General features: G+C 36.6%; 3 protein-coding genes and 1 long non-coding RNA gene across 5 annotated transcripts; 1 reads left to right on the top strand and 3 right to left on the bottom strand.

Annotated features, from left to right (window-relative positions):
* Positions 1 to 13,696: 13,696 nt before the first annotated feature.
* On the bottom strand, positions 13,697 to 14,296 carry LOC113316768 (F-box protein At5g07610-like). Its single transcript, XM_026564917.1, has one exon. It carries the CDS (start codon positions 14,294 to 14,296, stop codon positions 13,697 to 13,699), a length of 600 nt encoding a protein of 199 aa, XP_026420702.1.
* Positions 14,297 to 32,852: 18,556 nt separating this feature from the next.
* Positions 32,853 to 36,680, top strand: LOC113318755 (lycopene epsilon cyclase, chloroplastic-like). 2 transcript variants are annotated; one of them, XM_026566995.1, is made up of 11 exons: positions 32,856 to 33,379; positions 33,973 to 34,144; positions 34,228 to 34,363; positions 34,490 to 34,600; positions 34,673 to 34,775; positions 34,893 to 35,036; positions 35,123 to 35,230; positions 35,320 to 35,416; positions 35,502 to 35,633; positions 35,713 to 35,845; positions 36,089 to 36,680. In XM_026566995.1, exons 1-11 carry the CDS (start codon positions 32,999 to 33,001, stop codon positions 36,249 to 36,251), a joined length of 1,680 nt encoding a protein of 559 aa, XP_026422780.1. In that variant the 5' UTR covers positions 32,856 to 32,998; the 3' UTR covers positions 36,252 to 36,680. The 2 variants fall into 2 exon arrangements, with proteins under 2 accessions (XP_026422781.1, XP_026422780.1); XM_026566996.1 differs by lacking the exon at positions 34,893 to 35,036 and having other exon boundaries at positions 32,853 to 33,379.
* Positions 36,681 to 44,878: 8,198 nt separating this feature from the next.
* Positions 44,879 to 46,133, bottom strand: LOC113317283. The gene is made up of 3 exons (XM_026565423.1): positions 45,756 to 46,133; positions 45,484 to 45,636; positions 44,879 to 45,374 (listed from the first exon to the last, which is right to left on the bottom strand). Exons 1-3 carry the CDS (start codon positions 45,939 to 45,941, stop codon positions 45,090 to 45,092), a joined length of 624 nt encoding a protein of 207 aa, XP_026421208.1. The 5' UTR covers positions 45,942 to 46,133; the 3' UTR covers positions 44,879 to 45,089.
* An 88-nt stretch (positions 46,134 to 46,221) lies between these two features.
* LOC113317284 lies at positions 46,222 to 47,454 on the bottom strand. Its single transcript, XR_003343378.1, has 3 exons — positions 47,357 to 47,454; positions 47,109 to 47,197; positions 46,222 to 46,687 (listed from the first exon to the last, which is right to left on the bottom strand). It is a non-coding gene; the product is annotated as an uncharacterized LOC113317284 (long non-coding RNA).
* Between the last annotated feature and the right edge of the window lie 24,635 nt (positions 47,455 to 72,089).

Raw genomic sequence — 72,089 nt, 5'->3', positions numbered from 1 at the left:
CCTAGCACCATCAGCTAATCTTCTCCTCTGCCAAACCACACAAATACATTGGCTGCTAAGCCAAAAAACAGTAGCAAGGTATATATATATATATATATACGTCAAAAAATCAGGACACGTATTTTTTACCTTAGCATCCTCACTAGCTCGGGCTGACTGAGATAAACGCCTACGAGGGATAACCCACTTAAGCTCCCATGGCCTATAGGCAGGCAGATGGGCATGCATTTCAGGAATACAAGGAAGAACATAACCAAGTTCATCCCAACCATAAATGTAAGGGCCCACAATTCGGATAGGATCAACAGGCCATTTGGGATCGTGAGTCTTGCGAATAGTACGCTGAGTAGCAACAGGAGGATCCAAATCGGACAGATACTGAGAATCTCGGGTGCTCTTCCGAGACCTATAAATCCCAACTTCAAATCCATCATAAGTATCGGATTGGTGACACCAGTAGTTCTCCACAAAAGTATCAGAGTTATATAGATCCTTCTGATCGGGAGTAAATCGATTCAACTCGTGCTGAGTAACCTTGCCTTGACTTCGGAGATTATACTCTCGGGCGATCCGATAGAAATTACCATTGGGCTGGTAAATGGCTCGTTGGGGTTGAAGCTTAATAGTACCTCGTACTGGAAGGGATTCAACGGACAGTATAGAGGAAGACGAAGGCCGGCGTCAAGTTGACCCACCGAAACTATGATCTCGTTAGGACCACAGGGGTTCTTCTTGAAGAGATCCTTGGAAAGAACACCAAACTTCCCCTCAGGAGTGGAAAAAGGAATATTGAACCGCTGGAGACGGTGCCTAACCCTCACCGATTCCAAAAACGCCTCATCATACAGGCCGGAGAAACGCTCCGAACTGGGGGCTCTCATCGGAGCTTTTCCAGGACTGATAAGAAAGCAAACGGAAGCAAAGAAGTGAGAACAATGGCTAACATGGCAAAGAAAAATCAGACTAAAACAAACATACACCGGCAAGTACTGCCGGAAACAATGGCGGCAAAAGCTTCACAATCGGAGCAAAAGAGGGAGGTTACCAGTCAAAATGACTGTAATAACCACATAGCTCAAAAAAGGGAATGAAGCAATGACAAGAATCATTGATACTAATAAAACCGGTTGATTACAGACAAAAAGAGATCGACGATAATCATCGGAGAAAATAAAAGTAAAGAAAAAGAGAAGGGACCATACCGTCTTGAGGAGCGAGATGGGAGTTCCTCCCAGACATTATAAATCTCTTTATAGGAGACAAACGGGTAAAAGCGCATTAAAAATGCAAATGTGGCGTAAACCAGGGACGTGGAGGAAAAGTCCCAACATGGCCTCGGCAAGTTGCAAAGAAAAGGAGCAAAATGTGTGGGTAAAATACCCGAACGCCAAGTGTCAACATCCCAAGGGGTGAATATATGATGATATGATGAGGTTGGAACACCGAATCACCCGTTGAGAGAAGGATTTGTCTCAGTCGAGGCAACTGCACAAACTCCACATGAATGACGCGTGTGTGTAAAGGTCTAATCTACTCAGACGGTCAAGTCTAAAAAGCAAGACCGCATTTAATGAAGGATAAGAACAGGACTTGGGTAGTTGGGCATCGTGACAGAAGACTCGAACGATCTATACTACGAGCCAGAGGCGATGGAGCACGAGGTTCTCCACAGAAGGGCAGCACGATCCAAGGGAGAGCAAGACAACTCAAAGGGAGAACCAAGTATGACATCACGAGCGACAGTATAGAGCGAGTCCGGGGGATCCAGGACGAAGGATGACAGCTCACCCAACTCGGACGGTCAAGCGACTACGAGTTTATTCTGTCTATAAATACCAATCCATGTACCAGAAGATGGAAAACTTATGTAATCTTGGATGGTTTTTATAGAGAGAATTCCTGAGAGAGATTTAGATAGAGAGAAAGTGAGAAATCTATAAGAGATTTGTAACACTTTCTAGGGTAAGACCTTATAATCAATAAGAAAACATCTTCTTCTCCGTGGACGTAGGTCTTCATGGACGAACCACGTTATATGATTTTGTCAATCTTCACATTTCATGCTATTTACATCTTGTTCATGATGAATCTTGTATGTTTAAGTAGTTTTTAGTCTTTAATCTTACTTGGATGTAGTAGTCAGAAAATATGCAGCTACATATACTTTACTCTAGATTGAGTTTGACTGTCTAGTTGATTCTCCAGAAAGTGTATTGGAGTAAGTCCTCTCAGATTGTCAAACGGATTGTTGGGTCTGGTTGTTAGACCCCCGCATTCTCATCAACAATCTCAGATTATTTACCCCGACTTTGAGTTTTTGTGTAGGTTGCAAATCTTTTGCTTTTGCATCTGGTTAGGCTAGTGAAGTACACTGTTAAACCATTATTTTTCTCTTTTCTGGTTTCTGAATGTTATACGACAATTTATCAAAAGTCTCAACTCAAAGTGCAAGTGTGGTAGTAATCTTTTATTGTTTTATTCTCCTTGCCTATGTCTTTTGGTCTGATTTTAAAAAACTTGGTGAGTTCATTTTGGTATCTTTTTGGAACTCAGTTCTTTGTGAAGGTTTGAGTGATGTCATATAAAAGTTAGTATTTCTCTCTAAGGATCTAGAGTTAGTTCTATGTTCAGGAATTGGGTCTTTTGGGAGGTTTTTCGTAATACGGGTTTTACCAATTTCGTCTCTGGGTTTATCGTTGAGATTTGATCTGATCATTTTGAGAAAATAACATATCGATTTATTTTCTTCAGCATAATTTCACTTGCGCACCTAAAATAACGGTACCCATCAAAAAATCGAATTCATTACTTAGATAGATTGGTAGTTTAGCTAAAATCTTCAAAATTTTCCTAAAATAAACCGATAGAATTTCTAATTATAAAAATTGGTGCAATTCTAGTGAACCTTATGACATGCCATTCTCGATGACTCCTCACCTTAGTCCTCAATAAAATTGTTAGAATATTTGTAAATCTTGACCAAGGTGACAGAGTTATCACAGCTAGCAGCATAATCAACTTCTCCTTATGATGAATTCCTTAAGAATGTTTCGAGAAACCACTTTATCTTGTATCAGGACAACAACCATAAAACCTAAGCGGTACGTGAATGGGCCGATGAATCTGCAAACTTTCTCTTCTCAACAAAGTTGTTTACCTCTTTTAATTTTCTTTAGTTTAGAGTCGGTTAAGTCTGTAATACCTTTTGTATCTTCTAGTTAATTGATAGCTTAGTAATTTGAATAGCATTATCAGTTTAATCTAGTTGAGTCTGTAATTCTTATTGTATTTGTATTTCTGTTTTTAGTAAACTTGTAATAGCATTAGTAGTACTATTATAACGAATCCTTCAAGAGCAAAGTCTGGATTCTACTTCAAGACACAATCAAAGCTAAATACTCAATTTAAAGTGATTGATTAATTAAGCAGAAAAACAAAGGAGTAGGCCGATATTACTCGGGAAATTCAACGCAGCTTCAAGATTCAAAGGCCTGACTAGTAACTTCAATAAATTGCATCGAACACATCTAATTCCATCAAAAATTTTGTGGGTACTGTCATACCCACCAAATTTACAATTTTTCTTGTGGAAAGCATTGACTGGAGTTCTTTCGACCTTCGGCTCCAACATCGCCTACCAACGCAACTCCGATCCGAAGCTACTATTCTGCTCCAATATCATGTTGATTGAAGATTCACGGCTTACCAATCTAATTGTAAATGATGGTCGGATAATGGGGTATTCTATACACTCTTGTAATAGCCCATTAGTAATTTAATAAAATGCACGCTTCAAAAAAAATATATATAAAAATACTATTGGAAAGCTAATCACCTTCCGCTCAAGAATTCTTTTTCCAAACGGTTGAACATGCATCTTTCTTTTAGTCTCCACTGTTGGATACTCTTCTTCTTCTGTTTCCCAATCTGCTTGGGCGCTCCCATTCTCTCTCAAATGTCTCTTTCTTTCTCTGTTATGTGAATTTGGGGAAAACCCAAAAACCATAGAAAGATGAATCACATAGAGATGAGAATGTAATTTAGTTATTAATATAAGGAGTTTTATTTTAATAGAAGGACTCCATCACGTGAGACTCGCATGATAAACCAAAAAATCAATCTAGTTGATGATGAGGTGATAATTTTTTTACCAATTATGGCATGCAATAATTTTGGTAACAGCGCAGTACTGCTTCAGAAAAAGAAAACAAAGACATGCAATACCAAAACAAAAACATCTAGCTATAAGTTTTTTTCGCGTACATTCCACCTAGCCATAAGCCTTTTGAGTTCATCTTCAACAAAAGGGATTTAGAACATCCAGGTTTTTCGTTCATATATACTAGATTAAGGGCTAAGCAATCCTTTCTTTTTGGAGCATCTCTTGTTATAGAAGACAAACATTCAAAATGGTCGGAATTGATTCAGGATTATACCATCTTTTCTCTCTACTTTTCATACAAAAATTCGGAACCTTTGCATTATTTTGCTCTTTCTCTTCGCGAATTACTTGTAATTGTTTCTTTGTTTGTATTTGGGTTTTAATTTTTTTGTATTTTAATATTCTTTTTCTTGTAAATAATCATGTAATCACCTATTTGAACCGAATAAAATGTGGTCTGATTGTTCATAAAAAAATCATTCCTTCTTGTAAATTTACATTTCCACTTTGGTAGATACATTGTCCATGAACCATGATGCAGGGGTTCCAAACTCGTGCCCCTACCGTGGAAGGAGCTATCCGTACATGATGTAGAGGTTTCAAGTTCCGCCCTACCCTGACAAGAGCTACCCGTACAAAGGGTCCACATAGAATCGTGAACTTTCGCCCTACACGTAGAGGAGGCACGAGGATAATAAATAGTCCGTATAGACCAAACCACTAAGCTAGATCCTCCACATAGTTGAAGGGGCCCTTACACCACTCATTGTGTTGGAGTTAACGTGTTACAAGTATTTGATCCCCAACCATTCTTCTTCATTTTTTAATTCATCAATAAAAGGAAGATAAAAAGTTACAAATTAAAATCCGCACTTAACCGGTGTCATTATAGTACGATGAAAATAAATGTTTGGTCTTAAAATGACAAGACTCCACGATGAAGACAATTTTTCATAACACAAAATTGGTCAACAAGACCAATTGCAATAAATCCTGGGTGAAATATATTCTTAGGTTTAGATACTGTTCATATAGCCAAAAAACAAAAAAATACTGTTCATTTAGCTAAAATGGATATTTGATCCAGAATCTTTTTTATTTATTAACCTGAAGAGACAAATATGTCCCTATCTTCTTCAAATAACTACTGGACTGAAGAAGAACAAAGTAATCAAATAAAAACAGAGTATTTCATTGCAGATCAAATAAAAACAGAGTACTTAATTGCTCTGTTTTACGAATTAAAACATAGCAAAAAACAGAGTGCGTGAAACAGAGTGCGTGAAACAGAGCAAAAAACAGAGTGCGTGAAACATTGCAGATCCTTCATCTCTGCCTCATGCCAACCACAATTTCCATCACCTGCACAACTGTAATGTCATCTCCTGCATCATTCCATTGCAATACCAACCAGTCCACCTGACACTTCACACTAGAACCAGTTTCTCCATCATCAAAACAACACCACCACTACCCATTAACTACATTACAGCCACCAGATCCAACAACTGCAGCTGCAACTAATAGCAGTACCTGCATCATTGAAATAAACAATGTTAGACAGATACAATAACAACAATTGCTTAATTTTGCAAGTGCAACTGAAATTTCTGTTCTAACTCACAATAAGAGATGGCCTGTATAGTATTCATTTCTAACATAAGTGAAACACTCTTTAGCAGAGTTTGCATTTCTTTCATTAATCCAAACAAAGAATACTCCTTTAAATATAATCTATACTAATCTCACAATTGTCAATTCCTCCCCATTCATCAACTGGCATAATTGTTTTCGGCACGACATTCTTAATATCAGCACAAGACGTAATCAGATACATTAAGCAATAAATACATCACACACCTGGTTATATCCAGCGGTGCGACTATTATTCCAACTTTAGTTTCAGTAATCAATACAGGATGTACCTGTGTACGTCAAGAAATAATACAGGATGGCATGTACTTTCCCATCTATCTGTACTTTTTCTTCGCATAAGTTGAGACTATACTTTTTAAAATAAGAAAATTAGTAAGGCTTATGTAATTGTCAAAAGAGATTATATTGTTACCGCATTATCAGTGAAACAAAATTTAACACATTGCAAAATCCAACACATTGCAAAACATAATGAATCTGGTTTCATCCTAGCCTAAATATCAGTGAAACCAAATTTAACCAAATTTAAAACAGGATGTAACTGGTTTCATCCTAGTTTAAACAAGGGTGAAAACAAATTTAAAAAATTTTAAAACATGATGAAACTGGTTTCATCCCTGCCTAAATATCGATGAAACCAAATTTAAAACAGGATGTAACTGGTTTCATCCAAGCCTAGTTTAAACATGGGTGAAAACCGATTAAAATTTTTTTAAAACATGATGTAACTGGTTTCATCTCAGCCTTAATATGGGTGAAAACAAATACAACCCAATTTAAAACATGATGTAACTGGTTTCATCCCTGCCTAAATATCGATGAAACCAAATTTAAAACAGGATGTAACTGGTTTCATCCAAGCCTAATTTAAACATGGGTGAAAACCAATTAAAAAAAAATTAAAACATGATGTAACTGGTTTCATCCAAGTTTAAATATGGGTGAAAAAAATACAACCCAATTTAAAAACATGATGAAACTGGTTTCATCACAAAATTAATCTGAATAGCTTCAAATGGACATTTCTATTCCAACATCAAAACAAACAAAACACACCCCAATTAGACAACTGAATAAGAAAGGAAGAAACAGAACAAAAAAAAGGGCAAAAAAGGTGGTACCTTGACACAGATACCGCATCCAATACACAGCTCCTCAGAGATGTAAGCAATCTTTCCAGCTACACTAACCTCAATACACAGTTTCTCTGTTGAAAACCCAAGTTAGGAAATTGAAAACCAAAACCCTAAATTACAAAGATTTAATAATTCAGAATAATCCCCAAATCCGATTGAAAACAAAGAGTTGTTCAATTAGGGTTAGCAGAAGATGGAGAAACCGATTTCTGATAGTGTTGATTTTCACTGTAGATGGTGAGAGACGTTGATGGTGGGTATGAGAAGATACAAAAACCGATTTGAGAAGACCCCAAATTCTTATTTTTCATGGTGAGAGACGTTGATTGTGATGGTTATGGAAATGGTGGAGAATGGGATCGAGAAATTGATGATTTCTGGTAATAAAATCATGAAAAACAATCAGGATCGAGAAACTTACCAGTGAAATTGATGGAAGAAATCAATGGATTCGGTGGAGAGCAGTTGAAGAAGGGTTTTGGAGATAATTGGTGGTGGTGCTGGTGGTGGCGATGAAATCTTTTTGAAGAGAGATTTTGTTTTTTCCACGGTGGTGATGGCGGAGATGGAGAACGAGATGTTTCTGGTAGAGGGTGGCGGAATTTTTGAGAAGATGAAGATGAAGGCGTTTTTTAGTTTTTTTGAAGAAAGAAGAAGAACGTGTCGAGGTATAGGTGGACGTGGCAGGGTAGTTGTGTCCATTTCACACAAAAGATTCTTTTGGTATTTGACCCAGACTGAAAGCTTACAAGTCCATATGGCCCAGGAAACACACAATTTTGGCTATATAGACCATTTTCTGTTTTCATAATATGCAGGCCGTAAACAAGTAATCAGTGTTGATACACCTCCAGCGCAAAGGATTTTCTTGTCAGAGCTTCCACCTTCATCAGCAACCTATAGCGAACTCTTGCAATCTAATAAAATTCTTCTTTATCTCTTCCCTCCTCTCTCCCTCCATTACTTCTTTAATTGATTCCCCGACTTTCCGTCTGTTAACCATCCCATTCTCATCTGTTTTTGCTCTGACGCGGACGCTCCAGACATCCTCACTGAATTTTGCGTTAGTCGTTTGATCCGTCCAAAGCTTAATTCTTCAAGTGTCGAGTTCCATCCACTATGTGTGACCAAACATCCAACTGCTTTGTGTGCTAATACCTCCAGTTTGTAGGCACCATCGAGTTACCAAACCTTTTTCAGATGTCTCTTCCTCAAAGTTTTTCGGGAGTTTATCTTCCTCATAAGCTCTAACTACCCATAAAAAATGGTAGTTGGACTTCCCATTTCCCCATGCTATTTCTTCCATTTGTTCTTCTCCTAAAGCAGCCAAACTCCCAAACGATATGTAAACAACTGATGCAACTTCTTTTCTGTACAACCATTTCATGCAAGTGTCAGAATTCGGCGTAAAGAGATGAAGCCCGTAATCCCTATCCTCCAGTCTTTTTTCTAGAACCATTAATATTATAACCAAAATTTAGAAAACATCATCATTATCTGGTGGTTTATCAAGTTGAGATATTTATTTCAATATATATATATATATCTGTTAAGGTATCACTGATGATGTCGAAAAAGTTGAAAACTTTAAAGGAGAACAGTGATAGTCAAAGAAATCGATGACATTGATATTCTTGCTGCATCTAGTCTCCCGGAGGAATTTGTAATTGAGAACATTCTCACTAGATTACCAGTTCGGACTCTATGTCAGTGGAGCTGCATAAGTAAGTTATGGTACAACTCAATTTTTAATGATACACGATTCGCTAAGAGTCAACTTAATAATAGCAAAGATTGTAACTTGAGTCTATTCCTTGATCTCTTTAATGTATGGGGAGGTCATAAGAGAAAAGCTTGCTTTTTGAGCTTAGAGAATGATAACAACAAATATAGGTTGTTTCTGTTTATGAGCGTAATCTTGCCGGAAATAGGTGAACCAGTGGGTTATTGTAATGGGTTAGCTTGTATCACACTGGTGCCTAAACTTGCTAACGGTCCGGCTTCAATAACGGTCGTTAACCGTGCTAGGGGTGAAACACTTACCCTCCCCTATTTTCAACCAAACAATGGGGATTGTGAATATTTGTGTCATGGTTTGAGTTTTGATTCATGGTCAGAGGAGTAGAAGATTGTGACTATATTTACTTCGAAAGACAATAAGGAGTTTATCACCATGGTCTTTACTTTGGGTACCAAATCATGGAGAAACATAGTTACTAGTGTTGCTGAAATCTCCCCACCACCAAGTTGTTCTCCTTTTCCAAGCCGAATGGTAACAAAACCTTGGGGAAATATTCGTGCACCAGGCACTCTTTGTGGGGGAGATCTTTTCTGGAGGATAAACAATAGAGAAGTAGAAGAAGATGAGACAATAATTAATAATAATCAATATGAATTTCATTATAATGATAAGATTGGCATGTTGCTCTCGTTCGACATTCACAAGGAGAAGATTCAATTCGTTCGGCTCCCGGCTGAATGTAATCCGATCCCAACCCCGACGACGACCACAATCATAGATATAATGGTTGAACATCATCTTATCGAATATAAAGGATATCCCTGTGTTGCGCTGTTTGAAAAGGAAATAGGAAGCGGCATACATCATGGCCGCTGTAATACTCAGACTAGTTTTTGTTGTTGTAGATTTACGTTTCAACTGTATATACTGAAGGACAAGGAAAAGCAAGCGTGGATCAAGGGGGAAAGTTTCAGTGTGCAAGTTAAGGAGCTTGGTTTACTACCAGATCCCTTTGGTTGTTACTTTGATACTATTACTGCTGCTACCGCAAGCTTTCCCACTCGAATACTGAGCGTCTCTGATCAGATATTATTATATTCGTTTGATAGAGAATGTCTTAAAATCTACAATTTTCAAACGAAACATCTCGAGGTGGTAGGGTCATCGTCCTGTGGTTTGCGAAGTCGTGGCATTTTTGAAGCTAAGATGAAAGGATCACGCCCAGGCAATGACATTGATCATGAACATTATGAAGAAGATGATGATATGTATTGCCGTGACTTGGATTATCAGCTACATGCTCAAGTTGAAAACATCCATTCTCTCAAGACCTTCATTCCTGCGGGAGAAATTAGAACTTTTGATCACTACGATGAATATATACAGTTTGTGGAATCCGAAGATAATGATTTAGCTGCAGGATGGGTGGATACAGTAAGAAAATTAGTAAAAATTCATGCTTTTTTTTAGGTAGTTTTGTGCTATTATCTGACTTCAACTATGGAGGATCTAGACTATGAACATTACCAAGAAGATATGTATTGCCCCGACCTGAATTATCAGCTACATGCTCAAGTTGAAAACATCTATTTTCTGAAAGCATTCATCCATGCGGGAGAAATTAGAATTTCTAATCAGGAATAGTAAAAATTCATGATTTCTTTCAGGTAGTTTCGTCCTATCTAGGCTAGGGGTTTGGTATATGTGGGACTGGTATGTATTATCCTCTACACTTCCGAATTTGTTTGCTTTTGCATCTTTCTTTATGTTTGTTGTTATGACATACACTTGTTTTCTTGAAACCAGCTACAACAAAAAAAATTAAAATTAAATTAATTAAAAAAGTTTACAATCGATTACGCTTACACCCACAATCACAAAATTACTCCATCTGTTCCTTTTTAATAGACTGGTTTTTATAAATAAACGTTTCCTAATTGGGAAAGTCAAATATTACTATAGTTTTCTGGGACCACTTTTCTCTTAACTTCTTTTGATGACAAGTGTCATGGGGACCATTTCACTTTACTTCTTTTGCTGACAAGTGTCATGGGGACCATTTCACTTCACTTTTTTTATTGACAAGTGTCATGAGGACCACTTTCAATGATTAGTTCTTAATTTCCTTAAATTTCTTTAAAAAACAAAACCAGCCTATTAAAAATGAACGGAGGGAGTAATATTTATGAGTCTAATATGCACCGGATGTGTGCCCGCAACAACTGTTTGCTCGAGTTGCATAAATCAAAAGTAGAACAACCAAAAATATTTGTAAACTGTTCCTAAAAAGATTTACTCGTGGCTGTTGTTCATCCCACAAGGTTTACTCGTGGTTGATGGAAATTATGCGAGTCATTTTGTGAATATCTGGGCTAAGACTTGTCGTGGACTCGACATCCAACCTCGTCAGATTTGCAATATAGTACTGAGTTCGATAACAGAAGTGTTGAGGTTGTAAAGAGGAAGCAGATAGCCATATATTGGATTCCGCTTCCATACACATAAGACAATTTGGTACAACAGGTTCTTCATTGCACTCCCGAGTTCATAGCCATAATCAAGAGTAAGGCTTCTTCTTATAGCCCACTTTATAGCACCTTTCTGTGCTTGGCAGCACAGTTATGGACAGTGATTACAAGGGTCCGGGGACTTGCCGATTTTCAAACTGCATACGTCAAAATCTCAGTGAATGGAAGGAGAAGATTTACACCTCGTACTCCAGATGAGTACTTCAGTAATGTGGTACTCTGGGCATTCGCTGAAACTCATGGAAAGAACCTTTACAACGAGTAATTGGGCCACACAGAACAGATAGTACACAAAGAGGTGACAAAGATCGAAGACAATTCCTTCAAATTTTATGGACATTTTGCAAACCTAAACTGAGCGATGATGGTCTAACGCCACGGAAGTTAGATCCCTTGAATGCCGTCCTGCTGGCCAAATTTGGAAGTCGAGAGCTTGCTTGGTCTGACGCCAAGGATGGTAGATCCCTTGAGTGCCATCCTGCTGGCCAAATTTGGAAGTCTAGAGCTTGCTTGGTTTTATGGTCAACAGCGTTGAATTTGGTGGTAGTAACTAGTAAACCTTCCATTTTTATGCCATCATTTGATGCTCTAGAGGGAAAAACATACCAGGTTCCTTCCATTGCTGGTGACAGAAGCATAGATTTGTATATAACTTTGTTCCAGCAACAGCAAGCACTCTTTAAGAAATTGTTTTACAACATTGCCTAATTAACATCTTATCTTGTCTTTTTCTCCCGCAATGTAATTTTTATTATATCTTGTGACTTGTGAGTTACTCCGTCCGTCCCACTAATAAGTGACCTACTTACTTTTAGATTTTGTCCCACCATTAAGTGACCTATATCACTAAATAAGGAGATATTTCTAAAACTATCCTTTTAATTAATTATAAAAAATATAAGAAATATGTATAATTTGATAGTCATGTTTATATTCGTTACGTAGGTGTTTTAAAATGCTTTTCAATGGTACGAAGTTTGCGAACATCCGTGGTGTAGTTTGAGAGATAAATCATTTCAAAATTTCACTATTTATTATCCATAAGGGTATAATTGTAAAAAGTGCTTAAAAATACTTTTCCCCTTACTTGCCTTAAAAATTGTGCAAACTTGAATTAGGTCACTTAATAGTGGGACGGAGGGAGTATGATTTTAAGAAATAGTAGAAGAGAATAAGAGAACCTGAAATAATTAAAGGCTTGAGGGTTTTTTCATGTTGCAGTTTAACCGCTTATACAGAGAAATTTAACTACCTAAAACAACGCTAACTTTCTAGTATAAACTGTATGTTGAACAGTTACAAGTACATTGACGGTAAAAATAAAAACAGAGACAATATTGAATCACTTTTGGCATTCTTAGATCCTCAAAACTAGCATAATTATTTCATTGCTAGAACCCAAGACCAGCCCAATTTGGCATTTTTTACCTTTCATTATTTAGCATATATGTCTAGTTTCTAAGAAGATTGTTGCATTGTAGTCACCGCAGCTGTGCATGCAGTCGCCAGTTAACAATCAGTCCAAGTCTTCCAGTGTCTAGCAGCTGCAGTCTATTGTAAGTCCGAGTCTTATGTATATTTGGTTGTTGTAACAGGCTGTAACAATGTAACTCTACTGTAATCTCGTTTTATTTGTTTAGATTAGGATTGAATTCTTCTTCCGTAACTTGTATCTGTTGCATATAAATACTCAATGAGAAACAATGAGTCCACACTATTGTGAGACTGTTCATATAAATACTTAAATTTAAGCAATAACTTGTAATGGAAAATGCACAAAAGAAAAAACGTCATAGCAATCCGCAAAAAAACATTAATGTCGGACCTTCTCAGGAATAATTTGGAGCTTGAGAATCTCAGAAGTACATTTAATAAACCTAGACATACATGCTCAGAATAATATAAGAGGGTGACGTTGTCAGTACTAAGTGCTCGATCAGTGACTACGTATTTCCTACGTTTTGCAAGTGCTGCTGTCATGAACACCAAGAACCCATATTCCCACCTCCACCAAATTCTCCTACACATGGTTGTTGTTGGAATCCTAGTCCCACATTGGTTAGATGGGGCTTAATTGGTAGTTTATAAGTCAATGGGTTCCCTCATCTAATCAACCGGTTTTCGAGTTGAGTTCTATCCATGGGCTTATGACGAGTTTAGGGTCGGTACCCTGACAATTGGTATCAGAGCCAACCACCACGGTCCATGCCCGCTCCACGAAAGAGGTGACCTATAGACTAGATTAAAGTGTTGGGGCACCTACGTATGGGCGTAGTTGTCACCCGCATTGATTTCTACCCATGGACTTATGACGAGTTTAGGGTCGGTACTCTAACAGTTGTCTTGTGGATGTAACTTGACAATACCAGGTCATGGTGGTCCATCCAAACACAAACTAGAATCACCCAGGTCGTCTTTGATTTTACATAAGTATCTGAAATTTCAAGCAGTACTTGGTTGCTTCACAGCAATATCACACGTGAGCAAGTGTTTCGACATATTCAAAGCCTTCTAGCCAAGCATCGGGATTAACATCATACATTTCCTTAAAATTCTTAGTTTTAAGGTCAAAGGATATCACCTTGTCCTTCCCTACCCATAATATCAACCTTGATGAATCTTCGCCTTCCTCGATAAGCAGCACATGCAGTTTAAAACGACAGAAAAAACTTCTATCTAATATAATGCCAGGGTATACAGTTGTTAATGGACCTAGATCAACATAATACTTGAGATTCCATCCCGTATAGTCGGTAGGCATCTCCCAAATGTCATAACGGGGAATGTCGTTGTTGCGCATATCTATAAGATATATATGTCCCCTGCGCTCATTGAAGTATACAATGTGCCTCCTAAAACCTTTCGTTGGATCCCTAGGCATTTCCATTTTCTTCATTGACTCAGAATCAATATTAAAATAATGGAGATCTCCCAACCACTCGTCGAACCAGTGGACTGAACCATTCCAATACACACCAGAATGAAATAATACACCAAGTTTAGAAAAAGGAAAGGGATCTCCTGCGTCTCTCCAACAGTCTGTCTTAGAAGAGTAGATTTTTATATGATACATGTCTTGACTGACATCTGTTTTGCAAACACAAACAGTTTCATAATGGTGGAGTATTTAGGAAAAGAAAATATATTTGTTTATTGGTATTATTCTCTTATTTATTATTATTATTTGGAAAATAATATTATAATTAATTAAGTTATTTTCATTTATGAAGAATATTTTAGTAGTATAATTATTTATGTAGGGATTTATTAATTTAGGAATATCTTTTATTTTAGGTAATCAGTATTTTGATAGTTTAGGAAATATGAGAAGAGTTATCTATATAAAGAACTCTTTGTTTTAATGTTAAACAGTCTTGGATGAATTGAAAAAGTAGTGTTTTCCTTGAGAGTGATATCTCGGAAACATGTGGTTTTAGTATTATTTCTATTCAACGCTTCCGCCCTGCATCACATAGTAACTTGATTTCGTAGGATCGAAAGCTATAGTTACACTAAAAACACGAGGCCTGTCAGGTCTTCTAGATGGAGGTGAAGTAAGCCTCCTGCAACGCCTCATGGACGGATTGTACATGACATAAGTTTCGTGACAACCACCATTCTGAACTTTGAAAAGAACAAGACCATGGCAAGATTGCTCTAAATTTAAACGCGAGCGACGTTCAACAGCAATTGGAGTATTGAATGGAGCATAATCAATTCCGTTTCGTTCATCAATGACCAGTGTTTCAAAATCTGATTATTCTGTCACACTTTGTACTAATGTTTTCAAAGTTTTTTTCATAAATAGTGCAGGTTTAAAAAGACGACGACTACAAATATGATAGTTTCTTTCAAAGGATGGATCAGATATTAGGGTTAGCCATTGTTTCGATATGGTTTTGAATACTAACAAAGATTTCACTGGTAAACGATATAGAATGTCTAATAAGAGATTACTATTGTTGCCTATAATCGATGCTGATGCTGTTAATCTTTTGCTGCACAAGTTTTTACTGGAAACTGAAAGCATCTTGATAGAATGAAAAGTTTCTTACCTGATGTTGAAGATCACGTCTAGCGCTGAAAATTTATTTCATAAACCCAAATAAATTTATTTCTAATGCGCAAATACTACCTTTTAAAAACGGAGAGAGTCGTATTTATATCTCAAAAAACAACCCCATCTTCAGTCGCGCACATCGAGCCCCCTTGCCTGTTACCGTGCATATAATATTACGTCCGGTTTCCATTTTCCGGGACCTGGTTGTCTTGGGAGCACCTCTCTGAGTATCAGAGTTCAATGGTAATGCGTCTGTTTTCGCAACAGATACATGGGGCTCAACAGAAACTAAAGTGAACAACAGATTTATTTTCACATAAAAGATGAAACACGACAGCTAAAAGACACCCGCAATTCCATCTCCGTTTATCTGGCAGAAACTTTAGAACTGGACATTTCATCAAGAGTCAAGACCAATCTCAGAAGAGAACCAATTAATAGTGCAACAGCAAGTTGTGCAACCTTGTCGTCCTCACCATAAATTGCCCGTAAGCCTTCGAACTGTGTACAGACTAGAATCTCAGCGCGTCTTCATTATCAATGTCATGATACAGGCTAGTATCATCGGTGATGTCATAGTCATCATTACTAATGTAACAGATGGGGAGTCGATTACTTGCAGATTTTGATTTCCCATAAAAAGCAGTACTTTCTCCATGATTAGGATATTAGGGAATTCTAAATGCAAAATCTAATAAACTTATTTACAGCACACAAGTAAGGAAGCCTTGTACAATGCATAAGTAAGGAATTAAAAAATCACTGGTTGATCAAAAAACTAACCCATATTAAAAAATTACTGGTTGATAAGAATTAAACTTATCTATCTCCTTTGCTTTCTTTTTCAACTTCATTATCGGTCAAAACCTTAGCGTAAAATTTTCCTACCTTTCTTAAGCGGTTTCAATGGTGTTTGATGGGTCTTGAAGACGACGGCGCCGAGGATGTTAGTGGGGGTTCAAAGTTTGGGTTGCAGACAAATAAATGAATCATGGCTATTGTGGGTTTCTTGTCCAGATGTAGTGACAGTTCTGCTCATCTTTGATCATCCGCTTTCAATCTTATATTTTTCATGTCGGTGGTGGAGATGGAGCTTTCCCTCAATTCATGTGGTGCTGGTTTCATTTACAAAGGTACCTGTTTATATGACGATTGAAGTTGCAATGGTTTTCGAGAAGATGATTTAGTTGTGAAAGACGTCGACTTGCAATGGTGGATTTCGTGTAAAAATCCGAGGGAACGGACGACGGATTCAGGATACCACTGAAGTGTGTTATTGTTATAAACCAAATGGAGACGCAGAAAATAGAGAGAAGAGAAGAAGACAATTCTCATTAGATGTACACATTACAAAGGGAGTGAGCCTCAAATTATAGGTAAGAGAATGTAGTAAAGATAACATTAACACTAGGGAAGTAATGGAGTGCATGCTCATTACTAAAGGTATTAATCCTTAGTTATCACCACTAGTTGTGGGGGTTACAAAGTAGCGAAGAATGTAAAAGGACAAAGAAGAAGACATGAGAGGGAGGTGTGAGTGTGGTGTAAATCCACCACATATTTAGTTACAACACTCCCCCTTGGATGATACCACGCTACTAGACATTGTCTCATTAAAATCTTGCTAGGAAAACCCAAAGGAAAAAACCTAGGCGAAAGAAAAAGAGTGCAAAACGTATAGAGTAGTGATTGACGCGTAAATGACGCCTCGTTAAAACCTTGATAAGGAAAACCCAGTGGGACAAAACCTTGACGAAGGAAAAAGAGTACAACGCGATAGTCCATTAAAATACCTCTTAGTATGATCCTCTCCTGATAAGTACTTCAGTTAAATCTTGGCTTGCAAATCTTTGAGACGAGACTTCCCAATTTCGATGAACAAATTTCTTGAATGCAAAAGATTGTTTGTTCCTTCATGAAGAAATTGCTAGTTGATGAAGTTTTTTTTTTTTTGTGCTAGTCTTCTAATATTAGAGTTCTCGAGTTTTCATGCTTCTTTAAATGCATTGAGCACTCGTGTATTGAATTGCTAGCTTTTCGGAGATGATTTGCAGAATAGTTGATGTAGTTTCTTCAACGAAGTACCAAGATATCAATACATCTATCTTACAAAAACAAATGATTTTTGTTTGATCCGACGGTTATGATTGGGAGTTCTATTGTGATCCACGGCCACTATTTGCTCTCAAAGTCTCACGGAGTTGAAAGACAAATCGTGGCTGAAATTCAGTCCATGTTTTACTCCCGGATCCAACCGCTTAGATTGATCCCTCTTCTTCCGTTACACATTAATATGTAAACTCAATTATCCTCTTCCACTACAGATCATTTGTAACATATGATCTCCCCCTAATTATCCTCTTCCGTTAGAATATTATCTACTGCTCTTCTCTTCTCATACGTTACAAATGTTCCCCTGCTTAAACACCAATATAGGTCACCATCTCAACATGTTTCAGACGCATACTCTATCAGGTGCCAATTTTTTTCCCTTTAATTATTTTCAATCTTGGTTTGATTTTGCCCTTTTTTTCTTAAATTCTTTTCAGTTTTTGATTGAATTTTTTTAATTTAAGTTTCTAAGTTTATTGTTTGCAGGTTTAGAATGTTGTTTTGGGAAAAGAGGTGCCATCCATCTTAGGTAATTTTAGGTTTCTTTATAGCTTTTGATTCGATGAATATTAGATAATTTGCGTTTAAATAATTTCTTCCTATCATTACGGTCACAACTCTATTTCAATTATAGTTTGATTTTTCTTATCTTGAACATGAACTTTAAATTTATGAGCTTTAAATTGTTAATGGAAATGTCTCTGTCAAGAGCTTAATATTTGGTTTGTAGGTATATTTCTGTTTTAGATTAGATGATGAAGTTTATGCATTTGAATAGCAAGTTAGTCGCCCTTTGGTTTTCATTTTGATGCATTTTATATTCTGATTTCCCCGCTACATATGTTCTACAATGTTTCGTAGTCATATCAACTTTACACAAAAGTGTATCATATAATGTAATTGAGAATCAAGATATATATATATTAGAATAGTTTCTTATTGGTTTACTATAATTAGGTGAATGAACCTCTATGAATTGACTTCAAGTTGAAATCGATTCATTCCTGATTTCATTTTGTTTCTTCTTCCTTTATTAGTTAGTAGATGTGCATCATTTTCTATATGGTAATGTCTCTTTGTATTTGTGTTTATCTTCTTGGATGTAGGTTTTTGGATAGATCACAAGTAAATTTGGTGAATCAAATTATCGTAGATAGCAGTAGTGAGACTACAAATGGTTGTACGTCAACGGGAAATGTTGAGAAAAGCATATAGAGAATGCTACTTTGTATTGTTTAAATGGTTAAATTGTAATTAATTCACCAATAATTTTTGATTTTAATGTAGGGCACATTTTAATCTTGCTGCAGAGCATGGTGCTCCCCACGATCAAACCCGTCATCTTGGTAATCCTGGAAACGTTACCACACACGGGAATGGTGTGCAGCTTTGGTTATCATTTAGAGCAAGTCTTATTGTGGAATCCAAACTATTCCAAGTGTGGAAAAATCATGGAATGTCAAGTCTAGTGGCTTTTAAGTTGGGGTCTTCCACAGAAAATCCAAGTAAGGTTCCACGATTTCGTGGAAGGGTTCGTGGAATCCATCTGAACGCCAATAAGAATAGCGCTAAAAAAACGCCATTAAGAATTGCGTTTTTTTTTATCCGTAGATTTAAAATGAGTTGTTAAAATCTAATAGCTGAGAAAAAAGCTTCATTCTTAATTGCGTTTTTTTAGCTCCATTCTTAATTGCGTTTTTTTAGCTCCATTAAGAATAGCGTTTCTACTATTCCACCATTACACTTGCGCTTCCATCCACAGTTCCAAGTGCTGTGGTGGCGTGGAAGATGGAAGATGGATGGATTCCACCATAAGACTTGCTCTTACAGGGGGTTAGTCCACGAGTGAGTTGGAGGGAGTTTAATGTATTTTGAATCTTGGGGATTTTGAGGGAGTGTAAGAGAGTATATGGAGTTTGAGAGAGTTTGGTGTGTTTAGTGTAGGGAGTTTGAGAGACTCTCCCAAAATCTCTACTTTTTTGAGAGATTTGGAGTGAGGCAAAAATACACTATAAACTCCCTAGAACTCCTCAGAACTCCCAAAAAAGAAAAAAAACTCCCTATCATTCTAATTTTTACCACTAACAGGGAGTTTAAGAATTTCTTTCAAACTCCCCCACCACTAACGGGGTTTTCTAGGGAGTTGGGGAGACTCTTCTAAACTCTTACACGACTAACGGGGATTTCAAGAGACTCCCTCACGACTAACGGGAAAAAATACAACTACACCCAACTCCCCCAACTCCCTTGAGGACTAACACCCTGTTAGTGTAGACATGTGATTTTGTTAGCATCCTTTACACATTTATATATGGATTGTTGTTAGTGCATTTGTATTCCAAACCAAATTGACGCGGACATATCAAACACTGTGGTTCTTTACCCCCTATCGTCCTTCTATCAGATATTCTTTTTAGGGGGGTTGCCAACCCTTTTTAGCTAAACTCATGGAGATTTACAAGATAGTTATGCAGTAGTTTCCGTAATTCTGAGTTGTGATACATACATATATCAATTCTTCTTAATAGAAAGGAGAATGATTTTGCTGAGGTGTCAGAACCACATCAACCCCCACATTTTGTCCAATAAGAGTACGACATGTGGAAAACAATAGACGATTTGTCACTGTTCAGAAGAGATACGATTTCGCATCTTCTAAAGTTAAAGACACCAAATCGTTACTTTGCCGAAGAGATATGCGTCCTCAGTATCTTTAAGTAAAGACAATAAATCGTTACTTCAGTCAGAAATACGAAAAGACACGACTCTTTGTCATTGCTTGAAGAACTTCTGCTAAAAGACAGCCGTCTTGGAAATCAATATAAAAAGATTGCCCTTCACAGGACCAGATCAATAATCCAGATACAATTAGTTTCCTCTACAGATTGTTCGTTTTGCAGAATAATCAGATTGATGTCTCATGTCTGATAAGGCTTGCAATGGATACACATTGGCAACATCATCCGGTCGATGCGAGACTTAAGAGAAAGCGTGCCATGAATACATTGAACAGGCTGCAGTCGATGCCAGAGCAAAAGAAAACGAATTATTCATCTACGTAGAAAGGGTGTTTCTGCATCAAAACAGAACCACAAACAGGAACCACGAACAGAATCAAACGCAGAACGGAATAGAAAATTCTATGAGGACCACATACTCACATTCCATAATACGGACGGAACGGTGAATACCAAAACAAACACGGGCATTTGCAAAATCAATCCAGCGAAATCAATTCAACGAAAATTGGGAACCCAAAATTACATCGACAACAGGTGAGCCGTGGTCTTACACTAATCAAACAGAAAGATGCATCTTTTTAAACCCCTTTTTAGGTTATTATCCGTTATTAATCCCATCGTTGAGATGCACGGTATGATCTCTCTCTTACATCTCCGTTGGTCAAGGTTTGTAGGTATATGTCAGAGTTTTATCTAATTATATCTTTAGTTTTTATGGTTCAGTTTATATTGGATTGATCTATCGCTGGCTGCACGTTACTAAGGTTTATGTTTATTTGTCAAAGCCAATTTAATGTTTAGTGATGATTTCGAGCGGCCTAGATTCCTATTTATGATTTTGGATGTTAATTACTTCGACCAAAATCTTTTTCATTATGAATTTAGCAATTTGTGTGAACGATGATTTAAGAACCAAAGGCAGATGAAGCCAACACCCAAATTCTCAAATTCATGTACCCACTATGTAACAACATTATTACTAATTTTACATTTGCATTTGGATTGATTTGGTTTTGTACTTTTAATTTGTTGTTGTTATACAGGATGAATCTAGAACAACAGAGATGGATACAAACATACAATCCAAAATCGATTTGGGTTGGTGACATGTCGATTAGAGTTTCTTAAGATTGTATATAGAGAAAATGCATAAGTTGAGTTAGTTTGAAAAAAGTTTGTTAATCCGTTGTTGGAAAACACTTCGTCATGTACAAATAAACATTTAAAGTTCTGTTAAGTAACTTCTGAGCATGCAACATGGGGAATGGAGTAAGCCGGTAAGGTAAGTATGTGTCTCTCATTGATCATATTTGTTATGGTTCATGCTTAAGTTGTAAACTTATCGTCAGATGTTAGTTATGCCGAGGTACTACACTTCCAAAACATAGTACATAAATATAAATGCGTTTGTTTTTATTGTCCGAGAGACTATCACTTTTATGGTTTTTTAAACATTGTGACTATCTTTTGATGTATTCCCAGTTAAGCCTTCACTTCCTGCAGACGATTGTACACCAGTGTTGCAGAAGTTTTGGATCTGTCGTAAAGGGATTTTCTGACGGCAAGTTTCAACGCAAGTTCAACGTAAGTGCGACAGGTACACAACCTGTACTTGGAAAAACCAACTTAATAGTTATTCTATTGATAGGTAATTAGAATTAACCATTTCTTCAAAACCAGCTTCAAAATCATGTTTTAGCAGCATAGGCATTCGTGAATAATTAGTGTTAGTTGTGTGTTAGGCATCAAGCTGGAAAAATTAAATTTCAGTAGGTCAGGATAAATTTGGATGATTATAGAAAATGGAAATGATGTTTGGTGTCCGTATTCATCCCATGCATTTTGTAAGAATTGGGATTTAGTTATTCATCATCCCATGCATTTCATGCATTTTGTTAGAATTGGATTAAGTTATTCACATTTCAAAAGGGTTAAAGGACAAAATGCCCCAAAATCGACCCCTAGATTTGAAAATGCCCCGGACGTTAGGCAAGAAATCAAAATGCCCCAAAATTGTATCAAAATGCCCCATTCTGTTATGTTTTCCGTTTCAGAGCGTTAAGTGGTCAAATGCGTAAGCATGTGGCCCGCACGTGGAAATCGATTGACATTTATACCCTTCTGTCTACCAAGATGAAAATCTAGGGTCGTATTTTCGTCATTTACTGAGATTGCGACACGTGTCGATTACAAAAATGGACGGCGAGAGATTTTGGGTTTTACATTTACCGATTTTTTTTAAATGACCACGGTGTCCTATTAGCTAGGATCGCGACACGTGGAACATCCTAGCTAATCAACGACTAGATTTTCCGACCGTTGTGAGATTCCGACCGTTGTAAAACCCAACGGTCATTTTTTTTTGTCTCCCCTGACTTATAAATTGTGAAGATGATTCAACCAAAAATCAGTAAAAAAAAAAAATTTACTGCATAATGGCTGCTACATCAAGCCAGGAATGTGAGATGTGCAACGAAAGAAATCATCAATCAATTGATTGTCATTGGATCTACACAAGGTGTAACTTAGTTCCTTGTAATGGTATTCGTAAACTTTTAAAGGTCAACGATGGTGCTAATTCAGGGAAGAAATTCTTTTCTTGCTCTAATCCCATGTGTTCATACTTCGAATGGTTTGAAGATGCAATTAAATCCATTGCACCTCAGTACAATGGAGGTTGTAAAGCTTGTGTTGGTGATCACAAATTTTTTGATTGTCCTTGGTCACAGACTAGATGTATCAACCCCAAATGCAATTCAACAAAGGTGAGGATTTTAAACATAGCTCAAACATCATGGAATTATGGTATTGGCTACCTAAAATGCCTAGAATGTGAAGATTTCCAATGGGTTTCTGATGCAATCTTTATGAGAAACAAAAGCAATTAGATAATATTGAAGATCAAATTTGTGCACAACTAAAAGATTTAGTGCACAATTAGAAGATAAAGCACAACCAAAACTCATGTCAGAAAAGGTTAATGTAATGTTATCATATTGGAAGTATTCCTCAATGTAATGAGCTGAATTAAGAAATAAAACCATGAATGTGTCCATACTTTTTAAACCCATAGATTCATAAATAATAGTCTGCTAAAACTTTCAACAGAAACTAACTAGTAGTATGTCTGCCATTAAAAGACATAGGTCTATAAATGCCAAAGGACATAAAAATACATAAAATAGGAACCCTGCATTTCTATTGTTGATACTTGGAGTTAGGCTTTCTAACCCTTTTCGATGATGGTTCGGTAATGTTGATTGTTTGGCTAGAAATGTTAACAGTACCATTAAAAATCTGGTTAAAACAAGCACTAGAAGGTGTAGAAGAAGTAGATGGTACCTTCCTTTTAGATCCAACATCAACTGCAGTGGAGGAGGATGGTGCAGTTGTCTTACACTTTTTCTGGGAACCAGCTGTAGAAGAAGATGGTGTAGTAGAAGCTGCCTTGCCCTTTGAAAATGGTGGTACATCAGCAGTAGAAGTCTTTGATGCAGATGTTGTTGCAGTAGTTGGTGCAGACATGGCCTTCCTCATCTTCTTTGTTGGTGCAACAATAATACAAAACTCATCTCCATTAACAGAACATTCCATTCTAACTCCTTTCTTCTTTGGACTAGAACCAACTGTATGGATGTATAATGTTGATACCAGTCTACAAACAAAATAGAAGTTAGGGTTAGTAAACTTTAAATGCACAGATCTAGAGAATAAAGAAAATTCATAATAATAATACAATAAAGGAGTAGGAATGATTGGAGTGAACCACAGTCTTACCAAATCATCTTTATTTGGTTTACCTTTGTTCCAAAATGAAATAAACATTTCCTCTGATTCACACTTATCACATGCATTCCCTTCTTCATCAGTAAATAAAAACAGTTCAAGTGCAGAATTCATACCATGTGCATTCACCAGCTGTCTCTTTACCATAGCCATAAAAGCATGTCCACTGGTACCAGCTTTATAACCAAGAAAATACAAGTCTTTAAACCTGCCACCTATATCTGTTAACCAGAAATTCCTATCCTCACTCCCCATTATGAAACAGTTAACAATAATGAAACAAATCAATTAAAATGGCATATACATTATCTAATACAAATGGCAATGCTCTTGTATAAAATTTACAAGTCCATTACAAATGGCAATGCAGATGACAGTGTAACACATCACCCAACTATGCTAATGTCCATTTCCATTCTAGTTAACACAGTTCACAATCACAGTGATATTGAAAAGAGTAATAATATCTCAAGAAGCTCATGCTTATACAGTAAACCAATTGCTCCACCCTGACTACAACACAGTTCAACATCACCACACAATCAATCAATTTTACAGTTATAATAGCTCAAATAGCTCATGCTTTTACACCATCACAGTAATAATTTCCATTTTAGCTCAAATAGCTCATGCTTATACAGTAATAATAGCTCTGCAATTTTAATTTTTTTCCCTAATAAAATTACAAATGGGGCTTTTACAGTAATCCCCAAATTCAATTATCCCCTAAAAATTGAAAACCCCCAAATTATAATCCCCAAATTCGTCAAACCCTAATTTTCCTCTACTACAGAAACCCTAAATCATAAAACCCCAAAAAAAATCGTAAATCGAGAAACCCATCCTACAGAACCCAAACCATAAATCGTAAAACCAAACAAAAAATGAAGGAAGTTATCCAATTCGTCTTCCTGTCTCTCAATCTCTCACCGTCTTCTTGTCTCTCACCGTCTTCCTGTGTATATTGTCTTCCTGAAGCTCATCGCCGTCCTGTCTACCAATCTCTCTCTAAAACGTTGAAGAACAATGGTGAAAACCCTTGCTCGTAATCAAAATACAAAACAAAAGTTAGGTTAACTTTTACCTGTTCTTCACCTGTCCACGAACACCTTGCCTTGCATCCAATCCGTCTAATCGAGCAAGATCTTCTCTTCTTCTTCCACCCTCTCAATCTCTCATGGGTTCTCTCCTCACTCGCCTGTCTCTCTCAGCCTCTCTCTCTATCTTTGGTCTGTGTGGTTTAGGTTCGACAGGAGGAAGATAAGATCTGGTGCACACGTACGAACCACACGGGTGGAACAGGTGTCGATTAAGGTGCATGTGTCGGGACCTTGGATGCCCACGTGTCATCGATTTTAGGGCACACGTGTCAAAGAGACTTACACGCTTCGTTGGGATAAAGGGAAAAAAGACATTTCACCTAACAGTTGACTAGTCAAAGAAAATCAAAATGCCCCATTTTGACCAAAATAAAGAAAACTAACGGAATAGGGCATTTTGATTTCTTGCCTAACGTCCGGAGCATTTTCAAACCTAGGGGGTCGATTTTGGTGCATTTTATCCTTTAACCCTTAATTTAAACAATTGATTTAGTTCTTTTAAATTCTAAACGTAACAGGACTGAGAAGCGCTGAAAAGAAAGTGAATGACGAAGATTGGACACTACCTGAAATCATTTTTCCATTTGAAGACAAATGATAACTGAGCAGAAAGACCAAGTTATTTATGTTACGGTACGTTATAATACATCTTTGTTTCAGTGTGTCAAAATGGGAAATACGTATGCAAGAATCTATTGTTTGCTTTGGTAATTTATGAGCACATGTTATTGTTTCATTATGTCAGGCAAATAAAGTTGAGTAAATTTAAGATTGACTTTTAAAAAACAAAAAAGTTTGGACAGTAAGAAAATTGGCACGTGAACCAGAGTATGTGGTGATTTCACAAGATACCTAGCCCGTGCATATGCACGGGCATAAAAGGACTTGTATATATATATATGCATGTGTTCTATCTAAAAATATTCATTAGTAAATATTGTCAGAAATGATGATTAGCATTTTAATTTGTTTCATTAGCATCTTAATTTGTTTATATTGTTCCCTATAAAATGTTAAATTGCCACCCAATGATGATTAGTGTATTTGTAGCCCTGATGCCTCTACCCACCCCACTCATACTTGGTAGTTTTGTAGTTACTTCATTAATGGATACGTGGAGTGTTTCCCATAACCTGATATTGTTTGGATGTCTTTTGGTGTCCGGATACATGGGCATCACTTCTCAGGTGAATAGTTTGTTCAAGCATTTGTTGAAAATTCACCCCAGATTTTAATCCATGTTACAGGTGTATCAAGAAAACGATATTCTTTTTAGAAGATTTAATGGACCAGTGTTTTGCTACTGGCATGAACTACAACTGATATATTACTAAAAAGATTATCAAATGAAACTTGAAACCATACACTCTTATATCTGAAAGTGGTTGACACTTAACATGTAAAAGTAGTGATGAAGAAAAAAGAAATGTTGTCTTTCATTGTATGTATCATTATTCTTTAGATGGTGATGTATCAACCAGTAATCTTTGGATTAGTTCTAAAATGGGTTGTTAATATACCGTGGATCTCTTTGTAGACTTCGTGTTCAAGATCTTTGTTTGGCAGGACACGACATGTGCCCATTGCCCCCAAAACAGTAATAGTCAAGTTAAATGTTCTCATTTGTACCATTTATTTTTTGTTGTCAGTAATACCATATTGATTTGTATATTGCATTCTTTAGATAGGTTATGTTCGATTCACTTATTATATAGGATTACATGTAAGAGAAAAAATTTGTTAAGTATGCAACTGTTTTATCACCTTCCTTGAAACATTGTTAACTTTTGTCAATATTAAAATTTCACTTTCTATATTGCATTTTAGACTGCTACTCCAAAAAATCATTTTTGGTATCATCCTTTAGGACATAGATGTTTACAATAACAAAGAAGTGTAGTCTCCTTATAGGATTTACAAATGTTCAAACTTTTTTAGTGTTTTTTAATTTTCATAACAAATCAATGTCGCCGTTTTGCAGGTGGTATGAGGAAGCCACAAGAACAACCACATTCGTTCATCGCTCTAAAATTTGGAAACCCTTGAGTATGAGTGGGGCTGAAGGTATGTTATGCTTTTTGTGGTCTAATACAAAGCGTCACCAATATGACCGCAATGGATACCTCATTCCAAATTGATGTGCAATATTTCATATGTTTGTTTTTCCTTAACTAATGCTAGAGACATCTCTGTTTACTTTCCCATTCAACTTATTTGTACGGAAGTACGTGGAGAAATTACTAGCGGTAGTTTGTGGAATGGTTCCAAAGTAGTTAGTTTTTCTTGGAAATTTTGAGGTATTTCAGCTCCTTTAAAAAGAGGTTTTTAAAATTTTATGGTGAACTAAGAACTGTAGTCTCTAGATGGAACGTTAACGTAATTGTTTGTGTGTTATTTTATTGGACTAATTGGTTTGCGTTTCTGAGGTGATGGCAAGGGGTACCTTAACTAATATCCACATTGTCGACGAGCTCTTAAAGGTAGAAGTTGGTCCAAAGATGGTTCATATCCCAACAGGGGAGAAACCTTGTGTTTCAGCCAACTCAGGTGAGTCTGTATATCTTCATGTGTTACCTATTTAAGTATGACTCTGTTCAAAAATGTGATACGCACAAACTGTTGGGTCCATTTATTGATATTAATCGTTTTCTTTCTTTCCTGTAAGTATAAAGATTAGGATATTGGTTTCTTATGTGTTTGGTGAAAGGAAATTTGAATGGTTTTTAATCATTATTGGTTCACCAGTTAAGTGTTTGCACCACTATTTGAGGAATGCTTGGGTCAGGGAGTGACTTTGCAAGCTGCTCTCTTGAAGACGCTGATAAATGATATACAAATTTGAACAGCATCCAAAACAAGTTTTAAATTTTTAATGTCTTCTAAATCATGTACATAATCATGTACATAAGTAGTTATGTTTATATGTTCCTTAATTTGGTGAAGAATTACTCGAACTGATCCCTCAACATTTTTATATTTCAGTACGATAGATTTCTGTGAGTCTACTATATATTCGTACATTGCAGAAATAGATCTAAATGCGATAAGTGGCTTGCTATGTTATAACCATCAATTAGATGTTGTTTCGACTTGAGCTTATTATTAAGTTTTGATGCATTTTATTCAAATATATGACGTTGTATTTAGGGAGTAAATAAAGGTGAATCCAAATGAATTTTTTTTGTAAAATGTGTATCTAAATCCGGAACCATAAATAATACCATATCACAAAAAACAAAAAGAAAAAAATATAGGAAACCATCTAACGAGTTCCTTAATAAATAAAAGAACGCATTTGGGGATACTCTCAAGGGTGATTTAGATATTACCGAATTTATAGAGGTATCCCAATTTATAAGGGTTATTCAAATTACTTCATAATGTTTTTTTACTTTTTATTAAATATCACCCAATTTGTAGAGGTATCCTCCAATCGTGGGTTCTTGATTAAATCACATTAACCAGCAACATCATTAACTCAACCCGGACCGTTACGGCATGGGTTATATCCTAATTTTAATATATGAACAAAAAAAACGTATTTGTAACTATATGGTTCAAAGGGACATCCAAATTTTTAGGAGATGTCTATGCAGAATTGGCCCCGTGAATGGTGGGAATCCACCAAATAACCAAAACTGATACAACTCCCCCATGCCATGGATGACCACCATGTTGAATTAAATTGTCTCACTAAAAACCTTTCCATTAGAAACCCAGTGGGAAAAAATATATGGACAAAGGGAAAAGAGCACAATATCAACATTTTTAATAAAAATTTATCTTCCACGAGATGTTGCTTTATTAAATCGTTGTCAAGAAAAACCACATGGGATAAAACCTGAAACGAAGAAAAAAGAGTGCAACTTTCGACGATTTATGGATGCCAACTCAACAATATGAGTATTATAAAAAAATAAAAAATAAAAAAACATCAAAATCATAATTCGGGTCTCTATCATGGACAAATTTGTGCAAGCATAATGTTAAACTGCAGATTTAATAAAGAAAAAACAAAATTTATGCTGCCACAACGTGGATTTTGTGTTTTTAAAGGATCTTTATGAGACCTATAAAGTTGATATCATCAACTAGTTTTCCGGATTTTGGTTTGGTACCAAATTTCTAAAAAACATAAAGGATTGTAACATAATCAAGTCAGGTGGCTGCCTGAATCAAATATGTTCCCCCACATTTCTTGTGTGAACGCAATATGAGTCCTCAATGACTACCACGTCAAATGCTTCATAGGTGAACAAATTATCAATGAATCAATCTTAGGGTTTGAGAAATAAAAAAAAAAATCAAACTCTCAAATCGTTTTTACAACGATCATACTTCTCAAATAACGCATGAAGACTACACCAACCTGTAATTTTCCAGAATTCAGACTTGCACGTTTAAGGTGTTAAGTTTTGGATCCAAATGTTATGCTATTCAAGAGATGTTAATCTAACATTTGGATTTTGTGCCTACATATCACATTTGTCGGTATTTATCCATTGAGGGGTTCACAACCACCATCATTTGTTATTAAGTAGCTACTGTAAATGAATATTCGATAATCAATAATTTAAAATGATCCCACACAATTCTCTAATGTATGCATATTTTGAAAACTTCAAAATTTACTGGTACCATAACTCACGAGCATTATAATCTCCTCAGCTTAACGAGGAGATATTAATTTTGAGAATGTGAATTGTAATATGATAAACTCTATAAGAGCACTATCTATAGCAAGTGCTAAAACACTATACATGCTTGCTAAATGTGATCGGGTTTGCCTTTGAAACGCCGTAAGCTTATGGAAAAGCTAAATGAGATATTTTCACGCCTATTTGATGACAGCCTTTTCAATTACTCATAATGGGAGAGAAATTGATATAACTTTTTAAAAGTTAACTAACACTATCTTATTGATGTGTAGTCTTCCCCCGAATATGACGGAAATATTTTCATTTCATACACGAAAAAAATTTCGTAAAGTATTATCCGATTAATTCGAGAACATATACTTTTAATAATTTTGGATTTTAACAATACCAGGTTGGACATTAAACTCTGATTTCAAGAGCCATAAAATAAATTGTTTTAGAATTGTAGTCTGTTAGACGTACGAATTCAAAATCAACCATGGATTTTATTGGTTATAGAAAAAAGAATATATGCAAATAAATCTCCAATAATTTCGTGACCTTGACGTCCAACGAAATAACGATTTAAAATAAAATTATGGACATGTTCTTTATCAAAAGAAAATTATACCAAGATTAATATAGTCTCTAAAAAGACTGAATATAAGCTAACTAGCCGGGTGCGCACCCTTTGATCTTTTATGTCCAACCATATTCCATTTACAAGTGGAATGGTTTCAATATTGGAGATTAATACCACGAGAAAAATCGAATATTGCTAAACATCCCTCAAGAATACAACAATTCCTCATTTTATTGGTATTTGAAATTTTTCATCTGTCATAATAACGATATGTCATTCTAGGATCGATAAGGAAAACCAACTTTGTTTGGCTTAAAATGTTTCTTTAAAAAAATAAAGAAATCATCATCGTTATATTCTTTGGAAAAAAAAATCCATTATGTGCTCGGAAAAAAAATCACTCCTTATTGGCAAAAATTATAAAATACGCCAATTTATTTTCCCATGAGAAAATTATCACCAATTGGTTTATACGATTTACCAAGCTGTCGTTTCGACAAATAAAAAAAATATTGTCATTTTAGTTATCGCAAAGTCAAAATCCACTTTGTGGTTAGACAGGTGGTTTCTTGTAGGTGAATAGAAACCAAAATGTCACATGATCTCAATGAACGAAGATACCAAAATAAAATAAAATTGGTGGTAGGTTTTTGAATCATGCACGTGATTAATTACCGGATAGGTAATTAAATTACGATAACACTAATTTTTTGGTGATTACAATTTTATTAAAGGAGTAGAAACCGTCACCATCTTTCGATGGATTTTTATTTTTCTTTCTCTTTATAAAAAAATAGAGAAGAAAGGAAATCAGTTTTTAATATTGATCACCTACACCCCATATAAATAGAACGTGACTCTTTAGAATTAATCAATAAACTTAATTCAATTGCACCCAAAAATTAAAATTTGGTCTCATAGACATGGATTTTGTTATTGTCAATAAGACAAAATAATAATATGCCAAATAGGGCTAACTAAATTGATTCAATAATCTTTTTTTTTTCTTTTTGAAGCATCAATAATCAATTATGTTGTTATCATCCAAGAAAATAATTAAAAGATATTACAGAAATACCTTAACAAAATTGGTATTCAAAAAATGGGTTAGCGATGAAACCAACAATACCATCGATGGTCTCTGTTTGCTTATGCATCTAAGTTGTATTAGTCCAGCCAAGTAGAGTACATAAAAAAAAATCAAACAAAAAATTAGGATAACCGTGCAAGCATGTTTAGAGATTTATAAAACAATTACTAATATAAATTGTTAGAGAGAAAATTTTCTTATAACACCAATTCTCCTTTGCTGATTTTCTTTTTAGAAATTTCGAAACTCGGTGTAGAGCGTGCTGATGACGTGTTATAAACCAAATGGAGACACATAAAATAGAGAGAAGAGAAGAAGATAATTCTCATTAGATGTACATATTACAAAGGGAATGAGCCTCAATTTATAGGTAAGAGAATCTAGTAAAGATAACATTAACACTAGAGGAGTAATGGAGTGCATCCCATTACTAAAGGTATTAATCCTTAGTTATCACCACTAGTTGTGGGAGTTACAAAGTAGTGGAGAATGTAAAAGGACAAAGAAGGAAATATGACAGGGAGGTGTGAGTGTGGTGTAAATCCACCACATATTTATTTACAAAAGTTATAGGGTTCTTGTGAATGTCTTTTTCATTTGGGGCTCTTTTTGGGCCAGGGTTGATTCAATATTTTAGGGGTTTCCCTATATGTGGGCAACTCACAACTATTTGGAAGTAGCATTTCTACCGGGGACCTGGGTCTGTGCTATGTCCTTATAGCACGTTTGGATAGCAGAAGCAGAAGTGAGAAGTAAAAACGTTTTGCTTCACAAAAAGTTAATTTTGTTGCTTCTAGTCATTATAAAATTGTGTTTCCAAACTATAACTTCTGACTTTTTTGCTCCTAAAAGTCAAAAATTAACTTCTGGATGTGTATCCAAACAACCTATTAATACTTACCTATAATGTCCAATATCCGAAATATAGTGTGATAATAAAAATGTGAAGGGATCTTTCCTCTTTCTTAATATGTATATATACTTATTTACCATCAAAAAAGGAAGAAAAAAAATCCTAGTCGACTTGTGTGTACTCCCACTGATCACATGGTTGCTGCTCAAATTGTATAAACCAAACAGCAGTTCTTAACGAACAGCACAAAAAACCATCACAGAGAACCGCCACTCATAGATTTTTGAGATCTGTGACACCGCCCCTCGGAAGTTTAGCAGGGGCCCATATATCCGGCGGTTTTCTTGAGTAGTATTTTACGCGGTTTGTTTAGACTTTTTGTAAACCAAAAGTACATTTACCAAAAAGTCATCAAGTCTACTTGTACAACACTTCAACAAACAACGAGAGTACCTTCACAAATTAGTACAACAAACTCACTTTCATAGAAACGGGAGACTGCTCACATACAAGTTGCATGAATACAACAAATACCCAACCCAACTGCTCCAATTGTGTAGTAGATAGTCATACAACAACAAAAAGTCATTAGGACTTCTTTCTCTTTTCTTCTCCAAATTAATTCAGCCAATCAAATTCCACCACGTCACCAATTCAAAGGATAGATAACAACCGCTGGTTTTCAATTCAAACCGCAGGACTCTTCTTCTCCCTATCCATTCCATTTCAGACATACCCAGACAGAAATTTTTCAAAGATTTTTATCATTTTCATCAAACAAATTTCTGTTCTTCTTCTTCTTCTTCTTCGTGAATGTTTGGAGCTAGTAATGTCAGCAGAGTAGGAGGAATTTTAGTTTTGAAAATGGAGCATATTGTTGGAGTTAGGAACAGTGGAGTAATGGCAGTAGTATCTCCATATCCAATTTGGAGGTCTAAAAGAACAAATAAATTGATTATTAGAGATAAAACCCATTTCTGTAATCATTCAAATCATACTTCATCTTCTTCATCTTCGGTGGTTAGAGTTAAGGCTAGTAATGGTGGAAGTAGTAGTAGTAGTAGTGTTGTTGTTAAAGAAGAAGAAGGGTTTTTTGATGAAGAAGATTATATTAAAGCTGGTGGTTCTGAGATTTTGTTTGTTCAAATGCAACAGAAGAAACCCATGGACAAGCATATTCTGATTTCTGATAAGGTATGATTTCATAAATTTCCAATTTCAATTTCTTAGATTTTGTTTTGATTTTTGATGAATAAATTTTGTTAGAATTATGATTATTAGTTAAAAAAAAATCTGGGTTTCATCTATTTGTGCCAATGAGTGAGTTTTAATTGCAGTTTGTAGAAAGGGTTTATAGGGAAGTAGCTGCACATTTGAATGATGGGTTTATGGGTGCATTTTGATTTTTGTTGAGCACTTCTGCGGAAAAAGCCCATCGAATTCGATTGTTATGTTGATAGGCTAGAGAAATTGGAGACATTTATTGGTAACATCCCTGCATTTGGGAGTTCAAATAGCACTGACAAGGCAAATTGAGATGCCATTTAGAGAGTGAGTGGGGCTTGAGGGACTAGTGGATCCAACATTGGTGATGGCTGCTTCGGTTTGCTTTTACTGTTTTAGATAGATAGAGGCGAAATACGTCTTTGTTAATTGTTGCTGTTCTGGATCAAAGCGCACACTACGTTAGTTTGTCTTTTGAGGAAGATTATTTCTGATTTCCTCTGCTAATGCATTGTGTATTAATCTATTTATCTATGAAATCATTTTCTACTGCCATTATGCAGTTGCCCTCAATATCTGTTGGAGAATCTGTACTAGATTTGGTTATAATTGGTTGTGGTCCGGCTGGTCTTTCCCTGGCTGCAGAAGCTGCTAAGTTAGGCCTACAAGTTGGTCTTATTGGACCTGATCGACCTTTTACAAACAATTACGGCGTGTGGGAGGATGAATTCCAAGGTACAATACAATGTGCATAATTTGTACTTCGAAGGCGCGTTCTGTAATTTAAGTCTTTGAAGCTAATTCTTTTGTATTGTTAGATCTTGGGCTTGAAGGGTGTATTGAGCATGTTTGGAAGGATACCATCGTATATCTCGATAGCGATAAACCAATTCGGATTGGCCGTGCATATGGAAGAGTTGATAGGCAGTTGCTATACGAAGAGTTGTTGAAAAGGTAGGAATAACAACTTTTACAATCATACTATAAATCGAAGTTCTTTGCTGTAAATGAAACCTGCAATTGCCAACATATTGATTTATCCCGTTATCAAATTTAATAGATTCGGTTGACGTCCCATAGGTGTGTAGAGTCGGGCGTTTCATACCTTGACTCTAAAGTGGAGAGAATAGATGAAGCTGAGGATGGACATCGTCTTGTAGCTTGTGAAAGTGGGAATGTGATCCCTTGCAGGTATTACTGGTACCCTTTAGTCTTGGTTATTTAGTGTCTGTGCTGTTCCTGACATCTCTTTTCTTGTCGCAGGCTTGTTACTGTTGCATCTGGAGCAGCTTCAGGGAAACTTTTGGAGTATGATGTAGGAGGTCCTCGTGTTTCTGTGCAGACAGCATACGGCTTGGAGGTTGAGGTAAGATACTTAGGGGAGGGCTCAACTTTTAGAAGTTGGATGCCGCAACTAAACTGGTGATTCTGTTTATTAGTTTGTTATATGCCATTGTTGTGACTAGGCAATCCATATTTTCAGGTGGAAAATAGTCCGTATGATCCAGACCTAATGGTTTTCATGGACTATAGAGACTACATGAAACAAAAAGTGAAACTCGTAGATGAGGAATACCCTTCATTTCTTTATGCCATGCCCATGTCACCAACAAGAATTTTCTTTGAGGTTTGATATATGCATTGTGGTTTGTGAACTTGTATTCCTTATATTGTCAACAAATTTTTTGAGAAGCCATTTACTATTTGGTGCAGGAAACTTGTTTGGCTTCCAAAAACGCCGTTCCTTTTGATCAACTGAAGAAGAAACTGATGGCACGCTTGGACAAGATGGGTATTAAAATTGCAAAAGTTCATGAAGAGGTAAATTTTATTTATTTGCAGTGCTGTTACAGTTTCTGTGCTAATTCGGAGTATTTTCTGATGCCCTCAAGCTGTTGTATGTTTCACAGGAATGGTCTTATATCCCAGTTGGTGGTGCATTACCTAGCACAGAGCAAAAGACCCTTGCATTTGGTGCTGCAGCCAGCATGGTGCATCCGGCCACAGGTAAGAAAACAGCAATTTTTCCCCATCTTGTTTTTTTATTGATAAACTAAAATATTTTTCTTTTCTGCTCTTTTTTCTCAAACAGGATACTCAGTTGTGAGATCATTGTCCGAGGCTCCAAGATTTGCGTCTGTAATTGCAGAAATTTTGAAGACTAATAGTGACTCGGAGTGGATAGCTACTCAAGAAATTAGTATGATCAATCTCTCAAGCCGAGGTATGTACTATTCCTAGAAAGTAATACGGTTCGTTATGCTGCGATATGATTTTCTTATATGTTTTTATTTGAATGTCAGCATGGAACACTCTTTGGCCTAAAGAAAGGAAACGTCAAAGATCATTTTTTCTCTTTGGACTAGAGCTAATTGTGCAACTGGATATTGAAGGCATAAGAACATTCTTCCAGACCTTTTTCGGCCTACCTGATTGGTAAGCTTGATATCCCAACTTCTTAAGCTGTGCAGTATGATTCATCAAATCACCATCCAAGTATTTCTGCTTTAGATTGAACTTAGAAGTTAAATCTTTTGATGGAGTGGGATATAAGCTAAAGACGGCCTACTTAGAAGGCCACACAATACACATTCTTCCGAATTGCATTAGCACCATGTGGTTTCGTAAGGATATAATCGAGGATATTAATGCATTCAATTTTTCATGTTTGTGTTGCAGGATGTGGAAAGGCTTTCTGGGATCTTCACTCTCTTCAACTGACCTGTTACTTTTCGCCGTTTACATGTTTGTAATTGCACCAAACAGTATGCGGAAGTTACTTGTAGGACATCTACTTTCTGATCCTACTGGAGCTTTGATGGTAAAAACTTATCTCTCATAGTAACCCGTTGGGTCTCGCGCTATCTTCATAACCCTGTTTTTTTGCCAATAATTTCATCTACACACCTTTGTCCATCATCAACCTTTGATTGTTTCAATGATCTGCCAGTCTGTAAATAGTCAGAGTTTGTGTCTCAGTAATGTACAAATAAACCAGCTTAGATGGCACTGTATGTGTCACCATAATCACTGCCTTGGTCAAGCTTCTTCTTCGTGTGGTCAAAATTGAAGCTAGCACTTCTTTTGGTTTTGTAAATTATACAGAAAGACTCTCAACTCTAACTGGTTTCGTATGCGATTGTTTTACATTGCCCACCACTAGCTACAAGGTTGTGCTTATACCACCGTGGCATCGGGATTCAAATAAGTTTAGTATTCAAGTATTTTCTTCAGATTTGGGTACATGGAATTTATATGAAGTTTTCTGTCCCGATGGTGTCAATTTGAGATTCCCTGGAGGTGCCTCTGATGTGTCTGTCAATGATGGTGTAATTATCCACAACAATGTGTTGTACGTAGTAGCATTGTAGCTTACAATCTAGAGAACAATGAATCCGAATTTCGTCAATGTAGGCTGATTGATTTGCCTGACCGTGGAAATGGTTCCACTCGTTGCCTTAGGGAATCGAATGGATCGATCTTTTATGCTCGAATCAAAATGCGTTAGAAGACTCTATGTGTCTGGGTGCTTCAAGAGGAGATCTTCCATTTATTGCATAGCAGTATTGATTTACATGATCTCTTAGCTGATATGGTTATCCAAATACGTGCAGATTTAAAAGGTAGTAGATGGCGTAGAGACATAGTTAAAGTTTTTGGTTTCGATCCATTAGACAGTAATGTTGTCATAATTGGTTACAAACACTATATTTGGGCATACAATAGTGGAACCAGAAAATACGATGAGCTCTGTCATCCTTTTTCCTTTGGTAACCAACATTCAGATTTTCATGTTGTCTACTTGCCGCTTGTGCTTAAGGTAATGCCAACCATACTTCCACCGCAGTCTTGGTAAGACCCTTCCTGTCAATATCTCTAGTTAACAAGGAAATGCATTGTCCTCTGTCGTGGAATTATAGAAGGAAATGAAGCAATGAATTGGTAGAAGTACAACTATCAGGGATGGGAACAATAGTCTCAGCAGATGGAGAGGAAGAGACAACAAGGGGCAAAGTTGGTGTTCTAAAACCCAAATAGGACAATAACACTTTGTAAAATTCGCTGATTAGCTCAATTTTGATAACTTTTGAATTCAGAGGAAATAAGTAATTTTTCAGAACATTTCAGATGAGAAAATGAATACTCAGGTTCGGGTTTTTCCAAACCATGCATAACTCACACATCTAAACTGTATGCTCCGAATCTACTGCGAAATCAGTCTTCTGTTCTTGTTTACGTTTCTTTATAACTTTCTCGTGCAGGGAACACGAAAGCTGTAATGAATGATGTTTCCTTGGCTTTACAGGCCTTGAACTTTTTCCACTTAGTAATGTAGTGATAGATATTACTGACATGCATTTTGGATCTAGAAAACTACGACTCAAATTTCATCCCTGTGCATAAGGGCAGATGTTCTGTAGAATTGCGCGCCTGCAATGGTGTTGGAAAGAAACTAGTCTCGGGAGTCGGGAATGATTTTAAAACTGTCCTTCATGAGAGTGCCAGAGTGGCCAAAAAATGGGTGATGTGGATGAATGAAATTGGTTTTTCATTGTAAGAAGTCCTGCTGACTTTATATTATCTGTAGAGTTGAGTAGTTGAAGAAGAAGTCCTTCTGACTTTTTACTGTCTATTAATGATCGAAAACATAACTCAATATTTTCAGATTTTCTTTATTCTTGTTTCTCAAAAACACTCCATTGAAGAAGAGAAAAGATGTTGCTGTCAATGAATGTGTTTACTTTGTTGTATTTCCTTGCTGCTTGCCATGGAAGAAGACATAAACCACCTGTTCTTGTTTCTTCTTCAACAATGTAAGTACTACTAATACTTTATTATCTTTTTTAGTTTTTTTTTTAACTCTGTGTTTTTCATGAATTGTTAGTCGTCTTTATGGATTTGATGCAGGACATTCCAAGTTCTTGCATTCTTCTAGTAAGTTTGTTTTTGTTTCTCCTGCAATGACGCGAGGTCATTATCTCTAATTCTATTCTGAGTTCATCCTTTGGGTTCTCGATGAGTTCATCCTTTGGGTTCTCGAAGAATCTTGCAATAGTCATGCGTTTCTATGTGCAACTCAGGAATAAAGTTTTCTGTACTTAGTTGTCTGTGCATATGATATACAGGAAACTGTATCCCAACTTCTTGCATTTTCTTCCCAGCTGCTAGGGGTGTAAATTGGGCCGGGCTAGCACGTTTACGGCACAACACAGCACGTTTATATTTGGGCACAGCACGTGACCGGCACAGCACGGGCACAACACGCTTGTTTAATGTGATGTGTTGTGCCCGGCAAATAGGCACATCAGCACGGCACAGCACGCGACACGTGTAAGCACGCGGCACAGCACAACACGGTTAAAAGCACAGCACAGCACGGTTAAAAGTACAGCACAACACAGCACGACACGGGTAAAAACACAGCACGTGTAAAGCACGTGAAGCACGGCCTACTAGTCAAACCCCTTATTATTTAACGGTCCATTACCTATAAGTCTATAACCAAACCACGTGCATAGCTAGAAGTACTAACACGTAGCTAGTTATAGTACTCCCGTTATCATGCCGTTACCTAGACACGACCTATATTTGACTACTATTATAAGCGAAAAGAAAAATTTGAGTTCTCATTTCTCTTTCTCGCAAACCCTTGGGAAGAAAATTTTGAGTTCTCATTTCTCGCCGCAGCCGCAGCCGCTGGTAAATCTTCTAACAAACCCCCTAATTATCTTTACTCTCTGATTCTGATAGCACTCTCTGATTTGGTTTCGGTGGTGACTTTGTATTGTTTAGATCTGTGATTTGTATTTTCTTAAGTTAGTCTTTTGAGTTCTGGTTTGGTAATTTACTCAATCGGACTTTGTATTGTTTAGATCTGTGATTTTTCAAGAGGTTTCATGCATTTTTTGGTGATGAAGTGTTTGTGATTTTAATTTTAGAATACGAACATGAAGTATTTGTTAAAATGTTTGATTTGCATTTTTGTTTTTGTTTTAATCGATCTGTGTTGGGGTTCCTACTTGTTAATTTCTGGTTTTTATTTGCAATTCATATTTACCAAATGCTTCATTTAACCTGTTTGTTTATGTTTGACCTTCCAGATATGGTGTTCTTCAAACAAGATGAAGCCTTCAATGCAGATTAATCAATTCCTATTATTATGTTCCTGTTTAGGTTACTGATCTAAACTTATATATATATTTTTTTTTTTTATTTTCCTAACATATTACCTGGTTAGGTTATTGATCTGCATGTGCTTGGTTTAACACCATTTATTTTTGACATTTTCAGGTGTACTTGGTGAAGAAAGCTATTAAATCAAGTCCCACGGATTGAAATCTTGCTTATCGCTCTAGTTTGACTCCCTTTTATTTTATAAATTTACTGTTTTTCTCCAATTTATATTAGGTTTGTTTATAAGCTATGGAATCTGGTGCTGGTGAATCTACTAACCCGTTGAGTACTATAGATTTAGATATGCTTGAGGCCAACCGGGAAGTCCCTGCTGGTCAGGAGAATGCACCTTCCTCTCTTCCTAAAACAAGAAAAAGAACCTCCGAATTTTGGGCTCATTTTGAAACTAAAGAGGTTATGTTTAAGGGAAACTTGGTATTAAGGGATGTATGCAAACACTGTATGACTGACTACAAAACTAGTAATGAACCTGGTATTAATAGCGGGACTGGTCACTTAACTAGACATTTAGCAAAGTGTTTGCCCTTACACTTAGATGAAAATGATCCTAAGCAAGCTAAAATCACATTAGGTAGTGCAGGGGTAGGTAATATTATTTATAGTCAGAGTAGAATGAGAGAAGGATTAGCTGATTTCATTGTAAATTCCGAGAAACCCTTAGCTCTAGCTAAAGATGAGGATTTTGAGGAGTTTATTCAACTTTCTCGTCAACCTGCTTATAAAAAGTTAGTAGAAATACATCTAGAACTGATATTGTGAAGAAATTTGATGGAAGGAAAAACCTTTTGATTGCTGAATTTGCTTCACATGCTACTGGTATATCTTTTACTTCGGATATGTGGACAGGATGTAATGGATCTCCTTATATTTGTGTTACATCTCATTATATTGATGATAAATCTTGGATGCTACATCTCATTACTCATGGTAGTAATGTGCAAACTACTGTGGCCCAATCTCAATCCGATTTTGGTGAACTAGATCCATCAGAAAGATTGTTATCAACTTGTTCTACCACTGTTTCAAGTGGCACATCTAATACCAATTCAATTTCTGAACTTGTTAGGTATTTAGAGTTGCATGTCACTGTTTTCCTTGGAAGTAAGGAATTGGGGAGTAATTTTGATATTTTGCAATTTTGGAATACTCATGGAAATAGTTTTCCAATTTTGCAGATTATGGCTCGTGATTTACTGACTCCGCCTGCATCAACAGTGGCTTCAGAGTCTTGTTTTAGTTTGAGTGGGAGAATTTTGAGCAAAAAAAGGAGCCGACTTGCCCCTGATATTTTGGATGCTCTAGTGTGCTCAAAGGATTGGAATGACGCTCAGAAGAGAAGACAGGAGTTTAATGATGAATATGAGGAAGTCTTCTCAAGGTTCGATGGTTAAATTGTCACTGGAAGGTATGTAAAGATAGTATCCTCTTGTTTTGTTTTAGTTCTTGCAACTGTTACCCCTTTTTAAGATACACTAGCTTAAAGCAACAAACACTTTGTAGAGTACATGAATTGGGCAAATGTGAACAATTCTTTCCATCAACATTATATATCATTGTTCACTTTATTTTGTGATTAAATTCATTCTAAATGTTCTTTCACAGGTGATTCCACTTTTTTGACATGGATCTCGCACAGCCATGAAAGCTTACAAATACTTTTTGTGCTGCTGATTAGCTATGCTTGGAATGTGCAGTTATGTAAAGCTATATTTTGGATGCAGTTAGTTTGTAAAGCTATATTTTGGATGTACATTTATCAGATGTTTTCTCTTACCCACAACTACAAGGTTTTGTTCATTCTGGTGAAATGGCATATTTTGGATGTATAGAGCTTGTTCTCTGCTGAATATTTGCTCTGTTTTTTTTTTCTTTTCTTTTTTTTCCTGTTTAGTTAATGGGGTATACCCCATTTCCTTTTTAACTTGTAAGCTGGACTGGTGGTTCACCAATCAGACTTGTGGGTTGCCTATGTTTCTTATCTTAATATATATAATCTTTTTGGTATATTACGTATAGCACGTGTGCCGACACAGCACAACACGGCACAGCACAGCACGTGAATAAATGGGCTGCGCCCGTGGGCTGTGTTGTGCCGAGCTTTTGACTAATAAAGCACAGCCCAGCACAGCACGTTTAAATTGTTGGCACAGCCCAGCACAACACGTAGCACGCCAAGCACGTGACTTTGTGGACTGGGCTGGGCTGTGCCGGGTCGGCACGTTTTACACCTCTACCAGCTGCCATGGAATTCAACATTTTTCTTGTAATCCTGTTCTCGTTTCTCCTGCAGCAATGTGAGTAGTAGTAATTCATTAAAATGTCATAGAAGGTAATATGGTTGCTTATGCTACGATACGACGAGTGTCTTATATGTTGCCGTTTTAATGTCAGCGTGGAACACACTTTGGTCTAAAGAAAGGAAATGTCAAAGATCATTCTTTCTCTTTGGACTAGAGCTGATTGTGCAACTGGATATTGAAGGCATAAGAACATTCTTCCAGACCTTTTTCGGCCTACCCGATTGGTAAGTCTGACACCCCAACTTCTTAAGCTGTGCAGTAAATTTTCATCTTATAGTTGAAGTTGATAGGAAATCGAGGATATTAATGCATTCAATTTGATTGAGCAATGGCAGCTGAGCCAAGTTGCACAGATCCTTTCGTTTCAACATTTGCGGGGACTCTCAAGCAGACTGCCCAGCAGTTTTGCACCATTACTGAACGAAAATGCCAAGAATCCCTTCTTGGTAAATGCCAATGCCTAGTTTGGCAACGTGATTTATAAGACATCTTTGGTCCTTCGGATCAAGAAAACAATCTTGTACTTGCCAAACGCTCCCCCAAATCTTGTCTAGGAAGCAGAATAACAACCCCCTAGTAACTTTGGTCCTCCCCGTAGTTAGCTCTGGGTGGATAAAATGAGAACACCACGTGGCAAGAGTATATTGTTCCAGATCATAACAGATTAAAGAAAGATCCAACGGTCATAATGAACTCCATATCAAGATTTGCTAAACCTTTTAACCAACTAAAATAACAAACAGAACTCAAAATTTTCAGTTTTTCTTGATTCTTGCTTTTCCTCCTTGATTCTTCTTCTTCTTCACCTATAAAAGACAGATGAATGAATCAAAAACCCATTCAATCAATTTCACAGACCCAGAACAAAAATACCCACTCCATTGAAGAAGAAGAAACAAAATGTTGCAGTCAATGAATGTGTTTCATCATCAAACAATACGACCCAAGTTCTTGCATTTCCATGATTCTTGCCATGGAAGAAGAAAAATTCCATACAATAAACAACCTGTTCTTGTTTCTTTTCCTGCAACAATGTAAGTACTAGTACTACTTGATAATCTTCTATTTTTAATCTCTGGGTTTTTGTTTTTTTTTTTGCAATAATTTTTAGTTGGGTTTTATGGATTTGATACAGGGAATTCAATCCCATGTTCTTGCATTGTTCTAGAAAATCTGTTCTTGTTTCTTCTCCTGCAACAATGTGAGTACTAATACTTCATTATCTTCAATTCTTAATCTCTGGGTTTTTCTTCTTCTTTTTCATGAATTCATAGTTCGGTTTTGTGAATTTGATAACAAATCTGTTCTTGTATCTCCTGCAACAATGTGAGTAGTAGTAATCATGCGATTTGATAAAAAATCTGTTCTTGATGAATCTTGCTCTATAATCATGCGATTCAGACAGAAATTTCTGGGTTCTTAGTTGTTTGCGCACATAATGTACAGAAAATTTAGTTCAGTACTATATGCATTGCCTAGAGAAAGTGAAGAATTCTCATCTGACAATGAAGAAGAAGATAGTACTGGTGCTACGATTTCATCAGATAATGGAGAGTATGTGGTTAGAGAAGCTAAATTTGATGAAGAATTTTGGGTACGTAATTTGGAAATTCTCCTTTTAATTTTGTTTGTGGAGTATGATTTTGAAGGTGGGTTTATTTGGGGTTTTTGAGTAGGCATCAGCATGGTTGAAAGCAGAAGGATTTTATGAAGAACGACCGCGTGACCGGTTTGTATTATGTATCTGACAACTGAATTTCATTTCATCCTCATAGGAGATTATAATTTGATCCGATCTGTATTTTTACAGCTATGTTGGTAGCTTCAAAAAGAAACACGCCGAGCAGGTAAAATAAATACACTTACAATTGACTGAAAATTAGCATAGCATATGATTCGTAGTTCCTTAAAGACTTGTGTCGACCGATGTAGGAGTATAATGTAATAACGAGGCGATGTAAGGAGCGGACTATACAGCCGTACATGTGTATTATCGCTGTAAGAAAGGAAGGCGAGAATGCGCTAAAAAATGTCATTGGAACTCTGGATTATCGCGTCAAGTACCTGTTACGGGGGGAGACTTACCCTGAGGTGCACTAGACTTGGCAATTTTCTAATTTAAGTTTGTAGCAGTTAGTAATTTGATATCGAGAATCACTTAAAAATTTGAATATCCCTTGATTGCGTAGGAAGTTGTGAAGGTTAAGATGTTTACCACCTTCAAAAAAATAGAATCACAGAGATATGTCATAATCTCGAATGTAACCGTTGCCCAAAGTGCTCGTCGAATTGGTGTTGGAAGCAGCATGCTGAAGTTTGCAATTGAATCTGCAAAACAAAACGGTAAGATTACCTTTCTCTGCAATGTAAGGCTTAAAACTGCTCAAGTTATCTTCCTGTCAGACCCCCAAATTGCATGCTCTGGCTAATGCAACCAATAATCTTTATGTGACAGGTATAAAACAAGTATTCTTACATGTTCGCCGAGATAACAAACCAGCACTGGCACTATACGAAAAACTGGGATTTACGGTAATACTAATAGTTTTACTGATCTGTATTTCATTCAGTTCCTGATGGTTACTTTTGCTCAAATAACAACCAGGTCCTGACATGAACGATTTTCCTTTCAGATACTTGAAAAGGCGACGTCCACCTCTCATCTGGAAGAACATAACCTATACTTGTGCAGCATAAATCTGTAGTTAGATTTTACTAGCTCATTCTTTAAAACTAACAAAGGTTTTCTTCGAAATTTCGTAAACTGACAACAGTATTCAGTGAGAGCTAGAATAAGAAAAACAGTACGTATGGTACCGTTGATTGTAAATTTCATATAAACAAGTGCGACTAAAATTCAAATAAAGGAAAGCTACTGAGATTGTTAGTTGTTACTCAGCATTGATTCTGCATTTTTACGCGTCTGTAACTTTCGTTTGAGACATAAACATGGAAATTAAATTTTAAAGCAAACTAAACCAACCTGTCTTACTGACAAGGAGCTTTTCAGTTTACATGCCTGGGTGATAATTTTCATAAATGATAATATCTTGTAGGCTGCGATAACCAGTTGACATCTTTTGATTCAAAAGCTCAGTTTCTCATATATTTTTAGGAATAAAACTGAATTACAAATAAAACGCTTAAATGCTAACAAGAAAACTAACAATATGTTTCTCCAATAATCAGTACTCTTCAAACTCAAACTCACACCCATCGGAGGCTCTTGGAAGACTTTGTAAGTCTGACATAAGTGCTTCTTGATTTATCGAATCATCACTTCTTAGACTTAGTATAACTGCTTCCAAAGTGTTTGCAGTCTTCAATATCAGTTTCACCCATCTCATCTGCCTTGCATTCCCACTAAAACGCACAATGTAAACTGTCTCTAGGTGTTGAAACATGCATCCAGCAGTCAACATATGACCAACCCAACTGTGTTCTACTTCTTTATTGCCGGCAATGCAGCTCTGAGTTGGGATTATAAACAAAGAAATAGAAAAATATCAAAACCCAAGACTTGTTTGGCCATTTCTTCTGAAAGATAGGTCATAAAAATCAAAAGTGTTGTGCACTTACCTCTTCAAATACAAGCCACCTCAAATTAGGTAGTGCTTTGAGCAATAGAAATAGTGACTTATCAGTGGTTTTTCCATCTTTCAGGATCAACTCGTCCACATCATGAAATACATGAGGTAGGATGTTTACGAAGTCATCTACGGTAGAGAGAGTCTATTCTTCACAGGGAAATAAAAACAAGTATATATATATATATATATATCAGTTTTGAGGATTCCAGTTTACCATACATACAGTACATAAAGAAATAAAGCACAGAGAGAGAAGAATACCTCTAGGGTTTCAGCATATATTTCAAGACATTGTACGTGTGAAAGCGCACGAAAGAACTTACTTACAGCTACGCCATAACCTATCTCCCTTTGTACACCGCCATATTCATACAAGAGAACTTCTGCAGATTCTAGTGTTCGAAAGCTGGAAAGAACATATTCCTTTGCCACACTACCACAATACATAAGTGACCCTAGATTTGGTGCATCAATTTTGAGAGCACAGTTCCGTAAACCATCATCAGTATCTCTGGAGTTATAAATTTCCAAAAGTTTCAGTGTAGGAATCGATATGCAGAAATTCCACAAATTGGACCAAGTGCAGAATCCCAAAGTCAAACTTTCAAGGACAGGGCAATTAGAAAAGTGTTGCTCATTTCAGCTGCAATCATCAGTAAATCGGATTCCAGAGGGCTTAAGCCTCTTGAGTTTTGGAAAACAGAAACTTCTAGGAAGATGGGTAGCATCGTTCCCCACTAGCTCCAATTTAATCAGTGACTTGCATGTAAAAAGAGATAGAGGAACAAAAAAAGGTTTTTCTTGATCTAACCAGAGATCGAGCTCCTCGACTTTACGCCTTGTTAAATTTTCGATCCATGAATGAACCCGAGATGCACTCATGTGGTCATTCGTTTTGAGACAGGAATTTTTGTATATTTGATGACGTATCATGAAGATGCAATGTTCTGTCAACAAATTCCATGAACTTATTGGTTTCAGACGATGAGGGCGGTTTGGAATGATAGGATGGAAAAACAAGAGTGGGGATAGATGTCCATATGTATTTCCATCTTTTAGATAGTAAAGAAGAACGAGCAACATGCTCGATATCAAGGAAAGAGAGGATGTGATGAAGAAGTGAGTCAGGTAATTGACTAATCCTATCCTCTGCCTCGCCAATATTGTTCAAATCCATGAGATTTTCAGTTTGTCTGTGCACAAAAACAGATGGAAAGGGGTTCACAAACAATTATTTCAGATAGAGTGTATCATAACTAATCCAAAGACAATATCAGACACAAATCACATAAACAAACACAGAACTAAAAGAAGATTCCCTCAACTCTAAAGCTTCCAAGAACTGTAATTTTCACTTTCAGCAGCATCAATATCATATCAGAATCATCATCTATAAAACTTATATCCCAATTAAAGTTGTGTGGCAAAGGCCCAAATTATTAACCCTTTAATATCAAAACCCCGATTCCATATTTTAGCAAAAACTCAAATTAATCAAATCACTATTTGCAATTACAGAAAATATCAAAATTCTACTTCACCAGAGCGAGTGAAGTAATTTGAAATCTATCTAGGGTTTAGATAAATTAAAAGAAGATATAATTAGAAGATTACCTCATCTCGGAAGCTTCCACAAAAAGAAGAATTAGCAGATGTTACTGTTAATTTTCACTTTCAGCAGCATCAATCAGAAACACTAGTCCCTTGGGATCAAAACCCAAATTCCAGATTTCAGCAAAAACACTCAAATTAATCAATTACAGAAAATATTAGTAAAATGAACTAATTCGAAACCTAGCTAGGGGTTTCCCATCAACATTTGATGAAAATGAAATCACAATGAACTCCAAAATCACACTTACCATTTCAGTCCCGGAAATTTGTCGATGAAAAGGAGAAGGGGGAAAGTTTGCTTAAGAAAGATATCTTCCTCGGGGTGGTAGAAAATTTAGGAATTTATGGCCACAAGCAGGTAATTTGAATCAGGTCAAAGACGTCGTTTATAGTCAAGATATGGTCTAGGTGTCATCTCAAAAATAGAAAAAATTCCTGAGTAAGAGAAAAATTTTGATGTGGCGCAATATACTATGGGGACGTAAGGGACAAATAGGGGGCAGACATTTGTGATTTCTGTTAATGCCTTCTACCGGAAAAATGTTGCCGTTATTCAAGGGAAGGGTACTTACGAAAAATGTTGCCGTTATTCAAGGGAAGGGTACCGGGAAAATGTTGACGGAAAAATTATGCTTCATAGACTCCCCTCCGACGAACAGAACTCACATAAATTTTTTTAGGAACATTAATTTTTCGAGCTTGTAGCATTATAAGAGTCTACAAAGAATTCTTAACTGTTTCCTAGAACGAAAATGATGGGGAATATTACCTATGCAAACTGTTGATGTATTGAGAAAAAGTGGAATTTTCCAACATATGTGAATAACATGAAATTAAATTCGTTATATTTTGCAGCATCGTAAGAGTCTGCAAAGAATTCTTAACTGTTTCCTAGAACCAAAACTTTGGTGAGCATTCTCTATGGAAACTGTTGATGTATTGAGAAGAAATATAGATAATGTTATTAGAACCGGTATCAAGAAAAGGAAATTGTGGTAAGAAAGAGTCTTTCATTGAGATTTCCTCTATCACTATTCAGGGTATAGTTGCTTACTTAAAGAGGAGCTCCACTTGAATATGTTAGTTCCTGTAGATGGTGATTTTTAGACCAAGGTAAAACAATCATTTTTTTAGCCCATGGGTAAAATCGTAATTCGGGTAGCCCAAAGCATAAGTGTAGCTCTGCCAAAATATACAACCTATCCGAGGTACTCATACCCACGAATACGATCAGCCGTTAGGCCATGCAGAGTAGCGTGTGAACTTAGACAGTACGAAGCCAAAGAAAGGATGACGAAGTTCAACTCCTGAAGCAAGAGAAGCCAACTCAAATATGAAGAATCCTATTAGTCCTGGAGAGCTCCCATAACTTCAAGGCGATTCATAACTCGAAGACGAAGAAGCTTCGTCGCTCTGAGGCGAAGAGCCTTCATCACTCTGAAGGGAGTGTCTTTCTCGCTTAAAAGCGGAGATCCTTTATCTTTCAGAAACAGAGAGTTTTTATCGCTCGAAGGAAAAAGAGTTTGGTCACTCCAAAGAGAAAGGACTTCACGACTCAAAAACAAAAGATCTTATGAGTCCAAGGTTAACCGCCCCAGCCAGGGTCGAATGGCACTTATATATGTCAATGGTGGACCTCCCCAACCAGAGTCGAATGACACTTATAGGTCAATGGTTGACCGCCCCAGCCAGGATCGAATGGCTCTCTTAGGTCACAAAAAAAAAACATAATTTAAGGTTTTTATGGTTATATTACAAGGATTCAAATTACTCTCAGTGATCAGAGAAAGGAGAATGAAAATGAGTAAAAGGATCAAATCAAAATTTTCTATTTTAGAATGAAAATGAGTAAACATAATTTAAGGTTTTTATGGTTATATTATAAGGGTTCAATGAACCATTATTTATTTACTAAGAAGCCTTTCGTGTCTAAGTTTAGGGTTTACATATCTTGGAAATCAAGTCTTTTCTATATATATAAACTAGTAAGGACACATGTGCGATGCACATGTTTGAATTTTTAGCCATCCAACAATACTAAATTTGAAAGCCATGAAATTTTTTTCCTAAAACAAAAATTTATTATTCTTATTTGTACTCGTTAAGTAGATAATTGAAAAAGCTTTTAAAATATATAAATTTTTAAAAAATCCATTGCATATTTTGAAAGATATTAAGTTTTTAAAATTTTTGATTTATTTTTAAAAAAATGGTATTGATGTAAATATGTAAAAAAACAGGGACAACTAAGTAATTTAGGGGGTCTCCACCAAAAATATCTATTTTCTTTATATTAGTAAGATAGAGACTTAAACATTGTATTCTATGGACAGGTTAATAGAATTTCTCCCCTCTTCTTCTTTATAGTTTGTGTCTTCTTCTCCTCTTATTCTCTATATGAAAATACGTTATCAGCGACGTAGCTCTGATCAGCTGAGATTATTTTTATTTACTTTTTCAATTTGATCTTTTAGCACTTGTTTATACGCAATATCTTTTTCTATCGCTTCCGTTCGTTTGCCGTTCACACCTGTAACCACATGCGTTTATGTACATCATTGATCCGACTCGATTATAGTCAGTATCAAAACGATGATTTTTGAAATTCAATAAGTTCGTTTCTTTGGCACTAATAAATAATCAATTCTTAGTTTAGATACATCTACTAATCTTTTGGTGATTATCAAATCTTTTTATCTGATTTTGTATCGTATTATCGTGTCCATGAATATCTTACTGTTTGAGTCATTAGTTTTTCATACGATTTTATTTAGTTTCAAACCATGACTAATGCTTTACTTCGTTTTTACACGATTCAATTGTTCATGGATGTTCCACGCAAGTTGTTGGTTTTGAGACGGTGTTTTTGGGTAGAATTTTTTGGTAAACTTCTGCCTTAAGTAAACTTATTCCTAAAGTTTAGGAATTTAATGGCCAAGTTAGGGAAACTTGTTTCCAGAGTAAAGTTTTTTAAGGGCTAAGTTTGTTTCTCTATATATATGACTAGAATTGTAGGCTAGAAGATAATCCAACCTAGAAGAGTGGTAAATCCTTGTGCTTAGGATTTTGGTCTCTTTGTTAGGGAGGATCGTGTGCTACCATGAAGGTCAATATCAGTGTTAGAGAAAAACTTGTAGAGAGAGGATTTTGGTGTTCTAGTGTTTAGGGTTTGGAGCTTTGCCCGAAACCTAGTTTCTAGTGTTTCCATATTTCTGCTCTGTTACTAGCAGCTGTGAAGGAAGTGTAAAAGAGAAGACATGAGGCTGGTTTGAGGAATGGTTAGAGAATTGGTTTCTATGGTTTCTTCGATGGTGTCTCCGGTATGTCTTGTTAACTCTTTGACTTGTCTTGGGTTGTGGAAAGAGCATGTAATGGTCTTTGATTTAATGGAAGTTATCTGGTGGTGTTGGTCGTGGATGTATCCTGTAAAGGTGAACCACATATATCTTGTGTTGTGGTTGTGTGTGTGATTTATTATCTCCTGTCTCTCTGATTATTTCTCCCGTCAAATAACCAATTTCCCTTTGTGATCTTGTGATTCCGCTGCGCTCGGGGGACAATTTTCCCAAAAATTGGTATCGGAGCCAAGGACGGAATGGTGTGATTGAACCTGGAATTGAATGATGGTTTATTGTTCGGGTGGAGAAATATTTTTGAAGATAATGTTTCAACCGGTGTTTGCACAAAGATGGATTTGTGATGTGATTTACAAATCGGGGAGGTTCAACTTGGTAGAAGTATATGTTCTTTGTTTAGTTTTATGATGTAGTATAGGACGCAAAATAAGGCCCAATGAAGTGGAATACATACATACTTCTTGAGGGTGTTAGTGACCATACACCATAAATAATGGGTTACAATGTTTGAAGAAAGGATGAGGCTGTGAAGTCTCATGTGGAAGCAAGTTCAGCAATACTTCGAAGTTATGCACGAGATGTTATATATTTATTTTCTTAAGTCTATGTTAAATTATTCGTGATGGCTTGCACGTAATTTCAAGAATGTGCCCGATCTCGAAAGCATGTACCACGGTAATATGAGTATTCACATGGTATATATTCTGAGCGAGTATGTTGTGTGTGATGGTGGTAAAAAGTATGTCAGATTGGTGATGTCTTTGAGAATCGCTCAAAGGATTTAAGCCTGTTAATCACAATGGAGATACCTGATGGTCTATTTCAGATACACGGTAATCATGACATGTGCTGGAGTACGATATTCAAGCTAATTCTTCCTTTCCGGGTAAGTGTTCAATATGTTGTTAGCTTACTGGTTAGGTAGAGCTAGGAGTGATACTTCTGGATGGTTCTCTTGGTGATCAATGGTGGAATCTGTGCAACGATTCGTTGATAGTGATTGAAGATTTTCATGGTGTTTGTGAAGCGTGGCCAGTTTCACAAGTGTTCTTCATGAAGAAGATGTTTTGAAGACTTTTATCAACGTCATGGTGTTTTGATCGAAGAGATGGTTCTATGAAGTTGGAAGTTCGCATATGAGCTTCAAATGTGATTCTACGGGTATATAGAGATGGCGAACAACTCTGGTGGAAGATGGAGGTGATGTCATGTGATCGTCTCATGCTAGAAAGCATGATCCGAGGTGGAGAATTGTTGGTTTTGAGACGGTGGTCATGGGTGGAATTTTTTGGTAAACTTCTACCTTAAGTAAACTTGTTCCTAAAGTTTAGGAATTTAGGGGCCAAGGTAGGGAAACTTGTTTCCAAAGTAAGGTTTCTTAAGAGCTAAGTTTGTTTCTCTATATATATGACTAGAATTGTAGGCTAGAAGATAATCCAACCTAGAAGAGTGGTAAATCCTTGTGCTTAGGATTTTGGTCTCTTTGCTAGGGAGGATCGTGTGCTACCGTGAAGGTCAATATCAGTGTAAGAGAAAAACTTGTAGAGAGAGGATTTTGGTGTTCTAGTGTTTAGGGTTTGGGGCTTTGCCCTAAACCTAGTTTCTAGTGTTTCCATGTTTCTCCTCTGTTACTAGCAGCTGTGAAGGAAGTGTAGAAGAGAAGACATGAGGCTGGTTTGAGGAATGGTTGGTAGGTTTCTAAAAGGTCCTACAAATTATAACCGCAAGTGCACGGTGTCGAAAGTGGCAAATGTGCAAGTACGGGTCGATCCACAGAGATCGGGTGTGTTTCGGAAATGTGTTTTAGCTAATTGGGTTCCTGAATTTGCTTTGGGCTTAGAAGCCCTTTGGAAGTGTTGGGCTTAATGTACTATTGGGTTTGTTCTCAATAAAAGGAACTGAGCTTGGGCTCAGTTGGTCTTTGAAAAGCAAATTGGGCTTGGCTATTTGAACTAGGCCTTTGGTCTTAACTATGGAATGGGCCTTAGTGAATTTGGGCTTTGGTCTTTAACAAATGGGCTTTGGTTAAGCCCACAGATGACTGAATTGGGCTTCAGTTTGAAGTGTGACTTGGGCTTTTGGAAGTGAGCTTTGGAGAGCAAAGCAATCAGCAGCAATGCAACAGAACAGCACAGGGGCAGCAGCAGCAAGGGAGGCAAACAATGCACAGCAGCAGTGCAATGCAGTGAAAGAAAAGTGCTGCACAGCAATAGAATGCAGCAAAGGAGCTGCAGCAGACAACAGCAACAGCAGTAGGGAAGGCAGCAGCAGCTGCAGCTGCACAAGCAGTGCACAGCAGCACAAGAGACAGAAGAAGAAGTGGCAGCAACAGCAGCACTGCAAGTCTGCACAGCATCTGCACAAGCAGTGCAAGTAGCAGCAGCAGTCTGCAAGGCACTGGAAGGAAGGAAAACAGAACAGTGGGAAAAGCAATGGAAAAATGATAAAACAAACCAAGATAACAGCAAGCAAAGATGACAATGAAGTGAAAGATAATGCAATAAAGAAGATGGCTAACAAAATAAACAAAAGGAAACACAAACAGGGCAACACATGGCAAAAGCAAAGAACAAAAATGAACCAAGGCCTAAGCCAAGGGCAGGGGTGATAAAGAAACTGACAAGAAGCAATACTAAGGCAAGAATACAGGCATTCCTATAGAATGGGTTGAAAACTAGCTTGCTATAAGCACTAGCTTCTCCCAATGCACAATCAACACTGCAACCTAAGCATACAAGGAGAATGGCAAGAACATCAGCTTGCTATGAGCACTGATTTCTTGCCATTACACAATCAGCACATTGCTTCACAGATACCTAGCCTAGCATTCCTTCAGATGACAGTAAAACAAACATGACAGGAACATTGATACTAACAGTGAGCAACAACACAAGTTAACAGGACTAACTGACTACAAAAAACTATAAACAGGAGACAAGCATAACAGGAATACAACATGAACATGAAACTGAACTACAAAGATTTAAAACATGGAACAATGAACAAGAACAACACAACTGTGAACTGAAATTAAGCAGTGACTGAAAATTGAAAATTGAACTAAAGTTAACAGTTAACAGGACATGAGAGTCCTGGATGTGGGCTAATCCCAACATCATTTCTACAACACACCCACACCCATTTATATACCCATTACATCATTAGGGTTCTACCCAATTTCTCACCTAAACTGACAGTAGCTAGGGTTGGTGAAAAAAAAATACAATTAAACCCAAAATTGGTTCACCTAACCTTCTGATATCAACCCAATCAACCAACCCATGCTTCAATTAGACGTACAATTATGTTCCCCCAATTATCCCCAAATTATGAAATTAGGGTTTATAAGAAATAAAATCAATCCATACCTAATCTCTGAAAACTGCTGACTTCGACCCATGCTTCTCCTTAGTCTCCTGATGCTTCCCACGCCTCCAATTGATGCTTTAATCATCATATATATCACCAATTTCTCACCTAGGGTTTTAGGCAGAGAGATGAGAAATTGATGTTGTAAATGATGATTAAAGGGATGGTACGTGATGGGTTTAGGTAGAATAGAGAGTTGGTGGTATGGTGGTGTTTGGTGGCGTGTGTGGTGGCAGTGGAGGTGAAGACGACGGTGGCAGGACATGGTTCTGCTGTGGAGAAGATGGTGGAGAGGGTATGGCTCGATGGTTTGGGAGAGAAGGGTGTGTCTGGTTAGGTGGATGGTGCTCGGTCACTAGGGTGTAAGGCGGCTTCATCTAATCTGATGTTCTGTGACGCTGAGTCATTGGATGCGAAGCTGGTAGGTAGATCGGACGGTGATGCGGAGGCAAGCGATGAGAGACTGTTGGATTATATGATACAACAAAATGAACGGTACTTGATGGAGTTAGGTACTGTAGTGTTAGGCGGGTATATCAAACTTCGATGCGCAGCAAGGGAGCGACCGTTGGATTCAACTACCATCTAATCTGAAGGCTTGGAATTTCAGCGCTGTGGTGCTTGGCAGAGACATCAGATTTTGATGATCAGCAAGGAGAGACCGTCGGATGCTTCTGAGAAATGATCTGATGGCTGAGAACGGAGGCGCTTTTGTGTGTAAAAATGAGGTTGTGCGCACCATTCTTCGCGGCTTCCTTGCGTAATTTCTCCCGGCTTTTCACTACTTTTCTGCTCTTTTCGCTCCGCGACTCATCCGAACTTTATTTACTACCTAAAAATGCAAAATTAATTAATAAAAATATTTATTCTTGAAAACACTGAAAATACAGAATATGGGATAATATGTAGAATTAATGCACAAAAGATGAGTTAAATGCCAACAAAAAAGGATAAATATATACAATATTTGGCACTCATCAAATACCCCCAAACCTGAATTTTACTTGTCCTCAAGTAAAACAAAACTAAGGAAATCCTACCTATACCACTGTCGCTGGTCTCTCGAATGCATTTAGCGTATGCACTAAGCCTTTTAAACCACTAAGTGTCCCTAGTGGACGAGTTGAAGTCTCGTGAAGGTTTACCAGAGGTGTGCCTACAAAACCTAAGGACAAAATATAAGCTCAGATTCCATCAAACGTGACATGTGCAAAACAGTTTAAGCTCACAGCAAAATGGAGATGTCAATCTAGCTATCGAAGGCACAATCCTAGCACTGATAACAAAAAAAGACATGTGATAAGAGTGTAAAGTGTATCTACACATGTGTAAAGAAAGATCTGAAGTTATGACTACTAATCACCAAGAGATAGTTTCTCAGGCTAAGAACTGAGGTCGAAATCTAGCTAGCTGTCCGGACTTTACGAGAATTGTGAATGAGTTGGAGGTATTTCACAATTTCTCGCGTTGTACATCAATGGCATACACCCTCCTTGCTTATTACAACGAAACAACAAAAGATGCCTATTTACATGACTCTTATTTACATTGACTATTCTCTTTTTATTTTTTGAACAAGAGATGATGGAATTGATAAATACTTGATTTTTTTTGTATTTTTTTTTTTTTTTTCTGATATTTTTTTTTTTCTGAATATATACATCGTTTTTTTTTTTTTTTTTTTTTTTCTTTTTTTTTTTTTTTTTTTCTTTTTTTTTTTTTTTTTTTGACAAGGAAACACTTTTGATACAAATACAAAAGGAAATAAAAGATTACATGACACTTTGCAAGAGGTAGCCCTTTTTGATGCACCCAGTTAAATTCGATGGTTGTTTTTCTTAATGTAACCTCCACCTTCTATCCCAACCAACCAAAGAACAAGCTAGTCCAGTTTCGTTCAGTATTCTAAAGTGATTGGCAATCGTAACTTCCTATCCAACACCTTGAAGATCGAGGCCATACATGTATTGGTAGATCGTGCGCGTGCAAATTTCTTATCACTATGTGAATTGTGCTAGAATCAGGGTGCCTAAATATCTAGACTAAGACTCCTAATAAAAATACATATTTGCACAAGAGTCAACATTTCAAGGTAAATGAGCTCCATTTTTATGATTTTTTTCAATTTTTTAATTTTTTTAGAATTTTGATTTTTCAATTTTTTTTTGGAATTTTTCAATTTTTTTCAAAAAGAAGGAGTTCGTTTTCAATTATGGCAAATTATCATGGTATCTACTCTATACCCCCAAACCTAAACTAAACATTGTCCTCAATGTTTCAAAATATGGAAAGAATTAAAATGCAACATATGGAAAGGGACATGCTGAGTAGAGTAAAAGGAGAGAGAATACCCGATTTCGGCGAAAGCAGAATTAAAACTCCGTTATTCAAGGCAAAAAATCCAACATATTTCAGCCGAGATCATATTGGATTTAGCAAAATATATACAAAAGGAAATTTTAACTAACACATTATCTACAAGAAAAATTTTGGTTTTTTTTTTTTTTTTTTTTTTTTTTTTTTTTTTTTTTTTTAATAAGGAAAATAAAATTTGGTTTTTTTAAAATTGGGAGCAAGCCCACTGTGCAAGCCTCTAATGAAATGGATGGAAGGCTGCGGCCTACGAAAATCCAAGTTTTAATTTTGAAATTTTAATTTGGCCCAGTTGGTTAAGGCCCGACGTCTGTTTTAAAACTTTGGTTTCGAGGTCCACTCACAAGTCCACAATCAGTTATAAGCTCAGCTGGGTTTAGACCCAGAGTCCAAAATACCAGTCCAATTTAAACAAGCCCACACAATAACAAGCCCACATATTAAACAACAAGCCCAAAAATAAATTATTACAAACCCAAAATAGAAAAATAAAAAGCCCAAAAAATTGGGTTAATTATTACAAGCCCACAATTAAAAATTTGGAAGCCCACAGGTTGGGTTCTCTCAAATGGAATGGGTTTAGGCTTACCTTTTTAGCACAGCCCAGCTGCTCTGATATTGTTGCAAAAACCCAGTTGGGTTTTGGTTCTTTTCCTTGGTGGCGTCCCAGCAGAGGAAAAACAGGTTCAGAATCAGCAGGTCCAACAGCAAATGAAATGAAGCAGATGCAGATGCAAATGCTATGCATGAAATACAAAATAGCTAAGAAAACACAGATAAAACACAACACCAATCCCCGGCAGCGGCGCCAAAAACTTGGTAGGTTTCTAAAAGGTCCTACAAATTATAACCGCAAGTGCACGGTGTCGAAAGTGGCAAATGTGCAAGTACGGGTCGATCCACAGAGATCGGGTGTGTTTCGGAAATGTGTTTTAGCTAATTGGGTTCCTGAATTTGCTTTGGGCTTAGAAGCCCTTTGGAAGTGTTGGGCTTAATGTACTATTGGGTTTGTTCTCAATAAAAGGAACTGAGCTTGGGCTCAGTTGGTCTTTGAAAAGCAAATTGGGCTTGGCTATTTGAACTAGGCCTTTGGTCTTAACTATGGAATGGGCCTTAGTGAATTTGGGCTTTGGTCTTTAACAAATGGGCTTTGGTTAAGCCCACAGATGACTGAATTGGGCTTCAGTTTGAAGTGTGACTTGGGCTTTTGGAAGTGAGCTTTGGAGAGCAAAGCAATCAGCAGCAATGCAACAGAACAGCACAGGGGCAGCAGCAGCAAGGGAGGCAAACAATGCACAGCAGCAGTGCAATGCAGTGAAAGAAAAGTGCTGCACAGCAATAGAATGCAGCAAAGGAGCTGCAGCAGACAACAGCAACAGCAGTAGGGAAGGCAGCAGCAGCTGCAGCTGCACAAGCAGTGCACAGCAGCACAAGACAGAGAAGAAGGCAGCAACAGCAGCACTGCAAGTCTGCACAGCATCTGCACAAGCAGTGCAAGTAGCAGCAGCAGTCTGCAAGGCACTGGAAGGAAGGAAAACAGAACAGTGGGAAAAGCAATGGAAAAATGATAAAACAAACCAAGATAACAGCAAGCAAAGATGACAATGAAGTGAAAGATAATGCAATAAAGAAGATGGCTAACAAAATAAACAAAAGGAAACACAAACAGGGCAACACATGGCAAAAGCAAAGAACAAAAATGAACCAAGGCCTAAGCCAAGGGCAGGGGTGATAAAGAAACTGACAAGAAGCAATACTAAGGCAAGAATACAGGCATTCCTATAGAATGGGTTGAAAACTAGCTTGCTATAAGCACTAGCTTCTCCCAATGCACAATCAACACTGCAACCTAAGCATACAAGGAGAATGGCAAGAACATCAGCTTGCTATGAGCACTGATTTCTTGCCATTGCACAATCAGCACATTGCTTCACAGATACCTAGCCTAGCATTCCTTCAAATGACAGTAAAACAAACATGACAGGAACATTGATACTAACAGTGAGCAACACAAGTTAACAGGACTAACTGACTAACAATGAACAAAACTATAAATAACAGGAGACAAGCATAACAGGAATACAACATGAACATGAAACTGAACTACAAAGATTTAAAACATGGAACAATGAACAAGAACAACACAACTGTGAACTGAAATTAAGCAGTGACTGAAAATTGAAAATTGAACTAAAGTTAACAGTTAACAGGACATGAGAGTCCTGGATGTGGGCTAATCCCAACATCATTTCTACAACACACCCACACCCATTTATATACCCATTACATCATTAGGGTTCTACCCAATTTCTCACCTAAACTGACAGTAGCTAGGGTTGGTGAAAAAAAAATACAATTAAACCCAAAATTGGTTCACCTAACCTTCTGATATCAACCCAATCAACCAACCCATGCTTCAATTAGACGTACAATTATGTTCCCCCAATTATCCCCAAATTATGAAATTAGGGTTTATAAGAAATAAAATCAATCCATACCTAATCTCTGAAAACTGCTACTGACTTCGACCCATGCTTCTCCTTAGTCTCCTGATGCTTCCCACGCCTCCAATTGATGCTTTAATCATCATATATATCACCAATTTCTCACCTAGGGTTTTAGGCAGAGAGATGAGAAATTGATGTTGTAAATGATGATTAAAGGGATGGTACGTGATGGGTTTAGGTAGAATAGAGAGTTGGTGGTATGGTGGTGTTTGGTGGCGGTGTGGTGGTGACAGTGGAGGTGAAGGAGATGGTGTACGGTGGTTCTGCTGTGGAGAAGATGGTGGAGAGGGTATGGCTCGACTGTGTTTGGGTAGGGGGTGTGTTTGAGTTAGGTGGATGGGCTCGGGTACTAGGGTGTAAGGCAGATCCATCGAGTCAGATGAACAGCGAGGATGAGCCGTGGGATATGGAGCTGGTAGGTAGATCGGACGGTGATGCGGAGGCAAGCGATGAGAGACCGTTGGATTATATGATACAACAAAATGAACGGTACTTGATGGAGTTAGGTACTGTAGTGTTAGGCGGGTATATCAAACTTCGATGCGCAGCAAGGGAGCGACCGTTGGATTCAACTACCATCTAATCTGAAGGCTTGGAATTTCAGCGCTGTGGTGCTTGGCAGAGACATCAGATTTTGATGATCAGCAAGGAGAGACCGTCGGATGCTTCTGAGAAATGATCTGATGGCTGAGAACGGAGGCGCTTTTGTGTGTAAAAAATGAGGTTGTGCGCACCATTCTTCGCGGCTTCCTTGCGTAATTTCTCCCGGCTTTTCACTACTTTTCTGCTCTTTTCGCTCCGCGACTCATCCGAACTTTATTTACTACCTAAAAATGCAAAATTAATTAATAAAAATATTTATTCTTGAAAACACTGAAAATACAGAATATGGGATAATATGTAGAATTAATGCACAAAAGATGAGTTAAATGCCAACAAAAAAGGATAAATATATACAATATTTGGCACTCATCAATGGTTAGAGAATTGGTTTCTATGGTTTCTTCGATGGTGTCTCCGGTATGTCTTGTCAACTCTTTGACTTGTCTTGGGTTGTGGAAAGAGCATGTAATAGTCTTTGATTTAATGGAAGTTTTTCTGGTGGTGTTGGTCGTGGATGTAGCCTGTAAAGGTGAACCACATATATCTTGTGTTGTGGTTGTGTATGTGCTTTATTATTTTCTATCTCTCTTATTATTTCTTCCATCAAATCACCAATTTCCCTTTATGATCCTGTGATTCCGCTGCGCTCGGGGTGCCATTTTTTCCAACACAATGGGATGCGTAACATTGACCTTGTTTAGGTTAACTGCGATTTCCTTTTTTTTAAACAGTGGGTCGGAATTTGCTCACACGGTAAGAAATAATGTAATATATTCGTATAGTTGCTTGAATATTTATCCCTTCCTTTATGCTAATTTTCACAAGTGTTAAATTTATTATGGCCAATGATGTATATTCTTTTCTCATGGAGCATTCTTAGAGCATCTTCAATAGAGGGTGAAGGTTTTATTTTTTTTATGACACATAGGATTTTTGACCCTGATTTACATTCAATTCATCTCCAACAGTGGGTCCTATTAAGTATGAAGGGTGTCAAAATAAATATGAAGGTCTTGGAAAAAGTCTTATTTATCCCCTTGAGAATGACCTCCAAGTCATCTTTTTAGCCATATTTTAAATTTTCACTTTTAAATAATTTTTTCTTAACCAATAGGAAAGAGAGAATCAATTTTACCATTATCCTAAAAAACAAATCCACAAAATAAGACCCCCACTGTTGGAGATAGTTCATGAGAAAAACATTGCTATTTTTTCCACATATATATAACCCCATAAATAAGGATCTAAATAAAAACTCTACGTAGGATTTTTAGCACTCACTGTTGGAGATGCTCTTATGCAATATATTTTGTTTATCTCTTACCACCGACCATGAGTGGTCATCTCCTAGATCTATATCTATGGTACACGGGTGATCAACTTTCCCGAACAAGTTGATTTTCCTTTCTTATCTAATTCCTTCGTAGAGAAAGAAAAAATAATTCATCGAAAGATGGTTTACAGCTTCTATCTTCTTAATGAAACTGTAATCACTGAAAAAGACAATATTTGTTTTATTTTGTCGATATTATTTTCATGAATCATAAAAACAAATGGTATTGGTTTTCTCTATCGCCTATATGAGATGCCGATAAAGTGTGGTGTTTTCTATACCCTAATGAGATAAAGTATTGTTAGTGTGATATTAACTTGCAAACACCAATTAAAAGAGGAATTGTTGCATTCTTGAAGGATATTGAACAATTTCTTTTCCTTATGTTAAATCTCCAAAATTTGAAACCGTTCTACTTGAAGTTGGAATTGGACACTAAAGATCAAAGGGTGTACCCGGCTTGCTAGCCAAAATTATTAGTCCTTGTAGTGACTATATTGATCTTAATTTAATTTTTTTTTTTGGAAAAGAAAGTGTCCATAATCTCATTCTAAGTCACTATCTCATTGGCCATGGAGGTGATGGTTATTTGGAGATTTATTTGCATATTTTATATGTTTTGGTTGTAACCAATAAATTTGATGTTAAATTTGATTGTCAAAGATTACAATTTTATTTTATTTTAGAACATTTTTTTATGACTCTAGAAGTCATTATCTACAGTCCAACTGGTGTTGTTAATATCCAGAAATTATTATGAGTATATGTCCTCGAATTAATCGGATAATACACTACAATTTTTTTTCCGCATATCAGATGAATATTTCCGCCATAATCGGGAGGAGAATATACACTATCGAACGTTAGTGTTCATTAACTTAAAAGTTATATTAAGGGATTTTTAACAAACTGCCACACTTGCAAATCCCGATTCAAGAAAATGCCACCGTTTTTTTCAGAGTTAATTAAATGCCACAACCGTTAAATATTCCGTCAGGGCCTACCAAACCGGTCTATATGCGTTGATCAAGTCAAGAAAATATGTTATCATTCCCTATTTACCCTTCACAATCCTTAAAGACTTGTGAATCGCTAATTAGGAGAAAGCAGAACAAAGAATCTGAGAGAGGAGAAAAGCAGCAGCTGCTGCTATTATTGCCGAGAACTAGGTCGAGAAAAAAACAGAGAAATTGAGAGATGATATCGAGTAGAAAATGAAGATGGATATGAGAATTAGATCTGTTGAGGTTGTGAAGGTTCAAATTGAGGATTTGTTTTAAAATTGGAGGTGTTCTTGGTGATTGAGATGAACATTTGGAGTTGATGTTGTTGTCGATCTCTAGAAATGGAAGATGAAGAAGAATTGATAGGGTACAATGATGAAATTGAACTGAGCTACAGTCGTGGATAATTGAGAATAAATTGAACATTGGGTTTGATTTGCAGATAGAGATCAAGATATTGATCTGATGGATGTTGTGATGATTGTGGGTTTGAATCAAATCGAGAATTGGTTAGAATTTTGTGATGAAGCAAGAACATTGATGAGATGGTATCAAAATCAGTTTTGTGAAACCTACATATAGGATTTGTCAAAATTCTTTCTTAAAGTTTTGGGAAATAATTTTAGGGTTCGTCAAAATTATGTTTAATTCACTAGAATTCAGGTTGTTTTAAGAATAGGGTTTAGCTTGATTTTCATTTTTTTTCCAGTTTCGTATGTTAATTAGGGTTTCTAATTGTTTTTTACTGTAAATTGTTTTGATTATGATGGTTGTCGTGATGAAGCAGTATTGGTGGCTGATACTGGTGGTGATGTCATGGCTTGTTGTGAATTTGCAGGTGTTTCGGTGAGTTTAGAAGCGCTAGAAATTTCAATGTTACACCAAGATGAGAATGGCACAATAGGTGTTCGATAAAAGTCCTAAATGGTTTTTTCTTCACCTCTTCAAGCTCAGTTTCTACCAGTTGAGCCTGTGTACAAGGTGGTTTGTGCTTGGTTAATGTCATAGGAGCTGCAGGGAGTTGTTGTAGGCTCTTGAGATGAAGCAAGAGAAAATGACTGCGATGGTTGGTGATGAATTGCCATGGAACTGAAGTGTTGCTACAAAGTTCCATGGGTATTTGGTGACTTAGATGAATGCTAGGACAGGTGACATGACAGTGTTGATGCTGGAGAGTTTTACTGGTGGATGTTGCAGGTAACCCAAGAACAAGGAGGAATCGGTGATGGATTACGGATGGGTATGATGCTGTTGAACTGGACATGGCGAGATTGCAAGAGAGATGAGTAACAGATGTGCTGGTAATGAAATTGAATTGGCACTGGAAATGGTATGAGGAGATGTATGTTTATGAGGTGAAATGGTGCAGCTGGTATTGTTGCCGCTGCAGTTTTGTGGTAGTTCTGATGTGTTCGCAGGCAGAGATTGCTGGAAATGAAGAAAGGAGGTTAAAAGGAGGTTAAGCTGTCCGTGGTCCTGGTGAAGCTGAGTATGCCAGATTACAGGGTGATGGCTGGAGTAAATGGAGTTGAGATGTTTAAGCAGAGATAGAGTTGTGACTAAAGTGAAGAAAGGGCAAGAGAAGCTGAGGGTGTATATGTCTTTTACTAAGCTGGATAAATGCCACCTATGCACTAACTGATGGCAACAGTTTTTTTGGATGGAAAAGGTCAAACGTGTGGCATTAAATAAACTCTGAAAAAAACGGTGGCATTTTCTGAAACTGCAAATTGGAAGTGTGGTACTTTATTAAAATCCCCTTATATTAATTTCTATCCCAACACAATCAAATCGATCAAGGCTGTCATATATGGTTGGCGTGAAATTTGTCATTTTTCTTTTATATTAATCTTTTGCCTCTTAAGAGGAAATCCAGTCACATCTAGTAAATAAGTAGCGTTTTATAAAAAGCTACAGGTAGTGCTCCAATTGAGTGTACCAAAAACACGATTCACATTCTCAAAGTTATTATCTCCTCGTTTGAAGGAGATTATATTGCTCGTGGGCGTTGGTACCAGTAATTGATTAAATTTTTCAAAATATGCATACATTTGAGAATCGTGTTGGCTCGTAGTAAGCCAATTATAGTCGAAAATTCATTTATGGTAGCTACTGAAATATTAAATGATGGTGGTTGTTAACCCCTCTGCATAGAAATATGGACTTATGTGATTGGTTGGCGTATAATCCAACTTAAGTTGGATTAATTTCTCAATTGGTGCAATTTTGGATCCTTGACACCTTAAAATTGCCAAGCCGATTAGTTACAGGCTGGTTTTTTCATAATGAGTTGTACGAGATATTTGTTCGCTGTAAAAACAATTTGAGGGTTTCATTTTTTTTCTCAAACCCTAGGATTGATTCAAAAATATTATTTTCTCCCTGAATAATGTATTTGGCGTGGTAGTCTTTGAAGGACTCGTATTGCGTTCACAGAATATATTTAAATTTGTAATCCTTGTGGGAGTCAGGCAGCCACCTGACTCGATTATATCAAGTTTAACAATCCTTTATGTGTTTTTAGAAATTTGGTACAAGACCATAAATTCGGATTAATTAGTTGATGATATCAACTTTATAGGTCTCTTGAGGAGTCCTTAAAAACACCAAAATCCACGCTTTAGCAGCATAAGTTCTATTCTTTTAATTCTTAAATTTGCAGTTAGAATTATGCTAGCATAAACTCGTCTTTGAGATAGACTAGAGTTATTATTTTGATGCTTATTTTTTTTTGTAAAAACTCATACAGTTGGGTTAGCATCCGTAAATCGTCAAAAGTTGTACTCTTTTTCCTTCGTTTCGGGTTTCGTCCCATGTGGTTTTCCTGACAAGGTTTTAACGAGGAAACATCTTGTTGACATTTACTTATTTTATCTTGTATGAAATGTTGATATTTGTGCTTTTTTTCCTTCGTCCAATTTTTTTTTATTCCCATTGGGTTTTAGATGGTCATCGAAGGGGGAGTTGTATCAATTTTGGTTATTTAGTGGATGCCAACATTTGATTAACCCAAATCAACTTAATCATGTCCTAAGAATTTGGATTTCCTTATCATGAATACAATTTTTGTTCACGTATTATAAGGTATTCAAATCTTGGCACTTAGTTGAAGAAACTACATCAGCTATTTCTGCAAATCATCTCCAAGAAATCAGCAATCCAAGACTCAAGTACTTAATGTATTGAAAGATACATGAAGACTCGAGAACACTTATTAGAAGACTAACACAAAAGAAGACTTCATCAACTGGCAGATTCCTCATGAAAGCATTGCTATCTCCAGCACTCAAGAAATTCGTTTATCGAAATTGGGAAGTGTCGACTCAAAGATATGCAAGCCAAGATTTAACTGAAGTACTCATCAGGGGGAGCACCATCATACAAGGAACATTTTCCTGGACGTAACGCATTGTACTCTTTTTCTTTAGTCAAGGTTTTGTCCCACTGGGTTTTCCTTGTCAAGGTTTTAACGAGGCAACATATTCGTGTCCAACACTGTCTGAGTTTTTACGTGCTTATACGATTTCAGGTTTTTTCTCTTTTGAGTTTTCCTGGTATGCTTGTAATGACCTAGCCGCAGTGGTCATCAGGGGAAGTGTTATAAACCATTATTTATTTACTAAGATGTCCTTCGTGTCTAAATTTAGGGTTTACATATCTTGGATACCAAGTCTTTTTCCTGGTTTAAATAGAGGCTTAAACATTGTATTATATGCACACGTTAATAGAATTTCTCCCATGTTCTTCTTTATAGTTTGTGTCTTCTTCTCCTCTTATTATCTATCACAACAAATATAAAATAATATAAACCTCCGAGGGTAACAGTGGAACTAACCATTTCTAGAGAAAAAAAAAATTATGGTTCCAAAAAGTTTCAAATATCCAAATACAATTACAATACCCAATTGCTACATTTGATTATGAATGATGGTCTTGGATATGGTGTTTTACAACACAGGTTGACTACTTAACTGATGGAAGAAGGTGGTCTGGGCATATATTTTATGTCAGACACCATTCATTATTATTATTATCTCGCATCCAATCATCTGCATGATACTTTCTTGCAACATTTTGATGTATGTGGAGACGATTGTAATTACCCTAGACTCCTTCTTCGAGGATCAGTACCTTGATTATGCGGCTTCCAACATTGAGGTGACTGCCCCCGTCCAATGCATTTATTGGCGGTTCAGTACTTTAATCTTGTTAAACAAGATGCCAAACATGTAGTATAAATGTCAGGTATGAATTTAGGCTTAGTTTGGTATTGCTTCGGCTTTTGTAAAAGCACTTTTCTGTTGTGCGTTGTTGTGTTGTGTTGTGAGCAAAAAATAGTTAGACGTTTGATAAAAAATTAATTAAAGTTAAAGCTGATTAAAAAAGCTATCAAACTGTGTTTGGTAAAATATCAAATTCAATCATTGTTGTTGTAGCAAATGACAAAAACAGGCTTATCTCTGAAAGTTGTTTTACTTAATTTTATTAGCTTAAAAATAATTCATTTTTTTATTATTAAATTATAAATATAAATAATATTAAATTTACTAATGGTCACTGTTATTATGATTGTTAAAAAAAAATAGTTTAATTAATCACTTTTTAATATATATATATATATATATATACAATTTTCAAACAAAAAATCAAAGTTAAATTAATTTTTATTTTAATTTTTATTTTTAATAGTGACAAATTAAAGGAATTGGTATATAAAATAATTTGAAAATAAAAAATAATAATTTTTAAAGAATAAAACACAGGAAATAAAAAATTGATTGTATTGTATATAAATTCAAGGGCAAGTTTTGTCATTTATGAAATAAACTAGGGATAAGAATGATAAATCAAGCATTAAACTTGGGTGGGATCACAACTTATGTTTTTGTAGTTTTTAAAAGCTCCTCCTCTCCGGCTTTTAAAAGTTGAGAATACCAAACACTAATTTCAAAAATTATTGACATATATAGATTTTGAAAGTGTTTTTGGAAAAATAAAAGCATTACCAAACACAACCTTAATCTTATGGAAGTGCAATAAGTTTTCTCATGCTACGGATTACATGTTAGCTGTGCCCATATATATAGGTGGTTTTGGACAGTGAATTGGACCTGGACAATTTTGTGTTGTTCTTTATCGTCGTGGTATACACGAACCCATTAAGCCCAACTATTTACTTACTAGCTCATTTAACCACGGAGCACAACCACTCCTTCCTAGTCACTCCACCACCACCACCACCACCACCACCACCTTCTTTTTCTTCTTCTTCTTCTCTAACAACTAAGAACTCACGACTCACAAGTTCACAACATACACATCACTCGAACCCTGAAAACTAGAGTAGAAGAATATTGAAGTTTTTGGATTGAATCATTGATATTGTGATTAAAAAGGTATGTTATATCCTTATATGCTTTTGTGATTTTGAAACGTTACAAATTTGAAAAGTAGGGTTGCGTGAAACTAAAATTATTTGGGGATTTTTCAGAATTAGGCAAATTATGTTGATTCAGATTGTAATTTTGGTTTTGATCACTGATTAGTGTGGTGGTTGATAATTGAACGTTAAGAATGTAAATGAAGTTTTGTAGAAATGCTTAGAATTTCGGAGAACTGAATTATTAATCAGAAATCCTGGTGTTGATAACGCTGAATTCGTTCGAGTAACTATGCTAATTTGTGTGGATTCTGTTTTGTGTTTGTATTCATGACAGGTTAGTAGCTAATGAGGATTCAGGAGATCTCGATACAAACAAGAAAAAATTATCCATGAAGTTTGGTAAGGTCAGTGAGAGCATGGCAGAGAAGGGTGACGACTTGCAAATGGACCTGCTGTTTGGTAAAGTAGATGGAACTATGATTGGCCAACGAGGTATGTCAGTGTCTAAAGAATCATCTTCTAGCAGGAAAGTTATGAAAACCCCACACAATGCATATTTCACTGAAGATATCTGGCTTCAAATCTTTCCATATTTTCCTTCGAATGTCATTTTTAAGTTCAAATGTGTCTCACAGCAATGGAAATTTAACCTCTCCAGTCCCAATTTCATACACAAGTGGATTCAATTCAATACTAATAATACCACTATTACTCTTCCATGGATGCTAGTTTACATCTTTTTACCCAAATTAATGAGAGAGTTTTCTTTAGCATATCTTGATTCTCATTCCCAATTTATTTCTAATCACAATGGGTTTTCTTTTGAATTCTTACCAATTCAAAAGGTAGCAGTAATGGGTTGGTTCTGTGTCTTAGAAATACATTTCATTATGTCTGTAATCCACTTTCTAAAAAATGGGTTCAACTTCCTCCTACACGAGATCAGAATGATTCCCAAAGACAATTTACTCTAACTGGTTTCGTATGTGACTGCTTTACGTCGCCCACAACTAGTTACAAGGTTGTGCGCATACTGCCGTGGCATCAGGATTAAAACAAGTTTAATATACAAGTATTTTCTTGTGATTTGGGTAAATGGAATTTCTATGCTGTTTTCTGTCATGATGGTGTCAATTTGAGTTTCCCTCAAGGTGGGTTTGGTGATGACCCTGAAGCTGGTGTAGTTATCCATAGCAATGTGTTGTACTGGATTGACGGCCATAATAGAGTTGTAGCTTACAATCTCGAGAACAATGAATCTGAATTTCGTCAATGTAGGTATTGATTTACCTGACAGGAAAATTAATTCTATTCATTATAGCTCTCATTATCTTGGGGAATCAAATGGATCTATCTTTTATGCTCAAATTAAGAGACACCAGGAAACTTTGTGTGTATGGGTGCTCCAGGAGGAGATGTTCCATTTTTTGCACATCAATATTGATTTACATGATCTCTTTGCAAAAATGGCTATAAAATTAAGAGCCGGTATAGATGGTATTAGATGGGCTAAAGTTTATGGATTCAATCCAGTAGACAGTAATGTTGTTATGATTGGTTACAAGCACTATATTTGGGCATACAATACTGGAACCAGAAAATACGATGACCTCTGTCATCCTTTTTTCTTGGGTATCGAACATTCAGCTTCTGATATTGACTACATACCGCTTGTGCTAAAGGTAATGCCAACCATACTTCCACCGCAGTCTTGGTAAGACACTTCCTGTCAGTATCTCTAGTTAACAAGGAAATGCATTGTTCTCTTCCGAGGAAAAGGTATACGTCAGTTACGTTTGAATCTTTTATGTCAATTGTTTGGGATAACGTTTGGGATGACATCTCATATACTCTTTGTAAGTAGTATCATTAATTACATTGTCCAGAATATGATAACTTCTTCATCGATACTGCTCTACTAGTTATGTTTTCATGTTTTTTTTTTCTTTATTTGTTGTTTTTCATATAGGGATGGGAACAATTGTCGCAGCAGATGGAGAGGAGGAGACAAAGCTGGTGTTTTAAAACCCAAATAGAACAATAACAAGTTCCAAATATCACTGATTAGCGCAATTTTGATAACTTTTGAATTTAGAGAAAGAAGTAATTATTCAGAATATTTCAGGCATGAAAATGAATACTCTGGTTCGAGTTTTAACAAACCATGTATAACTCACATATCTTACTGTATGCTCTGAATCTACTGCGAAGTCAGTCTTCTGTATTTGTTCTTGTTATTGTGGGTGTTTCTTCACAACTTTCATATGCAGGGACCACGAAAGCTGTGGTGATTGATGTTTCCATGGCGTTATAGGCCTTGACCTTTTACTTCTTGGGAACGTGATGAAAAATATTACTAACATTTTGGATCAAGTGAAAGACAAATTTTTTTTTTGGTATCGGAACGGTTACGTAATACGTAATATCAACAGCTATATACTGTTGGGACAATTGGATCGCTCTGATACCAATTGTTGGGGTTCAGAGCCATCTACGTGATAATCTTGCGGAAACATATTAGCTAACAAGAAATACTCAATCTCTCGGATTGCTCCATGAACCTTACTATGATCTAGGATAAGAAGAAGAGAAAGAGAACCACACAGATGCAAGCCATAAACAAAGAAACAAGAAGTAAAGTACTCACGGATTTAACGTGGTTCAACAATATACACAATGTGTGAATATTGTCTACATCCACCAAACGGCTACGACCTCTTTATTCATTATAGAATCACCACTGAGAATTACACAACTGACTGACTATATCAATCCATCGACTCACCACAACGTGACCGAACACAAGAACTCTCACAAGCACCCTATAAGATCCAAAGTAGTGTCTTCACCCATGCGAGATAACGTTTACCACAACGAGATGATCTTCTCTGCACACCCTGATATAGATTATTATGGACGCCTCAGCTCAACACCAAAAATCTAATCCAACACCACCAAGATGATCTTCTCTTCAACAAGATGTCTTACCAAAATCTCCATATGAATACTCCATAACGATATATCTTCCAACGTCTATAAGTATCCCATAAGCACCATAATGGTGTACTTCTTCCACCGTTAGGTCTCTCACATAACCACCTCAATAGGTGCGATGAATCCCTCACATCTCTACGAGATTTACATTGAGGATTCCATGACTAAAACACTTAGGCTAGACCTCCTTATATAGGAGTCACAAACTTGGTTCCCAAGTCTTGGCCTCCTTGGACTAGGAAACCGACTCATACTAGGAAACCATGGTCGATTTAGATATTCCATATTTATGGAAGTTTACCTAATCTAGGAAACCCACATTTCCCTACAATTCTCCACCTCGGATCATGCATTCATGCATGAGACAATCAACTTGTTATCCCTCCATCTTATGAACATTGATTGCACCATCACTGGTTGCCTACATATCCTCAATAGGAATCAAACCGAAAAATGTAGTTCACCGAAAGTGTTCCGTAGAACCTCCACCAGAAGAGAGCAAACCAAACTTGAACGTTACCAACTCAGACTTAACAATCCAACCTACTGGTGATTGTACAAATCTCCACCACGGTGAAAAATCTGACTATCTCCGATTGGATTATGATTCTAAGACCATATATAACCAATTGAGTTTACTCATTCAAAAAAAAAGCTCATCATATCTTCAACTAATGCATACATATCATACTAAATATGTCCAGCTTCACAGAGTCTTCAACAACCGACACACCAATCATCTTCATCACTTCAGCAACCTCAACGGGCTTTGACAACAATGTCCTTTTTACGAGCTTTAACATAATTGTCAAGATAGTCTTTTATCAATTTCTTAGCAAGCATGTAGTTTCGACTTCGCGGCAGTCAAACCACAACATAGTAAGACTTAGATAGCACTGTGACTAACGTCGAAGAATTCATTGTTACCGTTGTAACAATACGTAAAGTCACACATTCTTCCTTGTGCATATCCATTTACCAATCTTTCTCCAAAACGTATACCAACGTTTGAAATCTGATAATCCGTCCTTCACACAAAGACCCAATCACACATAGCCATAATATGAAACCTTTGGTAACTTACTCAAGCTCCAAGCAATTCAAGACGCTGTTGTGTTTATCTTCTCAAACAATGTAGAGAAAATAACTTGACGGAAACTATGTCGTTGCTGAACCAAATTTCTCAATAGAAATTTCTACCTTCATCTCTACAGGCTCTGTCCTTATTGAAACCAATTTCAATAACCATAGTAGATGAGCAAACCACCAAATATTACCATTGCTATAATGTAGCCCTCTCCAACAGAAAGTATCACACTGATCATCAGAAAATCAAATAGCCAACGGATAATAAAGGTTGATGGAAAAACACGCTGAAATTGTAACCCTCTCAAATTCATGCCCGTGTTTTCTCCTAAGTAATATGCGCTAGCTCGTAGCCACACCACCATACACATTGTAGTATTGTATCTTTATTCTTTAAACTCTTGAAGTGTCCAAGCGATACCTTTTTAATTCCTCACAACGGGTCTTCACAAAAGTAGGAACGTATCCGCAACACAAATAGACCAACCTGTTTCTTCAAACGGTCTTGCACTTCAACCAGCTCCGATCGACTTCAAATGGTGTACAACCAAACACCTCTTCGACTGAACGTCATCGACAAGAATCAAAAGATCACAAACTATCTAGCTTCTCCATCGGAAACAGTACGAGAGAAACTCCAAAAAACATTGTTCTACCCGACACAATGTCGTACTCAACACAGACAAACAAACCCTACAAACTGTGCCGACAAAATGCTTCTTATATAATAATAAGAAACCATAGCTCCACCATAACCAATATCACATCTCATCCAACGATCACTGTCCTTCGACTTATTTGTAGCCACATGCTTCAAATACTAAGACTGAGAATCAAACTCTTCACTTCTGGAACATATCAAATCCTGGCCAACGATCAATACTTCCAAAACGAGACCTACTAAGAGATTTCCCAAATACTTATTGTAACAAACAACTAAGGCAGAACGAGTATGAATTCATCTTCACATTCT

Source organism: Papaver somniferum, chromosome 10, assembly GCF_003573695.1.
Source record: "Papaver somniferum cultivar HN1 chromosome 10, ASM357369v1, whole genome shotgun sequence".
NCBI classification, from domain to species: domain Eukaryota; kingdom Viridiplantae; phylum Streptophyta; class Magnoliopsida; order Ranunculales; family Papaveraceae; genus Papaver; species Papaver somniferum.
The sequence above is the reverse complement of the archived record's forward strand: the minus strand, read 5'-3'. Positions and strand labels throughout refer to the sequence as shown.

What these genes read in the sequence shown, in the direction of transcription:
- LOC113318755 (XM_026566995.1), top strand. Translation starts at nt 32,999, where the DNA reads ATGTTTGGAGCTAGTAATGTCAGCAGAGTAGGAGGAATTTTAGTTTTG. An exon ending in ATATTCTGATTTCTGATAAG is followed by an intron (nt 33,380 to 33,972) that starts GTATGATTTCAT and finishes GCCATTATGCAG; the next exon opens with TTGCCCTCAATATCTGTTGG. An exon ending in GGGAATGTGATCCCTTGCAG is followed by an intron (nt 34,601 to 34,672) that starts GTATTACTGGTA and finishes TTCTTGTCGCAG; the next exon opens with GCTTGTTACTGTTGCATCTG.
- LOC113316768 (XM_026564917.1), bottom strand. Translation starts at nt 14,296, where the DNA reads ATGTATCATATAAAAATCTACTCTTCTAAGACAGACTGTTGGAGAGAC.
- LOC113317283 (XM_026565423.1), bottom strand. Translation starts at nt 45,941, where the DNA reads ATGTATTGTGGTAGTGTGGCAAAGGAATATGTTCTTTCCAGCTTTCGA. An exon ending in TATATGCTGAAACCCTAGAG is followed by an intron (nt 45,637 to 45,755) that starts GTATTCTTCTCT and finishes TGTGAAGAATAG; the next exon opens with ACTCTCTCTACCGTAGATGA. An exon ending in GGTGGCTTGTATTTGAAGAG is followed by an intron (nt 45,375 to 45,483) that starts GTAAGTGCACAA and finishes ATCCCAACTCAG; the next exon opens with AGCTGCATTGCCGGCAATAA.